At 38.5% G+C, this 72,089-nt stretch overlaps 2 protein-coding genes across 3 annotated transcripts in view; both read left to right on the forward strand.

Annotated features, from left to right (window-relative positions):
- MYO3B (myosin IIIB) overlaps window positions 1-8,058 on the forward strand; it is a 361,097-nt gene extending 353,039 nt beyond the window's left edge. The window contains exons 34-36 of the mRNA XM_039855816.1: window positions 5,663-5,769; window positions 6,144-6,190; window positions 7,006-8,058. Of these exons, the coding sequence (XP_039711750.1) occupies window positions 5,663-5,769; window positions 6,144-6,190; window positions 7,006-7,144 (293 nt within the window). The 3' untranslated portion in view covers window positions 7,145-8,058. The remainder of the gene's footprint in view (window positions 1-5,662; window positions 5,770-6,143; window positions 6,191-7,005) is intronic.
- Window positions 8,059-47,589: 39,531 nt separating this feature from the next.
- On the forward strand, window positions 47,590-50,950 carry SP5 (Sp5 transcription factor). Of its 2 annotated transcripts, XM_039855587.1 has the most exons (3): window positions 47,742-47,778; window positions 48,109-48,507; window positions 49,223-50,950. In XM_039855587.1, exons 2-3 carry the CDS (start codon window positions 48,457-48,459, stop codon window positions 50,363-50,365), a joined length of 1,194 nt encoding a protein of 397 aa, XP_039711521.1. In that variant the 5' UTR covers window positions 47,742-47,778; window positions 48,109-48,456; the 3' UTR covers window positions 50,366-50,950. The 2 variants fall into 2 exon arrangements, with proteins under 2 accessions (XP_039711520.1, XP_039711521.1); XM_039855586.1 differs by having other exon boundaries at window positions 47,590-48,507.
- The last annotated feature ends 21,139 nt before the right edge of the window (window positions 50,951-72,089 follow it).

Raw genomic sequence — 72,089 nt, forward strand, 5'->3', positions numbered from 1 at the left:
AAAAACGAAATGGAAAGGAGAAGAAGCACAGAGCCAGAAAAGACAAGTCATCTCATTGGAAGCTATTTCGAATAAGTGTCCACTGGAGTACCACGCAGCATGGTCAGCCATCATTGAGGAGAAAGATCGTTCAGCTGACAGCTGGGCTATTGTCACCTCTAAATGCTCTGAGAACTTTGGTCAGAGAAATGATATACCTCCCTTTATGCACAGAGTTGACAGAGCTCTATAAATTTATCATATAACTCTAATTCTATTTAAATGTCCCCCCACCCCCACCCTAGGGTATCTCTCTTAACTCTATTTGGGATTTGCCATCTGTAAATCTAGAACACTGAATACTTTGTTTGCTTCAAGGGGCTATTTTACTTGGCAAGTGACTCTGGGAATGCTTAATCCACAAATGGCAATCAGATCAACAGTCTTACCGCTCAGAAAGTATGCCTGCTGAGGCCCACGGGGAGGGTGGTGCAAAGAACTAGGGCTCTCTTAGTGTGCTCTCTCCCAGGAACCCTGCTCACTGCCTGTCCATTCCCCAGGGGCCTAGAATCCATATTACCCACCAGGCCAGGAATAATTGAGCTATACGCCCCATCCTGCCCTCTATCGTGGTTGTTCTTCCCTCATGGCAGTCCTGCTAGGAAATTTACCAAAAATGGCACATTTGTGGTGGGTGATGAAAAGTGAAACACTAGAGGACAGTGTTAGGAAAGAGCATTTGTAGCCAAATTAGCTGTAAATCAACTGGTCAAATAGAGTAGAGGAAGTCATTTCCTTCTTCATCTCTGAGACCTTAGGGGAGAATAAAAAGCCTCAGCTATGATTTAAAGTTGTCCTTGGATTAAGGTTGCCAGAGTTGGGTGGGGTGGGGAATTGGGAAGGACACTCAGCTAGATTTGAATTTCAGATAAACAACCAACCGCTTTTAATATAAGTATGTCCCAAATATTACACAGGATATACTTGTACTAAAAAAAGTATTGGTGGTTTATCTGAAATTCAAATTTAACTGGGTGCCCTGTATTTGATCTGGCAACTCTAGCTTGGATATACCTGCATGTTCAATAAAGAGAATTGAAATATTAAATTTCCAAACCAATTGTTGGAAGTTGTGTAACAAAGCCATCAATTAATTCAACTATTTGTTTCTTACCAAAGGCTTGGCCAATTGTGTAGCCACAAAGTGTGATGATTTGGAATTAGAAGAAAGGAGTATGCATTTCCCCATGCTCCTGAAACTCTATGCAGATTTCTCCCATTTTTTCAGACAACTCAGAAGAGAAGGATACATTCAAGGTCTCAAATATGAGATCAAAAGTGCAGAGGGAAAAAGGTTCAGAGATTCTTGAAAGAGAAAGAAACCTATGTTAAATGCTAACTGGTATTCATTACATAATATACTTTTAACCAGTTTCCCATTTAGAAAAGAAAATTGTCTCTCTCTGCCAGTGTTAATTTAATTTTATATAAACACACTCTTTGAGGCTGAAGCAAATCTGACTGGTTTTCAATGTGAAAATAAAATATAAAAACTGTTTCTAAATAGAACTTGTCTCTAATCCTAATGTAACAGAAATATATACATAAATCGGATTCATCAAATGAGTCATTGGCTTACAACTGTTAAAGAATGATGTTCACATCATTTGACATTTTCAGCAATTGAGAATTATTACATTTGGTAAATAGAAATACCACTACTGAAAACAGAATACTATAAATAGAATGATGTCATTCGTTTCCAATGACTATCGATGTACTAGGGTGATGCAAAAATAATAATAAAAGTGATATATTTCATGGCAAACTTTGGGCATAAAGTTAGGACTGTAATCTGCAAGTTATCTCGGGATAAATGCTACAGCCACAAGCACTGCCAGCGAGTGTTCCCGGGGCAAATGGGAAATGGTTTAAAAAGCATATAGGGAGGTAGCCCCCACGTATTAGCCCCCATGTATTACAAACTGGAGAGTTTGGCTTGGCTTATAGACATTTATGTGAGCTGGAATTTGGCCATTTCAAAGCATGTCTTCAAAGTAAAATAACTCATACTCTAATGTGTATCTTCAAACGTGGATTGCTCAGTTTATCTATATATACTTGTCAAGTGAACTAGGTAATTGTCAGATAACCATACTGTTTTGCATTTCATAAGCAAACTGATTGAATCAAAAGCCAACAGACAGTGGTTCAGGCTTCCATTCTGACATAGGTTAGCTCTCCCAGCTATAGTTTCTTCATCTATTGAAAGAAAGAATAATTTTTGTCCTACATGCCTCACCGAATTTATATTTTTAAATTTTTATCAGAAAAATCATGATAAACTTATCAACGTGCACTCATTTTAGGTTTAATCAATGTGCTGTATGCTATTTTGCTGCTTTTTCTGAATTTCGAATTTGCATCTATCACCACTATACCCATATTTATTCTTGTTGATCGATGCTTTCATGGTACGACATTATAGTTATCTCAAAGTTAACTCCTCCTCAATTATTAAATACTTAGGTTTCTAGATTTTTTCTACTACAAAAAATGTTATCATATCCATTTTTATACAGATTGTTTTTTCCCTTTCGTTTTACTTTGTTGGGACATATTCAGCTTTCGTTATGTATTGTCAAATTGTACTTCAGGAGAAGTGCAGCCTGTGGACTCACCGGTGTACCTGGAGCATCTCCCACAATGTCTTTTGACATTTCGATTTATCCTAATCATTAGAAAGGCAGTAGTAATTGTTTTAATTGAAGCTCTTTGTCAGGGTGGCTAAATATTTTTCAATATCTCATTTCATAATTGCATTTCAACATATATAAATATTTCTCTGTCTTCTCTTGGCTCAGGCTTTCCACATTATAGGTAGTAGACTTTCATATGCATGTATTTTTCCATTTGTTTTTATCTTTCTGTTGCCCTTCTTTTCATCTTAGTTTTGTCAATGTCCATCATATAAAATATTTTACTCTAATATAATTGAACTCATTCTCATCACTAATAGATAGTCTATTTCATTTCATTAAGATAGTCTATTTGATTTCCTTCTAAGGTTTTATGAGAATGTTTAAGTATATAACTCATCTGGAATTTATTGTAGCCTGTGAGAATCAAGAGGTATACTGAGAAAAGTAAAACATTTAGAAATTTCTTAAAAAACTAATTTGAGTCCAGCAGCACTAGCTTGTGGCCTTAAAAATGTCACTTAACCTCTTAAAAATCAGTGTCCTTTACTAGACTGAAGGCAGAGAATTTGTCTTACTTCTCTTTATCTTCCCCACAATATCTAGCAAAATACCTTACATTTAGGATAAATGTTATAAGGTCTGTATTTAAGTTATGTTTTTTTGCATATTGCTATAAAATTGTTCTGACAGCATTTATTGAATCATGATTCATTTCCAATTATTTATTTGGTTAATTATGATTGGCCATATATCAATGACACTCAAATTTGTTCCAATGGCAAAGCTCATGGAAGTTGTAGCACTCTTTATAAAACATCATGAAATATGGAGATATTAAAGTTAAAATAATGAAAATTAAAATTTGGTGCTAAATCAGACACCAGCTTACATCAGATTCTAGTATAGTACATACACTTATAGTCAGACACCAAGAGTTTTTCTTTACTTTATAAGAGAAATTTTAAAATTGAGAAAACTCTATCTAATAGTTTTAAAATTGAGAAAACTCTATCTAATAGTTTAACTCCTTCAAAGAATCAGGAAAAGAACAATCACCCAAGGAACAGCAAGTTGTTCAAGAGCAGCAAGTTGTTCAGAAGTTGAAAACCACATCTTATATTAAGCATTCCCAGTTAATAATATAAATAAAAGCCTCTGATCAAGTGTAAACACTATATGAGTATGAAGTCCAGCTAAACTAGGCTGAACTCCAGCTGAACCCCAACACTGTTTAAGATCAGTCTTTTGAGTTGCCAAGGCTGGAATTCCTATAATATTAGAAAATCTAAAGGAGAGTAGGGGTCAGCTCTCCAGTGCATGTTCACACCAGCAGCCTTAACTCTAGACGCTTCTGTTTATTAATCTGTAAATCAGAGCAGATAATACAAAAAGACCTCACAATCTCATGTTCTACCATATTACAGATATGGATTTTGCAAAGCAAACAGGAGGTAGGTATGTTGGAACTGTCAGGAAAAAAACATTTCAATTCTGGATTCCTTGTATTCTGAGGATGATGCCACCGCAAGAGGATGGAGTCCTGTCCTCTGCACAGAGTTCCTGAAGATGTGAACAGGGATGTCTGTTAAGGCCATTGGAACCCTCTGCAAGCAACATCATTTTGCTATGCTAATTCATATTTTTTCATGGAGCTTACTTTTACTTAGACCTTTGACTTTTAAAAAGAGTATTTCTTGTTAAGAAAAACAATGTGTTATAGTTTTTAAAAAACTGCTAGAACAGGAGATAAAAGATCTAGGATTGGGTCCCCACTCTGCCACTTGATCTGGGATGAGTCATTCAACATTTGTAGACCTTAGTTCCCTTTTTTGAAAAAAAATGGGTATTTAGAAGAGACGTTTCCTAAAATCCTGTGTGGTTCTAATAGTCTTGTTCAAACATAGATATGTTCCAATTCAAAAAAAAATAAAAATGCAAAACTTTATACTTAGGAAACTGATAACTCATTATTCATAATGGTCCTTGCTGAGTCATTCTTCACTTAAAAACTCCCCCCAGACTTTCCTTAAATAGTAGGAATCTCTAGTGAAGTTAAACTGTGATTCCAAGTACAAATCAACTCTTTATTATGAAGACTTAGTTTATGACATATAAATTTGGTTCAGGAAAATGGTATCGCTTCTCTAGACTATGAGCAATATTTATGAGCAATATTCTACAGCAGCTGTGTGTGTGTGTGTGTGTGTGTGTGTGTGTGTGTGTGTGTGTGTGTGTGTGTTGTGAGAAGTTAGAACTGCTGAATTCTGATTCAGATATAGTGCCAAAGAATAGCCAATTCCACAAAAATCACCTGCTTGGAATGGAAATAAATCATAACTTCATTGGACACATGGTTTCTTAATCTCTGGTGTACTCTTGGTCCAGGGTTCTGAAATCAGGACTAACACGGACGAGCTGCTCCATGAAATCGTGCAATCATCCTTTCCTCTTCTCCTTTGCACTGCCTCCAGAGACTGCATGGATCAATGGCATTGTTCAAAGCATTTCAGTAAATACTAGCTCAAGCCATTTTCCCTCCAAAATGTATCCCACCAAAAGGCTTGCTTCCCATCTACTCAAGAGTGTGTGTTCCTGCCGTCTTTGAACTCTCACTGTAGGATGTGGTACAAACCATCCCAGATCCCCTTCATTGTCCTGAGTTATCTCACTAAGAGGGCACTTTCTACTCTACAAAGGCTGACCACCAACCTCTACTTCACCAGCATGGACACTTTTGACTACTGATTCAGATAAGAGAGATGAAGGCAAAATTACTGACGGTGGCCCTTGTTTATTTACACTTAGCAATCTTTGCGTTTGTTTTTTTAGGATGATATTTCTCCTAATGATAGCAAAGCTCTAACATGCCCATTTAAATGAGACACAGTTTTACTAAGTGCATTTATGTAAAGATCAGTTTTTCACTTAATTTTCCCCAAAACTTGGATGGTTTACAGTAAAGTTTTGCTATCTTGTTGCAGGTTCAGAAAATGATCTTGCACAGAAGCAGCGAACACCTCGCCGAAGATGTCAGCAGCCCAAAACGTTGAGTAGCCCTGAGGACACCATGTACTATAACCAGTTAAATGTGAGTTCAAAGTGGCCATAAAGCTGTTTCACTGGCTTTGTTTCCAGTTAATAATTCTGTTATTAATACCTGTTCCAGCCCCTACGGCCCCACCCCCACTCTCTTATGCTCTCCTCTTGAACATGTGCTTAGGCTCTTTATCTGTTGCTTTCATGTCAGGATGTCTGCCTTCACGGTGAATAATTGATGTGGTTTATCAAAGACGAGCAAGATGCATGCTTCATCAGGCTCACTTGAGCCCTTTGATCAAAAAAATTATGCTGTGACTTCTGATATTATCAGCATCTGCTTGCATTCAACACAAAATCACTTTGAATTAAAAATTAACGACTTGCTGCTTTGCTTTGACTGTGTGTTCTTGGCCCTCTCCACAGGGAACTCTAGAATATCAAGGGAGCAAGAGGAAGCCAAGAAAACTTGGGTAAATATCTGTCTTCTTAGTTCTAAGCAACTGTAAACAGAAGGGGTCCTTTGTGATATTACAGAAAATGCAAAACTTTCCAGAGAGGCTTCTAAAAACTATGCGGCGGGGATAAGTGCCACTATTATTGACATTGGGAACCACTTTTCACAGTAGCAAGTATACGAAACTTGAATCTATGCTGTCTGAAAAGGCTGGAATTGCCATCTAAGGCAAATGTTATTCCTCATCATTTTCTCAGGGAATTGTACTGCCTCATAATTGGAGACATGTAGAGGGTTGTATAAAACTCTCCCGCAAAGAAGAGCGCTCCACACAGCGCAAACAGTCTGCTTCCCCCACATTACCCTACCCCTGGGCCTTAAAGGTACACAAAGAAAATTTTCCCTCAACAGTTAGACAGGCGACTCTAAGGAGCTTGGGCTCATTTGATTGTTAGCCTCTCAACTGAGAACAGCAATGAAGTAGGTAATTGGTACTAGTTTGAGAACTGGAGGCAGTCAGAAGGGGAACTTTCTCATCTTGAGGGGACCAGACGGAGACAGACAAGGTAATTCACAGAAATCAAGTTGCAATATGATCACAACTTCCAGACACCACTAAATCAGGCCCGTTATCAGTGGGTGACCCACAGTTGAAAGGCTTTGTGCATCGGACTCCAGATGCCCTGTGCTTGGGGACCCTGAGCTACACTAAGCTGTCCTTCGCCCCAGTGTTGAGACCTCACTCTGTTCCAAGTACTGACACAAACTAGCCCCCGTGGTGACTGTGGCATTTATTTTCTTTTTCTGCTGAAACTCTTTTCCTTGTTGCAGCCAAGTCAAAATGCTTGATGGGGAAGATGAATATTACAAATCTCTGTCACCTGTGGACTCCATCCCCGAGGAAGATAACTCAGGCCACACTTTCTTTTTTCCCTCATCCTCAAAAGGAGCATCTTTTGCTCAGCACTGAGCTGTACTTCTTGTCCCCCAAGTCTGTCGAGGGTAAGAACAATCATGGTAATTGACTGATTGTCATGTACTAAGAAAGCACTGTAATGGAATCAACTTCTTTGGACACGTACTGGAGCCTTACTGAACAATTTTTAGATTCTTAACCATTTTCTCCGACCTCTGTCACCCTCCCCACATCTGCTGTGCAGCATGAGCTGGATAATCCCTTCTTTTCTCTTGCCGTGAGTCTCTTGGGGACACTGAGCACATGTAATGAGAGTAATAAGTATCATTCATGCCCCCACCTAAGAAGGTGACAATCTCACCGTAGCCGGTTGTGAACACTGATATTTCTCTATTTTTCCCACCACGTCAATCCATGCAGAATCTGCCCCTGTGAAAATCCGGGAGATCTTTTTCTCCTTGCCTCTCCGCGAGGTCTCCTTCCCCTCTGCTCGATTTTCTACCCTGCCTTCCTCTCCCCAGGGTCAGGACTCCATGGCCGAATGCTCCCACCCTAGAAGAGTACACTCGAGGTCTCCTAGGCCAGGATAAATTTCTGTTTTTAGAGGGAGAGGCCTAGATTTTTTCAGATTTTTTCTATAAGGCAAATGAACCCCCCTCTTACTAATTATTATGCCTCTTTAATTTGCCTCTTTATTCCGCCTTGCCAAGACACCCCTATCACCTTAGCAGTGAAAGAAAGGAGTGAAATGGGAAGAAAATTTGGCCCTGTTAAAGTCCATGTCACATTGTTTTATTGTTTTGCGACTTTCCACTTTCTGGTTAGCTGTTTCCACTAGGCTGTGAGGGGCTGCAGGGGAAGCATCTCGTCTGATCCCTCTCTGTGTGCACAGAGCTTGGCACTCAGCCTGGCACAGAGCGGACATCCGGTAAATGCCCACCCTTGAATGAGTGGAAAGACTTAGCTACACACACAAATCTGATAGGAAAGTTACTTTGAATTAGACTTAGCTACACACACAAATCTGATAGGAAAGTTACTTTGAATTATATGTTTATACATGACTAATCACTTACACCATAAGCTCTGATTTTTCATTCAAGGTTAGGCTAGTTCTATTGTAATGATGCTATACTATATATTATAATTCTCAGTACGATTCAATACAACAAAGATTTTTGGAGCAACTATTCCATGCAAAACAACATATGAGATTGCTGTGTGATATAAAAAACCAACAAGACCCTTTCTCTAGAACAGATGTTCTCAACATTTTTCTTACTTTAAAATATTTGGCAGCTAGAACACATGGGAGTACCCAGATTTGGAGTAAAATAAACTTGAAGAAATAGAAAAAAAAGCTGTTATCAGAATTTTAAAGGAGAGCGTTCTAATAAACATTTTACAAACATAAATAATGAAATGAGGCATTTAAAGATCTCAGAAATTGTAATTTTATAAGAAAAAGAAATAGAGCCAATTATTTAATTCTTATACTTTACTTTTTTAAAAACAAGTCTTGGTTTTTTTCAATATCTTTGCCCCAAAGGTATGTTTATAAGGTATGCAAGTAGAGCAGAAGAAACACAAATTAACTTTATTGTTTAAAAATAATATCTAGAACATATTGATTTAAAACATTATTACTATAAGTGTTTTTGGAAATTTCACTTTTATCATCGATTTGTCTACTTTTGATTTGATAATATTAAGCTGCTTTAAAATCTGTTAAATGGAAATGTTCATGACTTTCTACTCATCTGTGTACAACATAATTGTATACTTGTCTTGTTTTTAATTAAAATATATCTATAAATAAAGTTTAAAAGAAAATACAAGTAATTATAAAATCATAATTCAGAAGCTCTGTAATAATTAGTCATTACCACAGCTATAACTCTTAACAGTACTTTAGAAATGGTGTTGATATCTGCTACAGCATAGATAAGAAACTGTAGATACTATTCTTGGGCTAGGCATAGTGCCACAAACTCAAAAAAGCAATTCTTAAATCAAGTAGGTGAGAATAACGTAACCTAGAATCTCATAAATGTCTTATTAGACATATCAAAGTAATATGTGTGTGGCAGAAACAAAACAAAAATCAAATAGTCCAGAGAGTTTATAGCAATCTTCTTCTTTATGCCCCTACCCCCAGAAGCAACCATTTTTTTATTGTTTCTAATCTAATTCTTTTAATCATTTCCATCATGCCTCTGAATAATTTGCTTCTCTGTTTTTGATTTATCATTTCAAACAATATCTATTCTCTCTCTCTGTGAAAGATATGTGTTTATCTCAATTCTTCCTCCCCTCTCTCTTGCTTCTTCCAGTGGTCATAATTTTATGTTTAAATTTTTGTTGGTTACCTTTTAAACTTTAAATTATATAATTAAACACCTATTTTTTGTGCTAGTGACTTTAGATAGTATCTCTATGAGGATGGCTGACATGAAGAAAATTATCAGGCTGAAAAATAATGTCAAGACAAATAGAGTAACAGACCCTAAACAAAACAGAAATAATTCTGACAATAGTACACTTCTTTTACAAACCTCACTGTAAACCCTTGGTTCATGTTCTGAGCTGCTGGGTTTTCGTTTTTTATTTTGTTTTTGTTTTTTGTTTTTCCCATTTGATTCATCTGTAGATGTGCCTTCATCCACTTTTTTTTAAACTTTCTTTATTTTTAAATATAATACATACATAGAAAAAGGCACAGATTAGAAGACTCAGCTCATGAAGTTATCAGAAAGTGAGTGTCTAGGTAACCACTCCTACAGTCAAGAATAGGACATTGTCAGCACCCTAGAAGCCTCTCTCATGTCCCTCCTTGATCACCACCACCCCCACCTCCCTCCCCAAAGATACGCACTCTCATGACTTCTGTGATTTTCTTTATAGTTTTACCATTTACATACATCCCTATAGTTAAATTTTGGGCACTTATAGGTAAGTTTCGGGAACTTTATATAAATGCAACCACATAGTATGTAGTTTTTTGGATCTTATTTCTTCTATTCAATGTTATATTTGTGAGTTTATTTCTATGTTGTGAAATGTAAATATAGTATATTCATTTTTGTGATTCCAGTATATGAATATGCCATAATTGGTTAACCCATTCTATTTTTGATAGACAAATATGAATTGTTTCCAATTTGGGGCTATTTTGGAAATTGCTACTAATATTGTCTCTTAGTGTATATTTTCATGCATTTCTGTTGGCTGTATACCTAGGATTAGAGTTGCAGGGTCCTAAGGTACACTTCACTTCAGTAGGTAACGCCAAACTATTTTCCTGAGTAATTGTACCAATTTACAGTCACACCAGCGGTATAAGAAAGCTCTCACTTTTGTACATTCTCACCAGCTGCTGCTGTTATGAGTCTTATTCCGTGGTCAATTGGATAGGATATGTGATTATAGCATACATATCACCGATTAACAATGATATTGAGCACATTTTTATGTGTTTAGTGGCCATTTTAGATATTTTTGTTACATGCTCATTTTTAATTAGTTAACTTTTTTCCTTTTAATTTGAAGAAATATATTATATATTTATTGTTAGCTATACACTGTTGCAAATATTTTTTCCACTAAGTGGTTTACCCTTTCATTCTCTTAAACTGAACTTTTCAAAAAAAAAAATATTTGTAATTTTAACATAGTACTATTTATCAGTCTTTTCCTTTTTGATTAGTGCTTTTTTATGGCCTGTTAAAAAGTCTTGTACTCTAAGGTCATAAAGATATTTGCCTTTAGTATTTTCTGGAAGCATTATCGCTTTGCTATTCACATTTAGATCTTTAACCAACCCAGAACTGATTTTGAAAATGGGTACAATAAGGGTCAATTTATATGTTTTCTTTTTCTACTGCTCTAAAATACTACCATTTCCATAAATAAAGTGTTCATGGGCCTGTTTCCAGATTCTCTATTCTGTTTCATTGATCTTTTTGTTATCCTTGTTTAATACTGAACCTTTATAATAGGCCTTGGTGTTTAGCAGAGCTAGTCTTCTAACATTGTTTTTCTTCTCTAAGAGACTCTGATTAGTCTGGACCCTTTGCATAATTTAGAATCAAATAGTCAACTTCTGGGGAAAAAAAACTGTTGGGATTTCTTTGGAAGTATCTTGAGTCTATAAGTCAATTTGGAAGGAATTGTCATGTTTATAATATTTAATTTTTTAGTCTATGAACATAGTAAGTCCTATTTATTTAGTTATTCCTTCTCTTCTTTCAATAATGATTTATAATTTTATGTAAGAAATCTTACACATATTTTTGTAATCAGTCTGCTAAGCTGACCTGGCTAAGTATTCCACTACAAGTTTAATTAGGAGGATTAGAAGTAAGACTCTTGCCTTTTTCCCAATCTCAAAAGGAAAACTTTTAATATTTTAGCATTGATTATATTTGCTGTTTCCTTTCTATTCCTGAGAGTTTTTCCCCTTATAAATGAATGTTTGATTTAATCAAATACTTGGTTTTTAATTTAAGTAACCTATGATTTTTATCTTTTATTTTATTAATGTAGTAAGTTACACTGGTTTTCTAATGTGAAACCAACCTTGCATTCTTGCAATACATACAACTCTATCATATTGTATTATTATTTTACATATTGCTGCATTTGATTTAATTTAAATATATATATATATATATATATATATACATATACACACATACTCATGATGAAATTATGAGAAATAAAAATTATGTGAATTTTTATTTCTCATAATACCCAATTTGTCTTTCTCTGGAAGAGTTTGTGTAACAGTGACATTAATTCTCTTTAAATTTTTTTAATTCACTAGGGGAACTATTTATGCCTACATTTTTTATAAGAGAAAATTTTAATTATGGGTTAAATTTCTTTAATAGCTTCTAGATTATCTATATCTTCCCGAGTCAGTTTTGGTAGGTTTTATTTTTCTAGAAATTTTTCCATTTCTTCTACATTTTTAAATTTGCTGAGAATTAATCAGAATACCTCTTAAGATATTTTTAACATTGTAGAATCAATCTACATTGTAGAATCAGTCTTCTTTTTTTATTTATTGTGGTAATTTGTGTTTTCTCTCTTTTTTCTTGACTGGTCTTTCTAGGTTTGTCAATTTTATTAGCCTTTAAGAGAAACAACTTTTGATTTTATTCTTTTTGTTACCTATTTCACTAACTTTTGCTCTTATATTTATTATGGCCTTTCTTTGATATAATTTGCTGGGTTTTGTTTTTTCAAACTTCTTGGGATTTTAAGCCCTTCTTTCTAATATATTCATTTAAGCAGTAATTTACCCTCTAAGTATAAAATTAGCTCAAAATACAGTCTTTTTATTATCATTCAGTTTAAAATGTTTCCAAATATTCATTATAATTCCTTTTTTGACCTCTAAGATTTTTAGAAGTTTATTAATTTCTAAATGTACAGGGATTTTCTCTTATCTTTTTGCTGTTGAGTTCTAGCTTAATTGTATATGGCCAGAGAACAAATTCAGTATAATTTCAAGCCTTTAATATATGTTGAGACTTTATGGTCCAGTGTATGATTTTTTGATAAAACTTATGTAAATATTCCATATATACTTAAAAATTAGGTGTATTCTGCAGTCTTCTATATATGCGCAATAGGTCAAGTGTAGTAATTGTCACTTCCTCATACTGATTTTTATGACTGCTTTTTCTATAAGTCATTAAGAGAAATATGTTAAAATTTTCCACTATGATTATGAATTTTCCTATTTCTCTCTTTAGTTTTGTCAGTTTTTTCTTTATATATTTTAAGATTATATTATTAGGCACATATCCACACTTTTATTATTGTCTTGTGGTTATCCAAGAAATTATAATATTCACCCTTGACTTATCAAAATATTAATATTATCTAATTTTACTTGGTACTTATACCCTCCTCAAGATACTTCCAAAGACAATATAAGAATTCAGGAACCTTACATTGTATGTATATGTCTGTCTGTCTGTCTGTCTGTCTATCTATCTATCTATCTATCTATCTATCTATCTATCTTATATATTCCTCCTTGATTATATTGCACTTTTATAGTGTATTTTAATTTCATATATATTTTATATCCCACAAGACATTTATTATTATTTTTATTGCTCTTCATGTCTTCCCACATCTCTGACCTTCTATTCTGAGATCTGTTTTCTTCTGCCTAAAGAGCACTTATTAGTGTTTCCTTTAGTGTGCGTTTGCTGCTATAACTTTTTGTTTAACTGAAAGTCTTTATTTTGCATTAATTCTTGAAGGATATTTTTGATGAGTGGAGAATTCTATATTGCCAGTTATTTTCTCTTAGAATTTTAAATATAGCACTTTATTATCCTCTGGTTCTCACTATATCTATTGAAAGGTCAGCTAAGTCAAATTACTGGACTTTTGAAGGTAACCTCTGTTTTTTCCTATGTTTTTAAAGTTTACTCTTTCTTTGGTTTCTAGTAGTTTTACTATGATATGGTCCTCATTCATATTTTCTTATTCTCTTAGTTATTATTAATTGCATGTTGAAAATTATATTTGTAAAATTGTTTGTAAAGATAATTTGAGGCCCGGGCAATATTCCCTTCCTCCATAAAACGGTAATATGTCCTCAGGCATGAATAAATCAGGACCACTTTAATCCAACTTCAGAGCCTGGGATGGTTTGAAACTGACCTGCAATTCCTGTGAGAGCACTACATCTAGTTCACTATCTCCTAGAGTGGAGTGTTTTGCAATCCCAAGTCAGAGTGTGTGTGTGTGTGTGTGTGTGCATCTATGTATGTGTGCACATGCACGTGTGTATGTGTCTCGAAGGGTTAGGAGTTTAACACTCCAAATTTTGTCCCATTGGCTCCATACTACTCAGCCTCTTCTTAGTTGTCTCTTCTTAGCATCTTATCTTCTTTTTAGTTATCTCTTTTGGAATTGGCAAATATCTCCCAGAAGAAAAATTGCCCCAAATGCTGAGCTATCCTCTCAGAATTTCTGTCTTCTCTTAGACCTTGGTTCAGTATTGCTTCACTCTCTTGCCATCTTTCCAATGCCTTCTATCAAGTGCATTTTAAATTTTGTCCTAATTTACTATATGACCTAATGAAAGGAAGTTTGAAATTACGTAGTCCTTTGTTACTGAAAGTAGATGCCTTCTTCCATCCATTTTTCATCTTCCAGAAATATGTTGAAATCTCTTCCCTTGATGATCCCCTCTTTGATTCTCATTATTATTTTGAGTTTATTCTTTTTATTTTTTCTTTACTGCCATTTAAGTAAGATCTCAGGAAATAAAAGATACAAATGTATGCATGCTATAACTGCCATATCGTAACTGGTCCTGCTTAAAATTATTTTTTCATAAATAATTTACAAATACTACCATTTGAACTACAATTTTTATAATAGCTTTACTGAGATACAATTCACACACCATATAATTCACCATTCTGAAGTATGTAATTCAATATATTTGAACCGTTATTGAAAATAAATTATTCGTTCCACATCTAATGACTAATCTCCAGGTATTACTGTTTTAAGACACTGTTGTTGAGCTGATCTAGGAGCTTACAATACAGAAGGGGAGATATGATACATGCTAGGATATTTACTAGGACATGGTAGAGTAAATAAGATCAGAGGAGAGAGGATGAAGGAATGTTTCATGAAGAAATTAGTATTTAATCTAAATCTTGAATAGTGGGTAAAGCAAAAGCAGGACAAACTGGCATCCTATAAAGTGAGACACAAAGGCTACTATGAGCCTTTTATTTGTATTAGAAAAAAATGCTCTTCCCCTCCCCATTCCAAGCACCCTTGCACAATTGGGACAACAAAAAGTGTCCTGGAAGAGTCCAATCAGACAGAAGCAGCAGGAAAATTCAGGTCCCATTTTGGTTTGACTGGTGCAAAAAACATAAACAAAAGGTAAAACTGGAGAAGTTGATTGTGGAAGACTTGGAATGCTGTGCTAGGAGTTTGTTCTCTACTGGGCAACAAGGAACCACTGGGGATTTTGTTCAAAGGAACACCATGAATGGAGGTGGGATTTTTGGAAAGAGCTTATTGTTGGTAGTGTGAAGGGTAAAAGTGAGAGGCAAGGAGATCAGTTAGAAGACTTATATGGTAGTTCAGCAAAAGAAATGAAGAACTAAGCTAGAATAATGGAAGGAAAATAGAAAGGGACATGAAACCAATATAGCCTGCAAAATATCATTTACATATTGGATGGTAGGGACTGCAAAAGGAAGGGGTGGGGAAGGGTAAATTAAAGATGAGCCCATGCAGAAGAAATGGGTTAAGACCTGGAACTTATTTGTGCTTTATTAACTCAATCAGCAGACATTGAAAGGTAGTTTGGTCAGAGCTGTGTTTGTTGATTTTTCACACTACTAATGTTGATTTGTGGGATTTCATAAGGTATTTATTCCAGTTTCCTGGTGACAGTTAACAACATAACCTTCAAGAGAAAGAGACTATCATATCATATATACCATTTTATATGTATTTCACTGTTCAGAGATTATTCTTAAAATAAATGTTTAAAGATTCCTTTTTTTTAACTTAGATATGATACCTCTTTTCTATGTAGCTATTATTGAATTATCTTAGTCTTCATCCTAAGTCAAATTTGTGTGAAGTACAAATTTTAAAGGGATATTGGAAATTTTCTCCTAAATATGTTCTTACTTGCATCCATGACTCACTCACAATACTGTATCCAATCACACTCAGTGATCTGAATCATTTGATCGATTGAGGACCTCTCAATGAAGCCACAGACTGGTTATTGATCAGGTTAATTTGTTGAATGACTGACATGATCATCAGTTCAGACTGTGTCTATGTGTAAGCACCAGTTTGTCTGTTTTTACTAAATTTCCCAGCCAAATTAGGTTTTCAATATACTCTATTTATGTTAAAGGTAGAGAAGGACTTTGCATTTACACATAACATACATAAACCAGTGAAAATCTATAAGTAAAATGAAGGATTGGGGAGAGCCTATGCTTATTTTTTTTAGTTGAGTAATTCTTCCCATTTATGTAAACCTCTGGTATTTACCATTCTCCAAACCAGCCCCTTGATCAATGACAGCAAAGAATGCTAGTCTTTTGAGTCACTCAGAATGTTTTCTTCATTCACACACTCTTGTGGTTTTACTGGGCCATGAATCCTTCACAACAAAAGGAGGGGAGCAAAAACAAGAGAAGTCTTACTGCAACTCATCCTACAACATTAAAACCACAGAAAATATCTCTATCAATTAGCATTCCTTTGACAAAATTGGATGATTAGATGTCACTGGCTAGTCTTAGGGACATAAAAATGACATATCAGTGCCTTCTACACATAAAGGTTCTATTTTGGAACAGTAAGAAGACTTAGAAAATACTCAGGCCAATCTACTCTTTTTATAGATAATAGAGCAGAGGTCCAGTGACTTGTTCAGGGGTCACCCAGTGAGTCAGTAACAAAGACAAAAATCTAGGTCAGTTTATTCTACATTCTGGGCTCTCTGTACCAAACTATCAGGTTTCTCAGTGATGTCATACTGTCTAAAACCAGCCTCATTTGTACATAGAACAGGCAACTTACTTAGAAAAGAGATGTTTTCCTTCTTGAAAATATTTCTCTAAATAATTCTCCCAGTATTTAAGATGTTGATACTAGGCCTAGTGCAGATACTTACAAATACAATCTGAGGATATCTGAAGCCATTATTTAGATTAAAATATTTAATGCATTTATTTAATGCAATTTACTAGCATTCTCCTACATAATCATCACACCAGCTATGTTAAGTAGGTAAAAGAATAAATGAGAAGCTCAGAAAGGTTACATTACCTGACCATGGTCAGAGAGCAATATGCAAAGCCAGATATGTCAGAGTCCTAAACCATACTCTTTCCAGGAGCCAAGCAGCCTGTCATTACACTGATAGTGAAATGACAGTCTGCCTGGGGCCAGAGTAACCGAAATGCAGTTTAATATAAAATATGCTGATGCTTTTATACAATTTTTATCTGAGAATAATGTAACTAACATATATTGAATATTTATTAAATACCCAGTCCTGGGCTTTATCCCTAATGTTCTATTTAATCTTCACAATAACCATTAGATAAATGTTATCATCATTAGAAGCATTTTTACAAGAAACTGAGGTGTGTGAATGGTCAATGACATGCCCCAGGCCAAGCTATTCGATGGAGCAGGAATGTGAGCCTTGATGGTTTCAAACCAGATGGTTCTTTGATAAACTACTCTACACTGCCATATCACAGCTGCAACCTCAATAAGAGGCCTGCAGAGGGGGCCTGGTGGTGACCAGATTACCAAAGGCTCAAAGGATGAAGAGATGGGAAGAAACTTGAAGCTTTCTGACAGCTATTGGTTTATGAAATATAAAATTATTGGAGGTCTTTTTTTGACATTCAATGTTATTTTATATTAGTTTCAGGTGTACAGTATAATTGTTAAACATTTATATAATTTATGGAATGATATCCTTGATAACTCTAGTACCCACCTGACACCGCCTGTAGTTATTACAATATTATTGACTATATTCCCTATGCTGTAGTTTACAACCTCTTGACTATTTTGTAACTACCAATTGTACTTATATCTTCACATTTTTCACCCAGTCCCCCACCTCGCCCCTCATCTGGCCACCATCAATTTGTTCTTTATATCTATGAATCTGTTTCTGTTTTCTTTGTTCGTCTGTATTGTTCTTTAGATTCCATATACAAGTGAAATCATATGGTACTTGTCTTTCTCTGTCTAACTTATTTCATTTAACATAATACCCTCCAGGTCTATCCATGTTATCACAAATGGTAAGATTTCATTTTTTATGGCCAAGTAATATTCCACTGTATATATGTACCACATCTTTATCCAATAGTCTATGGGCACTTAGATTGCTTCTATACCTTGGCTATTGTAAATAAGGCTACAATGAACATAGGGATGCATTTATTTTTTCAAATTAGTGTTTTGATTTCTTCAGATAAATACCTAGAAGTGGAATTGCTGGGTCATATGGTAGTTCTATTTTTAATTTTTTGAGGAAGCTCCATACTATTTTGCACAGTGACTACACCAATTTGCAATCCCACCAACAGTGCACAAGGGTTCCCTTTTTGTTCACATCCTCACCAACACTTGTTTGTTGGCTTATTGGTGATGACTTATTGATGATACCCATTCTGACGGGTGTGAGATGATATCTCATTGTGGTTTTAATTTGCATTTTTCTGATGATTAGTGATGTTGAGCATTTTTTCATACATCTGTTGGCCACCTGTATATCTTCTTTGAGAAATTTCTATTCAGGTCCTCTGACCATTTTTAATTGGATTGTTTTTTAGATGTTAAGTTGTATGAGTTCTTTATATATTTTGGATATTAATCCCAATCAGATGTATCAGTCTTCTCCCAATCTGTGGTTTGTCTCTTTATTTTGTTGATGGTTTTCTTTGCTGTGCAAAGACTTTTTACTTTGATGTAGTCTCATTTGTTTATTTTTTTCTTTTCTTTCCTTTGCAACAAAAGTGTTACTAAAGGTAATGTTAGAGAGTTTGCTGTCTATGTTTTCTTCTAGGAGTTTTATGGTTTGGATTTTTTACATTTAAGTCTTTAATCCATTTCGAGTTCATTCTTGTGTATAGTATAGAAAGGCAGTCTAGTTTCATTTTCTTTTTTTGCATGTGTCCATCCAGTTTTCCCAACACCATTTATTGAAGAGACTGTCTTTACCCTATTGTGTATTCTTGCCTTTTTTTTGTCATAGATTAATTGACCATATAGTCGTGGGTTTATTTCTGGGTTCTCTCTTCTGTTCTATTGATCTATGTGTCTGTTTTTATGCCAGTACCAAGCTGTTTTGATTGCTATATAGTTTAATCAGGTAGTGCGATACTTCCAACTTTGTTCTTCTTTCTCAGGATTGCTGTGGCTATTTGGGGTCTTTTGTGATTCTATATAAATTTTAGGATTATTTGTTCTAGTTCTATGAAAACTGCCACTAGTGTTTTAATAGAGATTGTTAAAATTATTGGAGGTCTTGAGGCAGAGTACGATAGTCTTGACAGGCATTTGCAGAGAAATTTCTGATTTCTTGGTGAAAATTAACAAAGCAATGGGAAAAATGGTAGTGAACCTTCTGTTTGGAGATCATCTTGAGCCATCTTTTATCTCAAAGAAGAATGCATAAAATTATTGTCACAATCTATACTTTTGTTATGATTAGTTTCTCAAATGAGTTAACTTCTTAGAATTGGTCCTGAAACAACAAACCAGGAAAAACAACTTTGTTGGGGATTGATGGACAGTAAAAATTTGAGGCATATTGTGCAAAGGCAATCATAGGCACAAAGCACAGAAAGCCTACGGACATAGGAAAGCTGAAAGCATAAAGGGAAACAGGAAAACTGAAAAAAAAAAACAAAACTTCTCTGACTATCGTTCTAGCTGTAGCTCTGACTGTTAGAACCTTAATTTAAAAAATCCAGTCAAATATCTAATTGTTGTAGGAATATAACTCTAAATCCATAGTGTCTTTATTTTCGAGTCTTTTATTAGAAATAGCATGTTATTACTACGTCACAATGCTTTTGGTTAACCGTCATTTCTACTTTCATTCACAGAACTCTCAGTCTGAAAAACATCAGCAATAAAACTCATCAGCCTTTTGCCTCAGCTACCTAGTATTTAATATTCAGGTGATAAAATAAATAATATCGACTTTCTTAACTACTGATGGGAAATTTTCCTAATCGTGGCCATGTAGGGAAATGGCATTTCTCAAGACTAACAGTTGACAAACTACAGCCTATGGGCCACATCTGGCCCACAGCCTGTTTTTATAGATAAAGTTTTATAGATATACAGCCACACCCATTCACACTACAACAGCAGTTTTGGTAGTTATGACAAAAACCTGACAGCCCACAAAGTTGAAAATATTTACTGTCTAGCCCTTTACCAGAAAAGTTTGCCAACCCCTGCTCTAGACTGTTACTCAGAGAAATGGAGGAAAAAACTTATAACCACTTTTCAGTCGTTTGGGAGATACCAGATTGGTTTGGCCTTGTGAAAAATCCTTGAACAAGAAGCCTAGTAATATAGTTCTGTTGCCTTTTTTTTTTTAAGTTGCATTATTAATACTATAACATATAAATGGGACTATGTAATATGAGCCAGTGAGGTAATCCTAGCTAATGAATCATATATTGATCAATAACTGTGCGAAAAAAGTGGGTAGTACGGAATGGTTAACAGCTTGCCAAGCACCCTTTGAAAAGAAGGGCAGAAAATATGATTGGAGCAGTAAGAGAGGAAAGGAACTTTCAAAACTGTAGTTTCCTCATCTGTCAAGTGAGAGTATTGGGCTTCTCTATGCCTGGGTTTCCAAGGGCCTTCAATTATTAGCTTCCTTGGCTTTTCCTGAACCACCAAGAAATCTCAAGACTTAATGTCCTGAGATCCAGCATCCTGCATTTACTCCCAGATTGAGATGTGTTCTTGAATGGTATCATCAACTATCATCAATCCACTGAAGCATCTCTTCAGTGTTCTAGGTCTCTCTGGTTACCTATTACTAGTTTAACATCCTTAATTTCTATATGTATAATATATCTGGATGACTTAACAACTTTTAATTATTAGCATATTCACATCTTTCCCCAATACTTATAGATACAAGCTAAATATAACAAGAAACTATTCTCATTTGAACACTGCAAGATTCCAAAGTTCTATAAGGCCTCAGCAGTATATTTCTGGCAATGTTCTTAACAACTGACTGCAGATTAACCAATGCATTTTGGGTCAAGTTAGTTTTTCTTATATGTAGTGGTAATCATCTCAGTAGAAGCAAAATCAGTTAGTGGAGAAGTATTTGAGAGATTTGATTGGAATTCTGTGAAAACACTTGGTTCAGTTTCCATCTTTACTGGGGTTCACTTCTTTCCCCCTGAAGATAGGAAGGAAGGAAGTAGGTGTCACTGACATTAAGGATTAGTTTTAATTTTGTTCTTCTTCCTTCCTGACCCTTGCCCCACCCCCATCTGAAACTGGAGCCATCGTGATGCTACACCAAGCTAGAGGTATAAAAGGTGGGGTCAGGTCATGATTTGTCATAGAAACACTTCTTTCTGAACAGCATATTGTAAGCTCCAGTTACTCAAGTTATGTCATGGCAAGTTATATGTATAATTCATTTCTTTGGGGAAAACTAGTCCTACGATAACAGTACATTTTATGTACAATCTGTCAGCAGACACTAGTTTGGTAAAGAGTAAATATAGAACCAGATTTATAGAAACAGATTTAGCATATCTTAATAATTGATTATTCTCATAGTGATTTATTATTGTGAAGGCATACAGACTGATACTGGGTGCTGAGGACTTCAAAAACATCAGACCGAAAAGTGAAAAAATTCAATTCATCATCTGGACATTGTAGTCTCTAGTACACCAGTCATCATCTGGTTTTTTCCAAATAGCATCAGCATGTTCCCAAGTCTTAGGAGGACAAAGCACCCAGACTTAAAGCTCCACTTGTCAGTCTTGTTTTTGGAGTATGTAGACATAGCCCGACTCATAGAAAGAAAAGAGGAGAACCTTTAACCAATGAGGTAAGTCCTTGTTAAATTAAATTTCTCTAACTTAGACAGAATATACAGGACTTTTAGTGGCTCAAATAAAATTCTCTCTGAATTGTCAGGATCTTATTAATGAATAAGTCCGATTACTTTAGTAGCTTTTCAAAATTAAGGGTTCCAGAGAATAAGACCTGTCCTCAAAGCCTGAATGTAGCAATTCACTCTGATAAAGTAGTGTGTTTAGTAGTTTGTAATGTAATCCTGCTATGAATTACATTGTTTGTATTAGTGACTTAATTATCCTTATTAGAGTCCCTTTTATATCAGATGATAATATTTTATGTTGAATAAAGTATGCTTTTCTTTTGAAAAACTATACTATTTAAGCTTTACACAAAATCAGACTAACTGTCCACAGCACGCACACACCCATTCTAAAGAGCTGAAGTTCACTTGCACCCACACCATTACACAAAGCAATGTAAAATAGCATGAATGTTTTAGCATGTAGTTCACAAGCTAACACTACATGGGAAAATTTTAAGAAAAGAACAAATAAAAAAATTGGTGGTGAGGGCAGGGTGGTGTATGGGTATATGTCCGTAATTCCTAATAATGAATGTCTTTCCCTTTGGATCTTTCTCTGTTATTGAAGAAGAGAAGAGAGATCAAGGTGAAAATATCAAGGAATAAGAACAGACAAGGCTAAGATGAAAGAAAGTTTGCCAACCACCTGTCAGATAGGAAAATCCTTACAGTTCATGAGCATCTAAATTGCTTAAGATTTTTTACAGAGGGACATAAGTTACATAAAGAAGATAAATTGCCTGAGTCTTGGATTCACAAAATCTCTAAGACCACCAAAAGCTATTTAAAATAAATGTATGAATACATACATCTCCATTTTTGCTTTATAATCTAAGCTGGAGAAAATTTACTGCAGCATTATTATCTAGGCCTCATTACCTCGTGGTTAATTAGCTAACATTTGTAAAGTACTTTGAAGATGAAAAGCATCATATAAATGCTAAGAATTATTAAATAATATGAGAGGAAAATCATAAAATAGATACATTGTTAACATTAATTTGTATTTTATCTTTTCTTATTATCTGCTCCCTAGCATTTGACATTTGGGGCTGAACTATATATAAAGGCTGAGGAAGTTGCCACGTTTATTATAGCTGTGAAATACAATATTAAACTAACTCCAAATACTGGCCAAAAAAAATGAGTCCAGAGAGATCCCCACTTATACTGGTTAAACAGTTTACTAGTTAAATAGTTCTTCCCCTCCAACAGTTAGAAGGAAATGTGTGTTAATTTGGAAGCAGTTAATAAGCATTTCTGCTTTATTCAAAACAATGCAAAATATACTAATGAATAGTAAGATCAACTGAACCATGTTGGTGTGAAGCATATGATTCTACTTTGTACTCACTGTCTAGTTGCAGATTCTGCTGCTGAATAGCTCAGGACAGTATATTATGTAGTGTTGACTGTTCCCTACATTTTGCTGTCATCAAAGCAAGTTATACTTTTCTCGAAGCTTCAGTTCTACTCCCTGTCATCTCACCTCCTCTTTCCTCAATCCTAAATGGACAGAAGGATGGACAGAGGCAAACCAGCCTTAGAAAGTCTTTGGCAGTCTGCCAGAAACTGATCTACAAAGAAAAAGCTATAGTCAAATATTCTTAAAATATGTTCCACAAGGAAAGCTTTCAATAAAACAGGAAACAATAGATCAAGTACATTCAAAGTATTTGCAAAGTGTTTAATTGGGTAAGGGCAAGTCAAACTCTTCTCATTACAGCAACGTCCTTGTTGTAAAGCCGACTTCAGTGATACTAAAGTTAATCCCAAGTCCTGTTACAGGAAACTCATCCTTATTAAAGTAACATTAAGTGCTCCTTTTTTTATTGATCTTCCCCTTCAGCTTAATGATAGAAACTTACTGATGTTTTAATAATAACCTCACAAGCTTTATCTCATTTTACTTTGCCTTGGTACTGAAAGATGCAGTGGAAACTAACTTAGCATAAACATTTTGCAGATGTTTTTAAAGGCGGGGTGGGGTGGGGGAAGAGGGAGGAAAGATTCAATTGAGCTGCATGTTAACAAAGATGGCTGAAAAACTAAAAGATGAAAGGAAGGCTCCAGTGTGAACATCAAAGAATTGTTAATGACAAGAAATACCATTAGGGTTAGCATCTCTTTTGTTTCAACCCTTTCACACCTGCAATGTGTGGTGAGCTAAACCTTTGTTCCAAAATCTGAATTACCTCCATTAGCATTTATAGAAAAAATGGTTGCAAAACAACAGAAACATACTTTTGGCTCTCCGCTTTTGCTTGAAAAGTCAGAAATTAATTAGGTATCTGTGGATTTCCTTCTTCTGGATACTGCATGTAACTTTAGAGACTGTAGAGGTGTAAGGTAATGGGTTGCAAATAAGCTTAGATGAAATGTGAGAATAGCTTTGTAACTAAAAAAAGAGAGGTAATATAAGCAACATGGAGGAGCTCACATAAGCAGCTCAGGCATTAGCAATAGCAAAATCAGAGCGTGAAATTCAGATTAGCCCTCCCCAGGCTGTGAGAGGAAGGGGGTATTGCAAGACTTGGCATGGCTAAAGGTGTAACCTGTTTTATTTGGCCCCTGAAAAATTTTAACAGATGGTGGGACCAGCTGTCTTTTTCAGCCATTTAATAAACTCTTCGGTGGTAACAGTTTGGAAAGTGGGGGTTTTTCGTTTTAGGCCAGAGGAGAAAATAAAGAAATCTGTCCCACATTGTCTTTGCCAAGTAGTAAAGCCTGGAAACGTTATGAAAAGTTAAAGGGGAAAAATCGAATCAGCTATATTATCATCATTTTATTTTTTAAGGGAGCGGCAACGAAAATAAATTCTTCTCTGCCAAATTAGCTCACTGACTACTGGCAAAATGTATTTTGTATTGTGTCTATCTGAGATTGTGTCCTTCTCTGGGATTTTAATTTTAGTCTTTCAAAAAGTAATGCCTGGTTATTGTGTTTAATGCTTACTGGCAAATTAATAGCATTTAAGGCTACTATCCATAGCATTACAAAAAGAAGCAACTAAACATTTTTAGAAGTTAGTACTTATAGATGGTAAATACTTTTTCATGATGAATGAAAGGATGTATTTTCTCCACTTACTTAATTAGTCTAAAATGGCATAGAATCCTCTTAACTGTGTCATGTAAATTTATAGAGCCCAGCTCCAGACCTCAGGGGATAGGAAAAATGCTCATGTCAAGTTCTTTTCAAGACAAGATTTAAGAGATTTGCTTTTATGAAATACTTTATAAAATTGACAGGGGGGCTTTTCCGCCAGTTAAACAGCAACTCTCGATTATGTAAGAGAGTTTATTTACAAAGCTTCTCCCATAATTGGTCATAAATACAACTACAAATTCTCATGATTCTTGGCTGAGCAACAGCCACTTCCATTTGACAAAGCTTTCTTCTATCCACAAGCCTATTATAGATTCTAATATTTGTCTCAAATAAATTACAACAATAAAATATAAACTCTTTTTAAATTGGGAGAAATTAGTCACACCTTTTTAGATGCCTAAAGCATATGTAACTGTCATGGTATCTAGTAAATCTTTTTCTTAGCTTCCAGCTTGCCTCCTTTTGGAACTGCTAGTGATGCTTGGCTTCTAAACAGTTAGCAGGGGTAGGTGACGGGGAAAGGAATAATGAATAATTCTACCTGAAATAAGTTATCTCACTTATCTAGAATAAGTTAGTTCAGTTATCTAGCCAGTTACCAAAATTAACAGAATGTCATTTCTCATTCCCCAATTACCATAATTTGTGAAATGCCTTAGATAAGTTATAGTTCTTCTTCTGCGATTACTTTCTTTAGTCTGTCATACCAGACCACCATTCATTCAACACATTTCCAATGAGAACCTACTTTGTGCCAAGCACTGTGCCAGAAGCTGGTGATACCAAAGTGAACTAGATAGACAAGACCACTACTCTCTTAGCACTTATATAACCTCATAACTTCATCATACAAAAAATGACAGAAACGCTATAATGTTTAGACTCAAACTATCCAACTAAAAAAAAAAAAAATCTGACGTTGCAGGTAAGTTTGACAATTAAATGTAGGGGAGGAGGGACTTGACCTCCACTTTCAGTAGAAAGCCATTAAGGAAGAGAGGTGGGAGCAATTGCCATTCTTCCCAGCCACCCCTACCAAAACCTCTGGCTTTTTACTGTATCATTTTTGTTTTCTAGTCACTGGTTTCAGACACTTCTCATTAAAGTATGATCATATAGAAATTATATGTACTATCCTTATACATTATAGTATGTTTTTCTAAATTATTGGGACTAAACAATTTTAAAAGGGCAGGGGGGAATGGAGCTCTAGAGAAACAGAAGCATTAATACTATATCTGAAAACTAGGTTTAGCTCATGACTGGAAGGCAGATCTTATCTACTAGTTCCAGTCCCTACTTCCAAAATTTCATCACTTCTATATCTGTCTGATGAGCCACTTACAGCTACCAAAGTCAGTTTAAATACTGACACCAATTCTATCAGATTTTCCAGAACGTAGAAATGTAGTTCACCATGAATGTGAGAAAAGAATGACAAAATTGGTGTAAAAATCCAACTAAATACGTGCTGGAAAATTCTGCTGGTTCTCTATAGAGTATTATTTATACTTTTTTTTTGTTTTCAATAGCATCAAATCAACAGGTAACCTGGCATTAGTGAACAACGTGGAATTTGGGACTAGTTGCCGTTTTCGGTGTCTCCAGGTTAACAAAGTTAGGATCCCAGTCTGTCAGAGAGGCAAACACCCTGAGGATGCTGGCTCGGCTGTGGTTTTAGACACTGCCATAGACAATCTCACCTTCACAGCGGCAGGAAGGTCCCTAGCATGGTCCAAGCAGTAACCAGCAGAGTAGTCCATGGACAAAGAATGCTAAAGCAGCAACCCTAGGAATAATCTCAATGACACCCAAGTAGTAGTTCTGGTAATAGTACGAGTCCACATATTTATTCTGCTTCCTTAACATATTCTCATAAATAAGTGCTATATTTGACATCAATATTTTTTGCACTAAAAAGTTTCTCCTGAGAGTAAACTGTAACATTCCTAGCAAAGACAAAAGCAGAATTTTATTCTAATGAAAAGCCAGGAATGCTAAAATAATGAAGCCCATTAAAAGGTGATAAATAAATAAATATTGACTAATAAATTTCCTTAGGATTGTCAGGAAATGTCATTAATTTGAGAATTCTCCAAATATCCAGGGAACTCTGAAATTAAAAAAACTGCAAGAAAACTTTATAATTTAGCACTTTCTACAAGGATAAATTATTTTCTTAAATTGTATAATCGGTAACAGTTAAATTCTTAACATATAAAGGAATAGTTTAACAAATTAGTTAACAAATTAGAGTACATGGAAAAATTAAATTATCTCCAGTTTAATTGCTATAATTAATATAATTACAAACATTCAAAAGAAATGGAATACTTGACAAAATAGATCTCAATTTCAATAATGGCATCCAAAGGATATTTATTGAATACTTGCTGTGTGACAGGTACTGTACTATAAATAGAATGGTGAACAAAACTGATAACATTCATCTGATACAAAGAACCAAAAAAATATCGAGGGTGACAGGAAAGGGAAAAAAGAAGAAAACAAGAAGGAGGAAGAATAAAGAAAAGAGGCTATTTACTGCTAGATATTAAAATAGGCTATAAAGTTACAAAAAAAAAAAAGGAATTTTACTGGCATCAAAATAGACAAATAAGGAATACAACAGACAGAAAGATATGACATAAACACAAGTATATCTAAGTAGTTTTTATGATAAAGCTGAAATTACAAATCCATGGAGAAATGATTCAATTAATGGTGATAGGGAAAATTGATTAAATTTTTGGAAAAAAGAAAGTTTAGACTTTGCCAAGAACTGTGAAGTTCTCAGACCTTTACTCTCTTGCAAGCCATCAAGTTAGCCTGACATAGTTTTACGGATGTTGGCAGAAGACACAACTCCTGTGTGAGAGACAAAACTGCACTAGCTGTAGCCAGAGGATCAGCATTTGCACCAAATACCCTGAGCCCCAATTCCCATAGGGTGATTCAAAGAGAACCAAATTTTACTTGCACATCCAGTGGAGTGTATCATGGAGAGGAACCCCAGACGTAAGAAACTCATTTCTTTCGTAATGGACAGTAAGCCTGCCTGAGCTCTCCCCTGAACTGAGGGATTATCTTTGTTATATTGGATAACCTACCAACCTGCCCTCTGATCCTAAGGGTACACCATCCCTATTTTCCGAGTCTGTTCACTATGCAAACATCCTTGAAAAGACAGTTCAGAACAAAGGCAGTCAGTGCCTACGCTCACGAGGTGTGCAGCAACACGAGATGTGTAGAGAATTGTCTCCTAACTGTCATTAACTAGTACTTTATTTTTTTTAATTTTTTTTTTATGGTGACATTGGTTAACAAAATCCAGTAAGTTTCAGGTGCACAATTCAACAGTGAGGCATATATAATGCATTGTGTGTTCACCTCCCATAGTTAGATTTCTTTCTGTCACCACGTATTTGACTCCTTTTACCCCATCAACCTCTCCCCTCCTTCCTCCCCACTCCCTGCTCTGGTAACCACTAGTCTATTGTCCATATCCATGAGTCTCTGTTTGTCTTGTTTGTTTGTTGTTTTTACGTTTATATCCCACATATAAGTGATATCATGTGGTTTTCAACTTTTTCTGTATGACTTATTTCGCTTAGCATGATTATTTCGAGGTCCATCCATGTCGTCTCAAATGGCAATATTTCATTTAAAAGAATTCTAGATAGATTAAAGAAAGCATTGAGAGAGAGAGAGAGAGAGAGAGAGAGAAAAGAAACTAAAAAACTAGGAGAAAATACATATAAATGCTTCCATACTTTTCAGTATGGAGACATATCTCAACATAAGGTAAAATGCAATTTAAAGGGAAAAGAATAATGAATTTGACTAGTTCATAAAAATTTAAAGCTTCTCTATGTCAAAGACACTACAAAATAAATTAAATTGTGCAAGGAGAATGGGGAGTTATTGTTTAAGGGTACAGAGTTTCAATTTGGGAAGATGAAAAAGATCCAGAGATGAATGTGGTGATGGTTGCACAACAGTGTGTATGTACTTAATATCATTTAAGTATACACTTAAAATGCTTAAAAATGGAAAATTTTATGTTGCGCATAATTTGTGATAAAAATATTTTAAGTATTAAATTGCAAATGTAAGCTAGAAATAACATCTGTTGTTATATGATAAAGGCTAATATTGTTACTATATTTTCATTCAACAAATATGTATTGACAGTTATGATGCACTAAGAATACAGTGAAAATCAGGACACTATAGTCTAGCCTTCAAGAACCATGAGAGTTCCTACAAACTATTAAGAAAAAGAAAAACATCCCAGAAAAGAATAAAGAGACATACACAGGCAGTTCACAGAAGAATTGATACCTAGAAAAAAGTGATCAACTTCACTAGTAATAAAATAGAAATTACAAATAAAACACCATTTTCAATTTCACAATGGCCTTTTTTTTTTTAAAGTGCTCAGTGTTAGAGAGAATGCTGGGAAATGTGTGCTCTCAAATTCGGCTAGTAGGATTATAAATTAGCATGAGCTTCCTGTCCCGCAACCGCAACCGGAGTATATATCAAAAGCCTTGAAAAGATACTTAACCCCTCATCCAGTTTTTTCCCTCATAGGAATGTATCCTGAAAGAATAGTCTAAGATATGTGCAAAATGTTATTCATTGTGGCATCATATATAATAACAAAAAAAATGGAAATGATTTAAATAGTAAGGCATTAATTAGGTATAATGGTATAACTATACAATGGACTAATATAATTTATTCTTTAAAATGGCTCAGAAAGATGGAAAAAGAAGCTTGGCTATAAAAAAGCACAAAGTGACACTATTTTCAATTTTAAAATAGGTCTGTGGAGCCATGAAAAATATTAGAAAGACATATACTAGAGAATTGGCAATGCTTTCCTTTCTGTATTGAATATTTAGTAGTTGTTAATTGGAAAGAAATGTGTAAGAGAAGAAAGTAACAGGCTCTTTTCAATTCATTAGAAATTCATGTTATTTATATTTGAAGAAACCTAATTGTAATATAATTTATTCTTTAATGCAAAATGCTTTTTTGTGTTATCTTTTTACTATTGTCCACTCCTGTTTTAGATCATTCTGTTTTCTATTAAAAGGTTTCAAGGACTGGACTTCTCATCAGTTACCCAGAGGAAACTTAATAAACCACTTTATTAAGATAATAAAAATTATGACACACTATGATAATGGACTATTTTGTAACTAATAGAAATTTAAATTACATTAATTTTAAAGAAATACGGAAAAACATTTACGGTAAAATATTAAGATCGACAGGATAAGGATATACGATGTCCATTATAGTTTTCACATTGTAATACTAGATATGGGAGCATAGGAGGTAATAGAAAGGTGACTAGAGATGCACTAGGAGGGTGAGATGAATAATCAGGTTCAACTTCTATGTTTTTATTTGAATTTTCAACAAGTACAAAAAAGAGGGGCTATGTGAGTCTAGGAAACAGATTAATATTGTGGGAGAAAATTTAGATGATTTAGACCAAGCCTCACTGGGGCCTGCACCTTTTTGGTGTCACCACTTATCAAGGGGTACAGCCTCAGCTTTGCAAGCTCAATTCAGTTTAATCAATCTATCTAGGAATGATCTGACTCTAGAGGGCTAATAAATATAACCCAATAATTTTCAGAATGTCTTAAGTGAAGAGTCAGTCTTTTTTGTGAAGTCACAAAAGTCTATGAAACACAGAGTGAGTTGTTATAGTGAAGCCAGGGGCTGGGAAAGCCCAAGCTCCTTCTTTTTCCGATGCCCTAATAAAGGACTTCGACTGAACTCCTAAACTTTTAGGCAAGTTGAACCTCCGTCTACCTAATCTTGCAGAAGACAGAAATATAAAATAGAATAGGAGTTTATTGTCAGTAGGAAAATCTATTAAGCAAATTCTAAGATCAAGTTAAGATGACCAAGGAAGTCAGTGAGTTAGAGGAGAAGCAGACACCTCTCTCAAAGTGCTGACCGACTGAGAACCACCTGCATTACAGCCATGGCAGACAGAGTATGGTGCTTACAGAGTCCCAAGCTCTATTCCAAGCTTACTAATCAGGAATCTATGCTGAGACACACTCTCCCAGGAGGAATCTGTCTCAAGGAAGAGGGTGCGGTGTTATGTTGGTCTGGTGCACCAGCTCCATCAATTGTCTCTTGCCCCCAGGGATGTGTTTTCCTAGAAGGCAGGACCTCTGAGCACCATCTTCTCGTGACTGACAGATACTTCATTTTTCAAGATTTTTTTCCAATATTCTACCTCTATCTCCATAGTCCTCTGACTGTACAACATTGTCTGAGGTCAGACAAAACGTCAATATCAGAATACCGTTATGTTACATGTTCTGATGAGCGTTGGGAAAAACATCAGTCTCATTGGCCACATTTCCAAATAATTTCTTGGTACTTTGGGAGATTTCCAAAGATGCAATAATCTCATACATACTTGTTTCAATTCAGAGGGAGATATGTTCTTATGTTGCTAATTTGGGCAACATATTCTACTGGGTTCTGAAATCTCTCTATATTGATAAAAATCAATACTCTAAAACTGAACTACTAATAGAAAACAAGAACAAGATACATCAAAACTCCTCTCTTTCCTGGCATTCCCTTTTCTTTGACCAAAATAAAAACTTCTAAAGAAAGGGTAATATCGAAGGCACTGCTTTTTTATTTCATTTCTGACAGCAGGATTCAGAGCCCAAAACTTTGCATTAATTATATTATTCTTTTGGTAATAAAAGACATGCATCTAATTCTTTGAAACAATTGTGGCCAGATGGAAGTATAATGCAAAAATGCTAGTATCTATGAAAGTTGTTGGATTCATTGATCTGGGGACCATAATTTGAGATTTCTCTGCAAAACAGAGCGTAGGCAACAACAGTGAAGGTTTTAACTCTGGTTTCCCAATCTCTGTCACTGAGCCTCAGCCTTGCCCTGCTGGGGCTACCGGCTCCAGGTGGAAGAGCAATTTGGTATCCCCTCAACTTAATCCTCGCCTGTCCACAGAGACCTCACCGAGGTGCCAATTTTAAGGATGGCTGTGAGTTTCAAACACCTGTCCACTAGGATCTGGACTTATACCCCCAACTCCTTGCATGCGGCCACAAGACAGACATCAGATGGTAGCAACTTCTGGTTCCTCCTGAGCAGATCAATTACATGGCATCCAACAGCCCCCTGCTATAGCTTCCATATTTTCCGGATATTTATCAGAGTGCGGAGTTTTAAATGTAGACTAAAATAGCAAACAAATCTTCAGGAAACCTTGCTAGAATTACAGGCAACATGGTTTTAGTTTCCTTTCATTTCATTCTCACGACAATCCTTTATTCTCGTCTTTATTTATGTATATTATAATTTTAACTAAAATTAATTTTGTGCGTTGTTCTAAGCCCTTTATATTTATGCATTGTTTTAATCATCGTAACCCCATGAGGTAGGTACTGTCATTATCCCCATGTTACAGGTAAGAAAATGAGAAGCAGAGAAGTTAGTGTCCAAGGTCACAAAGTCGTAAATGGCAAAGCTGGGATTCACCCAGGCAGTCTGACTCCAGAATTGGTGCCTAAGGTATAATACCAATTATTTTCCCCATTTTACAGATAAATAAATCTGTATCTGAGGTTACTTGATTTACTCAAGTTGCTCAACTTGAACTTGCCTTTTCTACCTTTAAATCCTGTTTTTTTCTGCTCTAACAGTCTCATGTCACTTGAGTCATACCTTTATCTGTGTCCTCTCAATTTGTCATATTTACTTTGAGGGCTCACTGTGTGACCAACATAGCTTTAAACCTCCCAGCAGAATGAGTCAGAAACTAACTCAAGGCTCTGCATTCTGCCCAGGCTTCCCTGGTCTCAACCACCCTGAAATAGGAGAAGATTAGGACTTTCTCAGGAACTAACTGCCCATGGAAGCTAACAGAACCCTTGGTTCATTTATTTCTTCTTTCATTCAACATAAGTTAATGAGGGCCTACTGACAAGGACCATGCTAGACACTCATAGATACAATGGTGATCAAGACAAGGTCTCTCCACTGAGGAGTCTACAGTATACATACTAAGAGGCAATTCCAGTATCCAGCAGAAAGTGTCATAAGAGGGACAGTTAAGCTAGGGTGTTATGGAGTACAACTGGAGAGACACAAATCAGTGGGAGATTCCCAAGAGAAAGTAGAACTCGCTCAGCACCCAGCACATACAAAGGGTCCACCCAGTAGGATGTCACTGCACAAGTTCAGTACAACTTGTGAGCAGGATCTTAGGGGAGGCGTCGTAACAGCTATTGAGGAGTTTTAAGCCAGGAACTTGTGTGACCTAAATTCAGTTCCCAGCATAGTAATAATAAGTGCTAATATTTATTGAGCTATTCATATGTTCTAAACTTTTACATATTATATTTGTCTTAGTCAGCTTGAGTTGCTACAACAGAATACCGCAGACTAAGTGGCTTAAACAACAGAAATTTATCTCTCAAAGTTCTAGAGCCTGGGAAGTCCGAGAATTGCTGGCTAATTCTGTTCCTGCTGAGAGCTCTCTGCCTAGTTTGCAGAGAGATGCCATCTTGCTGTATATTCGCAAGGCAGAGAGAGAGAAGGGGAGAGCTCTCTGGTCTGCTCTTATAGGGACAATAATTCCACCATGGAGGCTCCGTACACACAACCTCATCTAAAACCAATTCCCTCTAAAGGCCCACCTCTAAATATTATCAGACTGTGGATTAGGGCTTCAAAATATGAATTTTTGGAGATCACATTTGGTTCATAGCAATATTCATTGCATTCTCACAATAGTACTATGAGGTTGGTCGCATTTTATAGATGAGCTGACGAGGCATAGAGAGGTCAAGCCGTAAAGTGATGGAGCCAGAATTTGAGTCCAGGCGGTCTGACTCCAGCACCCACGCTCTTATTTACTCTTCTAGACTCCCTACCACACAGCACAGTGTTTAATAAATGTTTGAGATATTTGGTAGCTACTTTTTCACTTTCCCTGGTCCAAGGTTTCGTAGTCCTGCTCCCTTTGTAATAACTTGAGAAGATTTTTTAAATGTTTATCCCAGAGAAATGAAAAATTATGTGCTCACAAAAACCTGTACATGAATGTTTATAGCAGCCTTATTTGTAATAACCAAATACTGGAAACAATCATTATGTCATTCAAGAAGTAAATGGATAAACTGTGGTATGTCCATGCCACGGAATACTATTCTGCAATAAAAAGGAACAAACTCTTGATATATACAATTTGAACGGCTTGAGGGCATTGTGCTGCGTCAAAAATGTCAATCTCAGAAAGTCACATACTATACAATCTCATTTATATAATATTCTCAAAATGACCAAATTAGAGAAGTAAAGAACAGATTAGTGGTTGCCAAAGTTTGGGGATGGCAAGGTGTGGGGGCATGGTGTGACTATAAAGGGTAGCAGGAAGCCGACTTGTGATGATGAAATAGTTTTGTATCTTGATTGTTGTAGTGGCCACACAAATCTACGTATGTGATAAAATGACAGAACTACACATACTCTTTGTACCAATGTCAGTTTCCTGGTCTTATGTACCACTGTTATGTAATCATCGGGGGAATTGGATGAAGGGTACATAGGGCATCTCCATACTGGTTTTTCAACTTCCAGTGAATCTGTAATTATTTCAAAATTAAAAGTTGTTTTTTAATGCCAATGCTTGGGCCTCACAGATTCTGATTTAATTAGTCTGGTTACCAGTATGTTTGAAAAGCAGCCAGAGTTGAGTGCTTCTGAGCCAGTGCCTAGAATCCCACAGTTGGAAGCACTCTTTTGAGTTGAGATATTGTCTTCAAGAGCCCCTAATAGAATGTAAGAGGCAGCTTATGAGATTCGCTAGCTGTTACCTGGCAGAGGACATGTCCCTGAAAGCCCAGGACACCAGACAAATCCTCATTAATTATGAGAGGGGGGAGGGATGTCCAAAAGCAGAGGAAATGATCAGCAAACTGCAGCGTTAAATTCCCAATTTTCTCCTTTGGCTGGCTCTTTGCTGATGTTACCTCTGCAGGTCTGAACCCAGATGCCCACAGATGGATCCCAGGTCATGCGTTAAGGCTTTCTTCCCCCACTAAAGGCCCCAGTTACCAGGTCCAGTTTCAAGGCCTTGTCTATTTAATCTTTACCATGGTCTCACAGGAAGGGTCACCGAGTCCCAGATGGCCAGCACTGATTTACCATGTGATAAACTGTCTCTGGGACAGACCTCATACGGAAAGGTGCCAAGCATGTTTTCACCACCTTGCAACCCAGTGTACGTTAACATTTTCAAAGGGGTTGTTAAATTGGTATTGATTAACTGCAGGTCAAGAAATCAAGCAGTTATGAGTGGCAGCTGGCAGCTCAGGTTTCCACTGAGACTCCAAAACCTCCAAAAGGGTTTCAAGGCAAAAGAGGGTGTAGATATTGGTTGTCTGAAGCTCCCTATTTTCCCTGAGACCAAGAGCGAGATGGGAGCCACGTGTGCCCCCACATTAACACAGCGGCCACCCACAGAGCCTCCTGGGCAGCTGCAAGAGTGGAGAGTCCTGGAATGCATTTTCTGGTAGCTGCATCTGGGTAAGTGGCAGACTTCCTGGCTGCCTCTCTTTTTTATAGCCTCTTGGCTGTCTGTGTGCAGAGATGTTCTGGCAGCTGGGGACCTGCCTTGGGGCGGATTTGGGGTCGGAGTCCTGATGAGTGGCTTTGTTCTCTTAAACATTATTGTCATTCGACTCACCTATTACTGTGAATAATTTGCTAATTTTGGCCATAAATACAAATTCTTAGACAATCTCCAGTAATGTGCCTTTTTATGTCGATGGAGGTGGGGGGGAAGTTTTTCCCTGCCTTCTCTTTGTTTGATATGGAAATGAGCCTGATAGCTTTAGAGCCAGCCAGGAGGTAGAATGCGGGAGAGAAAGAAAATTGTGTCCTCCATAAAGGTGGCTTCTGCTCTCCTCTACAAGTCTTTGAAGAATTAGTTCGTGGAAAACAAAGACTCAAGATAAATAAACACCAAATTAGAATTTCTGGGGGTGTGCATAAATAGATTCTGGGTGTCTGTAAAACATATTATGTAATACGTGTTGCTTAATATTGCTATTTATGAATCATCTGGGACAAGGCTTCCTTGTGAAGGGAATTAACTGGGTTGAAAAGTAAAATCTTCATAAATTACGTGAACTTCTGGGTCCATACTTATATTATTCTGGTCAAGGCATATCTGTCCCCAAATATCCAGAGCCGCAGCAACTATAGGCAAATGAGTCCACGTCCAGCAGAAGTGCACAGGTGTCCCTACTCTGGGCTTCCCTGTTCTCTCCTGCTTTAATTATTCCCCTTTTAGCAATCCCAGCACCCCACCTGTTCTGCTTACTTCGCGTCTCAAGAAAGCTTCTGATAAAATCACTTGCACTTGCTGAAGGGTTGGTTGATTATACTTTGTTAGGCAGAGTGTCAGTCAACAGTTGGTGTAACTAGACATTTGCAATTTAAGACTTTCGGCCTTTGTCCTATTTTCAGGTATTTCGAGCATGAGTGGACAAGTGGGAGTGGGGGACAATAGAGGACTCCCAGACTTTTCACTAAACTTAGTTGACTGGAGGAGGTGGGTCTGAAGGCAACTTGATTTAGCTGCTGTAGGGCAGAGGTATTTGCACTTATTAATCCCTAGCATTTTTTAAAACCTGTGTCTCTCATCATCGTGGAGTTCCCATCTAGCTCCTCACTTTCCCTCCCCTCTTCATCTTTTTTCTCTCCCCTCCCTCCTCTCTTTCTTCCATTTTACCACCCACTCCTCCTCCTCTCCTGTCCTCTCCTCATACCCTAACTCCTTCCAGTGTCTCCGGCCCACATTGCAGGCGCGCATTTTGTTTTCCAGCACAAATGATGCTACTTTTCCTTCTACTTAATGCTATTTTATTTTATTTTAAATTTATTTATTTTAATTAGTTTCAAGTATACAGTACATTGGTTAGACATTTATATAGTTTCTAATGCTATTTTAAGTCCTGTCACCCTTCTTTGGGAATGTCATGAAATGCAGTCCCTCATCTTCTGTGGCAGAAAGACTACTTGTGCTGACGGTCCTGAAAGCCTGAGTTCGGGCCCAAACTCAGACACTAACCTGCTGGGTGGCCTTGCATGAGTCACTTCACTTCTCTAGGCTTCAATTTCTGCATCTGAAAGATAATAGACTGGATTTCAAGGCCAGTCTATACCCTAAAATTTTATGATCCTATGAACAGAAGCCAAACAAGTTCTCTTAATTAAAAAGTCAAGAAAATGGACCCAGAGTAGTCAAGAGTTTTGCCCAGTGTCACACAGCTGTGCCTGTGTGCAGGCACAGGGGGCCGGACTTCCTACTCTTTTGTAATCAAATGTTTCCCGTACTGCTTTTATAAGAAAATGGTGTTAACTCTTCAAGTTATACCAAGAGCAGAGCAATACATATTTTTGTCAGTTGTTAATTAGGTTAGCAGAGAACAAAATAGACATATATTTTTTATAGTTCTTCCTTTTAGATTTAAGACATCATATTCTTAAGTCGTTGAGGACTAAAGACTTCCATAAAGGCAAGTGATGTCAAAAGTTATTAAAACCCTCTCCTGGTGCTCGGATGGGAGTCCAGGGCCTCACCCAATTTAACAGATGCTCCCTGGTAAAGAAAGACAAAGATGCCCTTCCTTCAGCAGGAACACAGGAGTGGCTAACGGTGACCTTCCTGCCCTGAGCCACACTGAGATACCCCAGGCTGGGGTTTTGCTTAGCCTCTGTCCTAAAGGCAGTTTATCTAAAGTGCTTCATAATAATGGTGAGACCTGAAGACACCTTTCTAAAATATCAAGAAAACTTAATGCCTGCTGCATCTTAAAAACCTGTCCTAACAAGCATGAAATATTGCCATTATAGGTAAATAGTTATTCTAAAGGGACAGCTAGGTTAAAGTGGCCCATAGGTATTCAAAAGTCATTGAATATTAAACCAGGCAACAATGCCCTAATTTTTAGCATCTATTACAAAAACAGGTAAATAAATTCCCACTTACTACTGCCAGATAAAGTAATTGAGTAACTGAAAAAGTGCCGCTGGTACAGAGTCCAGGTTTTATATTTAAAATAGAATGTTTATATCAAGTAAATATTAACCTCAAAAATGTCCTATGTTTAATAGGAGTTTCACTGTGTGGTTATGAGTAAAGGGAAATGATACCAATAAACACTGTTAACATGAATGTGTAGTGTCATATATAAACATTGTCAAATCTTATGGAGCTTGTAGAAGGCAATGTTCATGAACACAGTGAATCTACCACATGCCTAATAACTACTTTATTGTACAAGAGAAATTTTAGATGGTTGACTTTAAAGTTTGCCTCCACCTTTCTACACACACACACACACGATGTAGCCTTATCACATAGTATATGACTTTAGGATTTAGTTATATGTATTTTATTTGTATGAACTTATTAATTTGAAGACTGGTGATAATCTGTTCTTAAACTGAATGAAATTTCATCATCCTGATAATCGGCTGTTCCCATGCCCTCCTTGGTCAAAGAAGAGAAAGTGAGAAGGAAATTCCTCCTTGGTTCAATGGTATGTAGAGCTGGCCTGCAGATTAAGACCTCTCGAGGACTGGGCAAAAATCGGCAAACTTTGAGACAACACACACATACTCTAAAATAATTAAATCCCTCGAATAGTTAGTTGTTGGAGAGAAACAAAAAAGAATACACCGGGATGCTCCTCTCAAGAGACCCTCCTCCTAAATCATTTGAGATTTGAGAAATAGCTCTCTCAGGAGATTATATATTGATAAAGACCTATGATTTGTCATTTTTGTTGAATATTTTACTAGAAAAGATCCTCCTTGCTTCTTTGCAATGCACTGGAATAGTGGAAAGACAATATGCATCTGTAATTTTGTGGTATTAGGTTACATGACCTTCAAAATATTCAGAACAAAATTGCTAAAATTGCAGTTTAAGGTACTGTGGGAAAGGAATAATTAATTGGAAAAAGGAAAGCTAAGAAGGCTTCTTAGAGTAGCACTGTTCAGTAGGATGTAGCTATTGAGCACTGAAATGTGGCTAGTGAGACTGAAGAATGGAATTTTCAATTTAATCCATATTAACCTTAAATGTAAATAGCCACATGCAGCTATTGGCTAACATATTGGACAGCACAGTCTTAGAGGGTGTAAGATTGAAACTGGGCTTTAAGGAAAGAAACATAGGCGTTTGATAAATATAGAAAATTAAAATTCCAAGCAAAAGCCAGTGCCTGTGTAAGTTCATGGAGGTAGGAAAGCTTCAGGCATGGCCAAATGAAGATCTATCTGGTAAGATAGGAATGAAAAATGGGTAGTAGGTTAAAGTGGAAGATAAGGTAGGAAAATTCAAAACTATGTGGTATCTTGAATGCAAGCCTGGAGATCATACAATTATTAATTCCATATTCAATGGGGAAACATTTAATGCTTTTGGTCATGGTAAACATATAAGCTACTCGGTGTTTTAAATAATCATCGGATAATGTGCAATATGGATGTGAGGGCTGTTTTGATCACCTAATGCTATATAATGAACCACCCTACACATAGTGGAGTAAAACAGCAGCCATTTCATTGTACTCGTGGGTTTTCTGAGTCAAGAATTTGGACAGAGCACAGAGCGAATGTCTCATATCTGCTTCATGATATCTGGCACTTCAGCTGGGTAACTCAAAACAGCTCGGGCTGGAATCATCCTGCCTCAGGCTTCTTCACTCGCATGTTAGTTCCTGGGCTGAGATGACTCAAAGACTGACTTCAGCTGGAACTGGTGACCAGAGCATCTATAGGTAGCCTCTTATGTGGCCTGGGCTTCTCACAGTTGGGTTCCAAGAGGAAGTGTTACAGGGAGAACATCTGGAGAGTAAACATCCCAAGAGAATCAGGTAGAATCCACGTGGCTTTTACTGACCTAGCCTCAAAAGTCACTTATGGTGCATTCTATTCATTATTAGTGAGCCATCAAGGCCAGCCAGATCACGAGATGAACGATATTATTGGAATCATCTCTTGAAAATACAGTCTTCCATAAAGGCCATGAAATGGGAGTTGAGAGATAATGAAGGCTTCAACCAAGAAAATTTAAGTGGGAAAAGAAAGGAGTAAAAATTGGATGTCAGCATGGAAACAGAACCAGCAATGATGGAACAGGGAGTAAAGAAGGAGGAAGCCCAGGCGAGTGTGAACCTGAACCAACTTTAAAATCGCCAATCAAATCTTATGAAGATGAATTGGTTGGAAAGTGGGAAGAGGGGCTGTCTCCTGGGGATATATTTATTTTGGAGATCTAATGGGACATTCTTGAGGAGATATCAAGGAGTAATTCAGGGCTGGAGTTCTCAATAAAGGCCAGAGTCAAAGCTAGAGACAGATTTGGGAGTCATGAAAAACAGATGACCAAGGGATTGCACGTAGTAGGAATTCAATAAATATTTATGGATATAACCCACTGTAGCTGAGACTAGAGTGGCTGGACCAAAATTAGTGTTTACAATGAGACGAAAGAGCATTTCAGTCCTTGGGGAATTCCCTAAAGGAGAAGTGAGGGTCTAGAAATGGAGACCAGGAAATAAAGAAGCAACTTCATAATCAGCAATTGTAGCAATATTTGGATTGGCTCATTTAGTAACTATTCCAATATCTTTCTAGGCTAGAAAATTGAAAATTGTATTTCTCAGACTCTCTTGCAGCTAGAGTTCCAGATATATGATTTAGATTATGCCAATCAGATGCAGCATACCAAATTTGGAAGGCAGAAGTAAACAATCACGAGATAGAAATTGTGTTTCTGCCGTCCCTACTAGTAAGTACAGCTGCAGTACATTTGTTTTTTCTATGACAGCAGTAATGGAGGCCCTAATGTCACTGCTCCCTTTTGCATGGTTTCCCTTTCCATGGTTATAGTTACCTGTGGTTAACTACAGTCCAAAAAAACTTAGAGAATTCCAGAAACAAATAATTTATAACTTTTAATTTTCATGCCATTATGAGTAGCATAATGAAATTTCAAGATGCCCTCAGGGAACATGAATCATTCCTTTGTCTAGTGTATCCATGCTGTATACACTACCCACCTACTAGTCAATTAGTAACTGTCTTGGTTATCAGATCAACTATTGAAGTATCACACTGCTGGCGTTCAAGTAACCCTTATTTTACTTACTGATGGTCCCAAAGCACAACAATAGTGATGGCTGGCAATCTGGATATGCCAAAGAAAAGTGATAAAGTGCTTCCCTTAAGTGAAGCTTGGGTACAGTACAATAAAATGTTTTGAGAGAGAGAGAGACCACATTCACATAACTGCTATTACAGTATATCATTATAATTGCTCTATTTTATTGTTAGTTATTATTGTTAACCTCTTACTACCTAATTTATAAATTAACCTTTATCATAGGTATGTATGTATAGGAAAAAACATAGTATATACGGAGTTTGGTACTATTGTAGTTTGGGGCATCCACCAGGGGTCTTAGAACATATTCCCTGCCAATAAGGGGTGACTACTGTCTACATAGTTGTCAAGAGGCAAGGTACACAGTAGAATTGACATAATTCAGAAGCTGAGCAGCTGCCATAGTGGCTTCCCAGTAAGCAGGTAGCTTTCTGATAACACAGCCTCCTGATCCCAGTGGGGGCAGTGGTTCCATTGTCAACCTAGGTCTGTGGCGTGGCTTTGGGAGTCATTCCTGAAAACTCAGCCAAAACCTTGCTTCTTCAGCTCTCCAGTCAATCTGTAAGACATTAAATACCTTGTAATAAGTCCCTTGCTACTTAAACTAGGTAAATGGATTTTGTTCACTGTAATTGAACCCTGACCAATGCAGTAAGCAACAGATCTGGTGTAGGTCTTGGAGCTTCTTATAGCAGCCACCTAGGAGAACCTTAGAAAAGTAACTAATGAGAAAGACTTCAGGGAGCAGCTATGCAAAAGTTAGAGAGGAAAATAGAGCAAATGGAGAGGGGGATCAGTGCTTGTCCCCTGAAAGGAAACACCTAAGTCTGAGTGATTCTACAGGGGGAGGTACAGAGTAAAAAAAAACAGTTCCAACTGGAAACTAAACCTATCCTATAACCCAAATAAAAAGAGCATCATTTCTCAAGACCAAAAGACCCATGGGTGAGACTCTTGCCAGAACTAGGGGAAGTAGAGGTGACCTTTTAAATAGTACTGGAGACATGCAGAGATCTGATATTTGTGTTAGTCTGTCCTCAGCTGAACCTCTAAAGATATAAGACTATATTTACCTATATCCTTAAAATTGGAGCCTTAAAACTTCCAAGGTAAATAGCTGATTCTGTGTGCCCCCTGGTGGTTTGGGGTGAAGGTAAGGAGGGGGGGGAAGTACTCTAGAAGTAAACGAAAACTTCTTGGATCTGGACTATAATCCCTAAGGCAAAAACCCATCTTTCTCTTTGGTTAAAACAGATAGCAAACCCCTCATATGGGACTGACATTTTCACCACAAGGCTAATAACAAACTGTAATGTGGCCAGTAAATCATTCTAGATTTCTTATTTAATAATATCAGTGCAGACCCACATATACATTTAATTGTTTTTCCAGAAACAGAAAAAGATTTGCATTCACTCAGAGAGACACTCTACTGTCATGGTTAAAAGGTTGTACTCTGGAGTAACATTATCTTGATTCAATTCTAATAACAAGAAGTAGAATCTTAGGCAAATTACTTAATCCTTCTGTGCTACAATTCCTCCATCTATAAAATAGGGTTAATGGGAGATTTGGCAAGATCCCAAAGTGTTGTGATTGGCAGCAGCATCATGGTTCTCCAGCCATACAGTCAGGTAAACACATTCTGGATGTAAGCACCTACGTGCACGCAGACAGGGCAAAAACTTTGGCTACCCAACAGGCTACTACCAACAAACCGGAGCACATTACAATCCAAACCCATGACCTCACTAGCACTCCTTTCTCCAGCCCAAGTTAGCCAATCCCACCCGCTTCCATCCAAGGGTGCTGGACTTAGAGCGTTGGAAACAAAGAGTCCAGAGTTTATCTGCATCTCTTAATACTCACACAGAATCTTTATTAGGCTTGCATCCAAAGTAATTTTTCCATATATTAATGCACATTTTAATTTTATTGCTATGTCTAGATCAAGTTTCCAGAAATCTAAATGTGAAAGAAAGGTTTATCATTTTCATCTCTTTTAAGCAATGCAAACACAAATCGACAATAGGACATGAAGAACATTTCCTTTTGATACTCATGTTCCCTACAGCACTATAAAAATAATGTATACAAGACTCAGTTCTTTCACTCTGTTGTGTCATCTCAGGATGCCATTTCACCTCTTTGGGCCTCACCACCTTCATCAGCCCTCAGTATCCTCCCCATGATTCTGCGACCCAACTGTGTCTTCCTTATATGATCTCTCTCTTCTTCAGTACTATAATCCAAATTCTCCAAGGGCAGGGCCCGTCTTTAACTCTGGAGTCCTCTACTGTGCCTGCGTTCACCTGGACATATGTCTCTGCACTCAGTAAAAATTTGATTCCTTGTGCCTAGAAAGAAAGATGGAACAAAGACGAAGAATGGTACCTTGAGCTTCTGCAGGCTCCTACCATCACCTTCCGTCCTTGGACTTCTCTGTGCCTTTATTCTTCTGACATCAAGTGGTTCTTGTCACAAATCAAAACACAGGATCATTTTGAAACATGAATACTAATGGATAAATAAGAAAAGAAATGTTGAATAAAGGAAGTTTGGCACTATTTTCTCCTACAATATGTCTTTTGTAAGGGGGCCTTGTCTATGCCTAAAGATTACTCATATCCATAACAGTGCTGTTGAAAACAATTGTAAATGCCCCAATGTGGGAATCGAATCGGATGAGATAAAAGATCCCTCCTAAATCTAGATGTCCACTTCTTTATTCATTCTATACTGATTCAGTTTTGAAGTTTAAGCTTAAAGTTAATTCAAGGTTTCCAGTTGAGGAAATTTTCAAAATCAATCCAGTGTTTTCCCAAAATCCCAGCATTATCATGTCTTGGCGCTGAACACTCTGGGCCAGTTAATGATCTAGCCCATTTCAGACTCCAAGAGTTAAAGCATCTGTGATTGGGTCTGCAGCTTAAACTTCAAAACTACTCCAAGTCCTCAAAGTTAACTTAGTCTCAGATTGTAACCCTTCCCCCACTCGTGCCATTAAAAAAAGATCTTTCAAATTGAAGGGGCAAAGTTTGATCCCTTCCATGTCGAGAGCCAAAAACAATAGAAGCTTTCTGTTCTAGTACTTCAAAAGGCTGCCTAGTGACCGCTCTAAGAATACTTGTTTGTAGTGACTGAAGAAATGCACAGGCATCCTCCTGCCACTCAGCGTCCTGTTAGCACGAGGGAAATTCTGCCCCCTCCCCTACCAGCACCTTAATAAAGCAACGACTGATATTGTATTAACTAGGCTGATGCAGGCAACTGGAAGATTGAGCCTTTGGCAGAGAAGGGGCCAGACCTGGGCGGTTAAGCAACACCCTGCTGTAAAGAGCCAATGAATTAAGAATTTGTTGAAATGACCTGAATAATGTGTAGATTTTTTTTAAAAAATCAGATAGAGACTGGTTAGATTGATTCCAGAGGCGCGAGTCCTCGATTGCTGCAAGAAAATGCCTGAGGCGAGGTACCATGCTCAGGCGAGAAGAAGCAACCCCAGAGTTCTCTGCAAACACTTTTTTTTTTTCTGAAGTGGATCCCGGAGCGTGCAGAGCCGGTCCGCCCCATCATGCGAGTGCCCCTACGGGTTCACCTACTCGCCTCTTTTCACGGGTGGCACCCGATGCTCCATCACCCTCGCCCGTGAAGGAACTGCAAGGCAAACTTCTCGTCTTGAAATCCTAGGGCTTAAAGAGCTGCCTGTAGAGTAGATCCGAGGTAACAGCAGCCGCTGAGGGGCTGCTATTCAACCTCCCCGCCCTGCGGCAGTTAAAAGTTTGCTCCCCATTTGCCTCCTCCTAACCTCCCACTCTGCCGCACCTCCTCCCTCGGGCTGGAGGACCACAGAGGAGTTTCTGGGTCCTCGGTGCACAAACACACCCACCAACAAAAGAAAGCGCATTAAATCTTCCCTCCTGTGAACTCAAGCCCCAGCGGATACCTCTTTGAACTGACCCCCGCCCTTCAGCCCAAGCGCCGTCTGGGGCGCACCCGGTCCTCCCAGGCTCCCTCCCTCTCTCTCGGCTGCGCACTTTTGCAGCGCGCTTGGTCTTTGATGTCTCTTTACATTATGGCAGAGCAGCCACACGCTCTTCCCTGGTGCGGGGCTTTGTGTAACGGAACTGACATTTGGCCTTGATACCTGGATCTCTTGGTGATTGCAACAAATTTCTAAAATAAATATTATACTTTGATCTCCCGGCATTGCATTTTTAATGGACGCTGCGAACATTACTTCATTAAGAATAAGATTTTCAGGAGCACCGAATGCAAAGGGAGGGAGGCTAAACATCCGTTTGTAAAAGTCTCTCCGAACTTCATCTCAGGCCTGGGAGGGCTGGAATCCTGGCAGGTTTTCACAAATGATGGTGAGGCCAAGAGCAAGGACTTCTAACACTCAAGAGGGAGCCTACTGTGGCTGTCCTGGCACTGCCCTGAAGACTGCATGTCTTACGTTGTCTTTTAAGCCTACAAGCACTCTACAGGTGAGCACTAATATACCCCCATTTTACACATTGGGGAAACTGAGGCACAAAGAGGTTGAGTAACTTGCTTATCAAAGTCACCAACTATAAAGTGGAAATCTGAATTTAGATTTTCAGAGTCGAGCTCTTAACCACTTAAGCCACCACTCTCTTTGGCCCTGCTGGCCACTGGTGATGGTTTAATTAGCCAGCGGGGACATCTTGGAGGAAGTTTTCTATAACAACTACGGGGATGTGAATTAGCCTTTCTTACTTTTTTGTTAAAATAGCGAAAAGATTAGGCAAATGAGAATGTCTTCCAGCCTGCTTGGCTCAGCCTCCCTGGGACGGGGGTTGGGATTGGGGGTCGAAGAACTTAAAGGAGTGAGGGAGCAAACATGCTAAGTGACCAGACCGGCTTAGAGAGCGGGGGCAGGTGCTGGTGTGGTGGTGCACCAAAGGACTCCTTGGCCTCTGATTTGCATCCAGGAAAGGGCTCCTTCCGGTCCCAGGCTCGACCCCTGGACAAGGTATGGAAAAAGGTAGGTCTGCCTGGCCTTGGAGCAAAACAATAAGTCTCGTCCACTTCACCCAATACCAAAGCACCCAGACCTCATCTTCAGGAGCCAGAACACTTTCCCGACCTATGCGGTCACTCCTCAGCGTTCTTGGAGTGACACCTTGTTGGGGAGAAGGGAGGCGTGCGATGACGGGGCGTTTGAAGTGCTCGTAGTATTTGAGCCACGTGCGGCCCATTCCTCTCAAGATGTTTCTACTTCGCTGACCAGCCCTGGGCATGGGGGAATGTGGGCATTGTGGCATTATGTTCCGACCCTTTGGGGGATGCAGGGGGCACCAATATACAGCGCAGACTCTGAATCAGAAGCCGGTTGGAGTTAGATTACCCAGTCTGTCTTCTCACGTCAGTCCCGGCCACTGTGAAGTCCCCGGGAGAACCACGTATGGGAAGGCCGGGCACAAGACCGCTCGGAGGATCCCTTGCACCGCCGACAGCCTCAGAGAGAGGAGACTGTGTCCGCCAGGAGCCCAGTCGTGGATTCAGGTAAACTTAACCGAGGCAGCGGGTGAGCCACAGCTGCCCACCAGGAACCTCAGTGGCTATTCCTGGCCCCTAATCCCCTCCTGTGCAGTGGGGACCCTGCAGTGCTCCCCCCCACCTCTTCATCCTTCTGCACACTGCGCCTCCAGGTGAGGGGATCCGGGTGTTGTCTCAGCTCCAGCAGGACCCGCCTTGCGCCTGGGCTAGAGAGAGGCAGGTGGCCGACTGTCCCTCCTCGACCAGGCTTGGTGGGCCAGCGAAAGTTTAGGAACACACCCCGGTGAGCATTTTCCTGACCCAAAGCACGCCTCGTGCCTGAAGAACTATCTTTTCTTTTTAAAAGTGATGGGAACAGTTTTTATTGACTTTTCTTTTCTTTCCGATTGGAGGACTATTTGTCCTGGTACATACTATTGTAGTTTGTTAACAACAAAAGGTTTCCTCCGCCGCCTTAGTTTTTTCCTATGAGTTCCCTGGTTGGTCTGTGCCGCTTGCAAGAGTGCGCACTCCCCTGGGTGAGCTTAGAGGGAGAAATTGTTGGCATTGCTGGGGGCTTTCATTGGGGCCTAACAGCGGTCAACTCCCCTCCGCCCGCCCACACACACACCCCCCGCACACGACCCTCCATGGGGCCAAGCACTGCTGGCCTGGAGAGAGAAGAGCGAGATAGCAATATTTCTTCCCTCGGGTATATATTCTGGGTTAGGTTTCTCTGGGTGTCCTGCCAAGCTTAGCTTTGGGGGTAAAGGCGGTACCAGCGTTCTTCCCAGGCTTGCTATTTGCAAAAGTTGTGGCCCAAGAAAACTTTCAGGTCGCCAGCAGGAACGTCACTAGAGAGCCCCGGTCTTTTGTCAAGCGGGTGGCCCTGAAGCGTGTGCGCCACCCACTGCCGCCCTGGGCGGCCGCCCGGCCCCGCCCCGCCCCGGGTCACAGCCAAGCCTGTGGCTCCACCACCATGAGCAGGGGGCACGCGGCAGGCGGGGCGAGGTGCGTCCCACGCCCCGCCCCGGGAATTCCCTCGGGTCCAAGATGTGCTCACGGCAGTGCGTGTGCTGTGCCGGTGTGGGGTGTGTAAGTACGGGAGAGGAGAGAATTACCCTCATCTCCGTCTCAAAGTCCCGCGCTTAAAGCCGAAGGCAGATTTCTCTGGAGATAACAAAGACACTTTGTCACTCTGGGCGCTGCTTCGGTGCAAATCTTTAATTGCAAGGGAGTGGGGGTGAGGGGGATAGAGTGTCTCAAGCAACCCAAGCGCGGGTCTCCAGGCGGCAAGGCCCCCTTTGATCAGGAAAATCCAATTATTTGTGTATATACATTTCCCACATAGTGATTACTTCATTAATTGTCCCGCCTTTATCTCCTCCCTTCCCATCCCCCCTAATAATCAGTTCTTTTATCCAGACCAACAAACACACCATAGGAGCTTTGTGGATTCAAAGGATTTGCTTTCGCTTCTGAAAGAGCCGCTATTCTTTGATGATTGGGTAGCGGCAAACTTCAAAGCCATAAATCTTCCCTCTGACTGGCTGGCGGCCCAGCAAAGTCCTTATCAAATTCTTGGAGGTGATCCTGAAGCGCTCAGACCGCTCGCAGGGCGAGCAAACGGGGTGCGGTGAGGGGCGCAAGCGGGGAAGGCCCCAGCACGCAGAGCACCAGCGAGGGACTCTGGGCGGCCATTCGTCCTCACCTTCGGGTCTCCATGCCTCTGCTGCGCCCTGCTCCGCAGCCAACGGCCCGCAAGCTGTAACCATGGCTGCCGTGGCGGTCCTCCGGAATGACTCGCTGCAGGCCTTCCTCCAGGTCAGGCAGGGCTCGGAAGGGACGAGGGAAAGGTGGGAAGGATCATGTCTCGATCTCTCCTGGTATTCTGTGCACCCTGAATCTCCAGGGGAATCCCGCTTGGTAGATACCGCAAGAGTCAGACCAACGGGTGCCCACACCAACTTCACACCTAACCTTGGTGTCAAGAGTGTGGCCTTCGGGGGAGGGACGCGCGGAACTAGGAGTGGTTCAGGGGTCGGCGTCTGGCTGAGAACAGGGCCCGAGTTCACCCTGCTGGGCCTTCCTGCTGATTTCAGTCTGCAGCGGGCGGGGGAGTAGCGCGAGAGTAGCGTGGAAACAGAGCTTAAAAGATGAGAGGGAGGGCGGATGGGCAGCCTTTCTGTGGGTGTTTCCGGGCCCCTTCTGACCGCGGAGCCGGGAGTGGCGGGTCCGATCCCTCTCCCCTCCCACTTTGTTCCTGCTTCCTCTAAGGTTCGGTGGCGTCTCTTTGAATTAAGTACAGTAGGTTAAAAGGAAGCGCTCGTGCGCTCCTTGTGCAGGTAGCGCAGGCACCAAAAGTTTCCCAGGACTGCTGGGTGCCTGCGTGGGGTGCGGGGGCGGGGAGGGGCAGCCAGAATGGGGGAGGGGCGGTGGTATAATAGCTGGCGTGGGGGTTGCGGGCAGGCCTGGAGACCGTGCTAGGAGCGCTAACCTTTTGTCTCTTCTCCGCCCTCCCCTGCCGCCGCCCATGCAGGACCGCACCCCCAGCGCCTCCCCGGACCTGGGCAAGCACTCGCCCCTGGCTCTGCTAGCCGCCACCTGTAGCCGTATCGGCCAGTCGGGCACCGCGGCGCCCCCGGACTTTCTGCAGGTGCCCTACGACACCGCGCTGGGCTCGCCCTCTAGGCTCTTTCACCCCTGGACCGCCGACATGCCCGCACACTCGCCCGGTGCGCTGCCGCCCCCACATCCCAGCCTGGGGCTGACGCCGCAGAAAACGCACCTGCAGCCGTCCTTCGGGGCGGCACACGAGCTGCCGCTCACCCCTCCTGCCGACCCCTCATACCCCTACGAGTTCTCACCGGTCAAGATGCTGCCCTCGAGCATGGCGGCGCTGCCCGCCAGCTGCGCGCCTGCATATGTTCCCTACGCGGCCCAGGCCGCGCTACCGCCAGGCTACTCCAACTTATTGCCCCCGCCGCCACCTCCGCCGCCGCCCACATGTCGCCAGCTGTCCCCCAACCCGGCCCCCGACGACCTCCCATGGTGGAGTATCCCGCAGGCGGGCACAGGTCCGGGGACCTCCGGCGTTCCGGGGGGCAGCTTGTCCGGCGCCTGTGCCGGGGGTCCCCACGCGCCCCGCTTCCCTGCTTCAGCGGCCGCTGCTGCTGCTGCCGCCGCAGCCCTGCAGCGGGGCCTGGTGTTGGGCCCGTCGGACTTTGCGCAGTACCAGAGCCAGATAGCCGCGCTGCTGCAAACCAAGGCCCCCCTGGCGGCCACGGCCAGGAGGTGCCGCCGCTGCCGCTGCCCCAACTGCCAGGCGGCGGGCGGCGCCCCCGAGGCAGAGCCGGGCAAGAAGAAGCAGCACGTGTGCCATGTGCCCGGCTGTGGCAAAGTGTACGGCAAGACGTCGCACCTGAAGGCGCACCTGCGCTGGCACACAGGCGAGAGGCCCTTCGTGTGCAACTGGCTCTTTTGCGGTAAGAGCTTCACGCGCTCGGACGAGCTGCAGCGGCACCTGCGGACTCACACAGGCGAGAAGCGCTTCTCCTGCCCTGAGTGCGGCAAGCGCTTCATGCGCAGCGACCACCTCGCCAAGCACGTGAAGACACACCAGAATAAGAAACTCAAAGTTGCCGAGGCCGGAGTCAAGCGGGAGGACACGCGGGACCTGTGAGCCCACCCCAGGGCGACTCGAGGCCTTTCCCGCCTCGGACTCGTTCCCAGCATCACTTCGGGGTGGTTCTGGGGCTTGTGGGCAGCTGGCCTCGGGGGGAGACCAAACAGAGGCACTTGCCCCTTCCTGCGCCCGCCCCTAAAATGACGCCAGGCTCTGAGCTTCCCTGGCCCGACCCGCAGACTGGGACCCTGTGCCCAGGACAAACATGGGAGGTAGGGTTGGGAGCTCTGCGCCACGCAAGGGCGATTGCAAGCTCTGAATCATTCCCACCGTCTGGGAATTTGAGGAGACAACCCTGGGCTGACCTTGTATATAGGAAACGCTGCTGAATTAAAGCAGAAGGACCTTGGGAGCGTTGAAATAATGCTGGGTTTCTTGCGAGGACAGGGCTGGGCTTTGTACAGGTTATTTAATAGCTTTGTTAAAGAATAATTATAATAATTATAACATTAATAAAAGTGTTACTTTTGTCCTCAGCTCCATGCAGAGCTATAGCATGAAATGTCTCTGTAAAGCAATCAGCAGTTGCAGCGTGAAAATAAATACGTTAACTCTGGGGTCACCTCGGGAAGACCCCGCTGAGCCAGTCTCATTTGATCTTTTCTTCTTCCGGGAGACTTTACAAAGCAGTCAGGTTTCACCGAGAATTTGGAGGTTCCTGGAGGCCGTGTCGGAGGCTTCTTTGCTTTGGAAGGTTCTGGGCAAGTATGTTGGGTACATGGATGGAGGAAGTAGGGCAGGGTCAGTTTTGTGGTAAAGAGGATAAGGCAAGGTTTTCCAGTCACACTCTGAGTTTTTATGCGGCCTTAGAATTTGACCAGAGAGACTGTTAAGTTTCTCTTAAAAGCTTGATACTTGTTGCACATACAACACACGTTCTTTTTATCTGGCGAATTCCCTGTGGCTTTCCATTTGTTGGTACTCTCGGAACAGAGCTCCTCACACTGGAGCTGTGCTCCTAGCATTCAACTATGCTGGTGTCTGGAAAGGTCTTAACAACTCAAAGATCTGTTCACAAATGTTATTTTGGAAAGTTACAGAGAAACGGGGGCCCTGGTTCAGGTTGGTCTCTGCCGAGGGGGAAAAAAAAGCATCTCTCCTATATTTTAGCCCTGTCGTGATATACAACGGTTGTCTTGCTTGTTTTCCTCTTAATCATTTTGCTGTGGAAATCCTAGTCTTTCACAGTAGCCACGTAGGGATTTCGGGCAAGGCCTGGAAATTTAGTTCCATTTTTGTTTATGTTGAGATTTTATTTTATTTTATTAACCATTGAAGTAGACTGAGCTTTTCTCATGGAGGACCCAGGAATATTATTACTTAGGGTTCTTGCCTGGCTCTAAAGTATGAAGTTTTAAGGTTAACTGTTTTTTCAAGTGTCTTAACTAGCTCCTTGATGTTTTCTGATATTTGAGTTTTTAAACCTGAAACTGAAACCTTAATCTTCTGATTTAGATTTAGCAAAGAACAGAAAATATTCTAAATTTTATTACTATGTTAAGCTAGTGTCATTAATGCCAAATTTCAGTGGAACTCTTTTCATGGTAATACAAGTGTACATAAATTGATGGGATTTCACAGTTTACAAACTGCTGTTGCCTTGCCATTTGTTTAAAGTCAAAGTGAAGGGTAAATTCTTAAAAGTGATGAAGGTTGTCAAACATCAACATAATTGAGATTAAAATTGCCTTTAAGTAGCAGTTTTACTCCATTAACTTGGAACGAAGTAGTAAATGAATTAGAATCATGTGGAAATAGATGCTAGAACCAGTTACTCTCATTAGAGATTTTGAAACCATTTAATGACAAATTAGAATGTGAGTCTTCAGCATTTTTTACCTGAGAAGGGAAGTTTGGGTTAGCTAGATTTTCGAGGGCATGGCAGTTTTGCAAGCAATAGGAATAAGAGAGCTGCTAGACAGTAACATTAATATACATCCAATTGTGTAATCTTAATCTAAATCAAGATTATTGAAAATTATTTCTCTGAGGAGTTACAGAAACTCACATCTGAACCATGCCCTGGAATTGACTTCAGAGCCAGAAGAGGTGTTTTGGCAGATGATAGAGAAAGAGGCATCCTGTTGGAGAGTAAAAAGACCAGGGCTTTCAACTCAGAAAAGTCAAAGAGATTCTTTCGTGGGAAAGAGAATGCCCTTAGTAGAGAAAGAAAAATGGCAATTTTGAAATGAATCTAGTAGATATTATTGACAGCTATTAACATTTAGTACCTAAACAAATGAAGTATTGATGATAAAGTTTTCTTATAACTTTAACTTTGCAGTTCAGAGAAAAAAACACATAAAATGTATGAAATTTAGTATCTAAATTGATGAGGTATTGAAGATAGTTTCCTTATAACTATAACTTTATGATTATTAAGAGAAAAACTAGATAAAATATATGGCATTTATCTAAAAATACAGTATATATAATTTTTAAAAACAACAGTCATTTGATGACAAAATAACTCATTTTCACTTAATTGAACCTGCAAATTTAAAAAGTGTGGTAAAAATACAGTCTCTAGACTAACTGTATAGCTAAAAGACTGTTTCAACTGGACCACTGCAAATCTGTGTTCCAATTTAGAAAAAACTGTATATGCCATTATCCAAGTGAAACGGAAGCCACAATAATATATTATTGACCAAGTGCAGGAAAGTATTTTGTTTTTATACTGAAAAATAAGCTAATAAGCACTCAGAAATACAAGTTTGATGATGCAGAAATGTATTAGATGCTATGAGCTGTTAAAATTTGGAATGCTGCTTCATGCAGTATTTGCTTCATAAAATTGCAGTAAGTACCATTTAGGACTTTAAAATTTATTTTTAAATAAGTCAATATATAAGAAATAATATGCATAAGTGATGGATTAAAGCACATTTAGCAGAAAAAGTAATGAAATTCAAATTAATAGAAGTTTAGGAACACATTACTATTACATGTAAACTAAAATTTATTTTTTATTTGGAGTTTTGCCAACATCAAAAAAAGACAGTTTAATTCACCAACTGTAGTCAAGGCTTTATTTAAAGACACTAGCACCCAATTCAACTAAGTTTTTAAAACTAATTGAAGAAGCTGTGTTAACAATGGCCTCAAATAGACATTTTACATTTTTTTAAGCAGCTGTTTTAGTAGCATTCAAATATAGCTGTCACATTTTAGAAGATTCTAAAGTTAGTGTGACATGATTATTTTAAATTTAAGAATTGATAAATGAAAAATTTTGACCAAGAACTTAGAAACATGGAGAAACTGAGTTATCAGTGATTTAGGTAATTTGGAATTTATTTCTGAACTTGTTATCAGCACTCCATAGGTTTCTGCTTTTCTGAAGGGAAATTTGTGTAAATTTACCTTTAGCTGACCACTAATTTCTAATAATTCTGATAATGAAAGTAAATTGTGTTAAAGAAAATACTACTGTATTATTCAGCATTGTGTTAGTCTTTTCTGGTTTCGGTTAAAGTTTAAATCTTATAACCATATTGTGTATATTGTTATAAATTTTTTGTCGTAAGTCAATCAAACAAGACATACCACTTTTTAAAATCTTGATGAGCGTGCTTGCAGAAAGGTATTTGAAACAATATTTGTAGAAAAAGCAGTTTTTCACTCCAATTTGTACCATGTTTCTTTCTATCCTAATACTGTGGGTTTTTAAGTAATCAGTTTAAGGCAGCATCTTCAGTTTTTCTCATTATTTTGGTTCTGCTGTGAGAGTTTCAGAATGTTATTATAGCGGTAGCTTTGATTTCAAACTTATGTAAACACCTAGTCAGTTGTTTAGGGCTCTAAAGTTGCAAACTGCTTTTACTGGCATTAGATCATCGCATTAAATATTAACAAGTTGGGGTGAATTAACAATATCTCATTGGAAAATGGTCTGTTGTGGAATCAGACTCAACACTCAAGCTGTGTTTTATAATAAATGTAATTATGGTTTTCTAATGTCCCAAACTGAAGGCCACTCTAAACAAGTCATATTAATGTTCTATTACAGATCATTACCTTCCCCTGGTTTGCATGATGAAGGGGAATTTCAAAAGTCTGTGAGACTGAGGGCAGCTTTGAAATGAGTATAAGTGCCAACATAGTTTGATAAACTAGGAAGAAAATCTAGGTGGAAAGGTAGATGTTGGTAATGATATATATATATTTAGATTAATATAACAAAAGAACTTATTTTGTTACTGGGCTACTATAATGGTAACCTGATTAACGTGGCATTCAATATATGTAAACAGTACATTCTTCTCTGGTGCTGTTCAGACTCAACACATTTTTACATAAAGATCATTGTGTCAATTGTTCCTCCAATGACTTTTTTAAAAATCTCCAGTGTTTCAAATTAATTTATGGACATTGTAAAATAACTTACATAACGTTCCTTACTATAGCAAATAAGTGATATAGTTCAACAAAAATGTAATCAAACAGCAATGGATCATCACGACTGTTTTGAGTTTCACACTATTTTTTTATGCTATTATAACTTACTACCAATTGAAGATTTGCACATAATGATTGATATACTATACATTTTCATGCTGATGTTTTGATGACTTCCCTTTCTAGTCTTTGTTGCTTTCCTTCCATGTCTTTAGTGATTATGATGAAGCATAATCCCCAATGGGGTGTTTGACACTCACTTTATAATTCAGTCCATGCATGTGAACTGCAGTAGTTTCTGCACAACACATAATAAACTATATGTTTAGTTACTAAAATATATATAGTAACATATATTTTGGTTTCTATCTATTATCAAAATTCTATTCAGGAGAAATAATCCAGTTTCTAATTTGACATGGAAAATTTGCAGCTTTCACTTTTCAAAAAGTTGTTTCAGCATTATGGAGATTCGATTCGCCTATTATAAAATGAAAGTGTGTTTTATGGCAAAAATAGTCATCTAATTTTTTTATTACCTGTCAGACTTCTGACATCAATAATATACTAAAATTTTGTAAAATACAAGGTAGTGTCTTAATGTCACTATGATTTTTAAATATAAAGTTAAATCGTTCAGTCAGTCATATGGGTGCTTTCTAACGATTTTGTTTTTAGCATAATCTAAAACACGGATGGAAAACATCTGGCCCTCAGCTTAGTTTCATCCAATTCACAAGGCAAGTATCAAAGCTAAATCCTCATTTATGCTTATGGTTGGGAAAATGTGTCCTAATTTTAAAAGTATTTGATGGCAATTTCCTAAAACTCTATGTAGGGTAGCATGAAAGCTTATTTCTCTTCCATCTTTGCAAGTTTTATTCTTATATTCTATGTACTGTTTTCTTTTTCCATTCTATAAGTCTCTTGTGGATGTCACGTGTCTTCTATATATCCATGTCCATTACTACCATAGAAATTCATTTTGTGTTATGTGCCTCTCTTCCTTTTCTTGGTGTATTTATGCCCTTTATTTTATTCTGCTCCCTATTATGCAAAATATGATAGAGGATTTTGGTTTGAGGTAACCCCAGGTTGGGTAAATTTTAATAAAAAGCATACGAAAAAAGTAGATCACCTAAATCTATAAACATAGCCCTTTATTTATTGAGCTAAAGTTTTAATGAAGGAGATGTGAACTAAGACATGTAAGCATTTAGCTATTTCTACTCCTGTGGTTATTTGATGGATGCTTCTTTTTCTCTAAATGCCTTTCTTCTCCTTTGTGTGATCCTTGATGACATCCATGTCACCTCTCCATAGGATCACAGATAACTGGCAAGAACTCATTGTGGTAACAAATTTTGTACGGAGGCTGGGTTTAGCGTAGAAAGTTGTTAAGCTGTTTTCCAAGGAGAAAACATGCCCTCTGTTAATCATGCATGATTCAGGTTTATTGATAACAAGCCCATGTGCCTTGAGCAGCTAGTATATGCAAGCTGCCCTCTTGCTTCCATAGCAGGGGGATATAGACGTAGAGAAAAGGGAAACAGTTTATGGGGAGTAACATTACCGTGGGGATTACAGACATTTGGAATATCCTGTTTAGATAGGCTATTCCTAAAAGGGTTGAAATAGAGCCATCGGGTAGAAGCCAAAGGGAAAGATTTGAGCACTTTCTGAAATTGGAATGGATCCCCTGGGAGGAAAATGCCTCCCTCACCCCAGGTTGGTTTGGTTTTTTTTAATCCAAAGTTGGGTATAAGTAGGGTGTAGAGGAGATGTGAGCCTTGACTGAGGACATTTGAACTTGGATGATCTTTATGGTCTCTTCCAAAGCTGAAATCCTTCAAATCTAAAATCTGTAAATCAAAAAATTCAAGTATATTTTATTATGGCTACAAAAAATGCAGCAGTAGTATAAATATTCCTGGCATTCTGGTATCTAATTTCAGAAATCCAGTTTTTGAAAATATAACTTAAATAGTTAAAAGTATTAAAGAGGAGCAAAGATAATTTGAAATAAATCAGCCTCTGTAAGTAATATCAGAATTTACTCACATGATTTTAATATTGGCTTTTGAAGATAACAGTTCTGTGTGTGTCAATCTTTGTAAGTGTTATACTATTATGCGCATCCTGTTTATGTATGGAAATTGTACAATAAAATGACAAGATTGAAAAGTGTAGATAACTTTTCAATAATTAAGTAAATAGAATTATTTAGATTTACACATTTTGGCCTAGTTAAGTTTAAGAAAACCATTTTTTCCCCATATTCTCAAAATCAGTCAAGTTGATATGTTCAATTAGGAATATGTGAGCTGCCTATTTAATTTAGTACTTATAATAATTATTATAATTATAACTAATTTAGAAAACTAGGTACAAAACATTCAAAACACGTATACATAACTAAATTCAATTGACCAAACAATTAATTGATGTCTACAAGATATAAAGTACAATGAGGATTCAGAGATGAACACAATCCTTCAAAGAGCTGGCAGTCATAAAGGAGATAAGACATACTCACAACGAATGTACTACAAGGCCTAACTAAAAAGTGGCCAACAAAATTCCTATTAAAGCACAAAAGAAAGAGCAACGACTTTAGGTAAAACAATAATAAACTATTTTAGGCCATAAAAAATGGGTCTTCTGTTTTCAAAAACAACCCACAGACTGCACCTGCAACATTTAGAATTCAATTAGATTTTTATCCAGAGCTGAGAGTTCAAGACAGTAGGGTCCTCAAGCAGCATTAGCATCACTGGGGAACTTGTTAGAAATGCAAATTCTTGGGTCCAATTCCAAGTTACTAAATCAGAAACCCTGGGAATGGGACTCAGCAATCTGTTTTAATATGTATTCCAGGTGATTCTGATGCACGCTAAAGTTTGAGAAACACTGGTTTACGAAATTAAATATTCAATAATGCATACGATTAACCTGTAGGAAATATGCAAATTCTAACCTAAAGCATTTCTCAAAAGTTACTCCAGGGAAATGCAGAACGGATAGGCTACTTGGCTAAAATCCCTCACCCAACTGAGAAACTCATTTGAGAATATTCTAACCCCCAATGAGAAGATAGTAAGTCTTTTTTAAAAAAAAAAAATTATTTTTTTAAATTAGTTTCAAGTATACAGTACATGGTTAGACATCTATATAGTTCATAAAATGATCCCCCCAATTGCTCCCTCCCCTGGCCCTCCACCTAGCCATCATATTAATGCTAACTGCATTCCTTCTGCTGTGCTCCTCATGCCCGTGACCAACTAACAACTACTAATTTGTACTTATTTAATCCTTCACCCTATTCTCCCAGCCCCCCAAATCCCCTCCCTTCTGTCCATCACCAAATTGTCCACTATATTTGTGAGTCTGTTTTTGATTAGTTTGTTCTTTTTGTCCTTAGATTCCACAAATAAGTGAAATCATATGGTATTTATCTTTCTCTGACTTATTTCACTCAGCATTAGAACCTCTAAGTCCATCATGTTGTTGCAAATAGTAGGATTTCATTTTTTTAATGGATGAGTAATATTCCATTGTATATATGAACCATAATTTTTTTATCCAATTGTCTGTTGATGGACATTTAGGTTGCTTTCATATCTTGGCTATTGTAAATTGTGCAGCCATGAATATTGGGGTGCATAGATCTTTATGAATTATTGTTTTGGTTTTCCTTGGATAAATACCCAGAAGTGCAATTGCTAGGTCAAGAGGTATATCCATTTTTAATTTTTTGAGAAACCTCCATATTGTTTTCCATAGCGGCTGTATCAATTTGCAATCCCACCAACAATGTATAAAGGGTTCCCTTTTCTCCGCATCCTTGCCAACACTTGTTGTTTTTGATTTATTGATGACAGCCATTCTGACAGGTATGAGGTGATATCTCATTGTGGTGAAAAAATAGTAAGTCTTAATTGAGTGATTTTTATGTGCATGTAATATATAGACAATTGTCCTTTTATAGTATTTAATACACACAGATTAACATATTTGAATCAAATCCTGTTTAATGTATTTGAATTTTCCCCATAAAGTGGAACAGTGACTTTAACGACATCTGTTTTTTTAAAAAAAGAATACTCAGCTAACTGAGCAATTTGGTTTATTAGTGTCATTGGATGATTAATAACTAATTATCTTAGGGCAAATATATCAACTCCACCACTAAGACTGAAAAATACATGTATACTCTATGCTGCAGAAATGCAATGATGGCGCTTTCGAAACACAAGCACAGTTGCTTCAAGCCTGTTTTGTTAAATAGCCTTTTAGAACTACAAACAGAGAAGTGCAGAGTCCTAGGGCTTCTCTGTAGTCTCTATAGAGGCCAAAACTTAGGAGATCATAAATATTTATCTAAACCCAGAGTCTGCATTTCCACTCTCTTCTCTACTAAATCTTGCTTGTTCAAGGTGCATCTCAGGGCTATTTCTCAAACCAGAACATAATTCTGTAAAATTCCTTTGAGAAACGGTTTCTTTCTGACTGTTGGAATTATAGAAAGCTGCTGGGAATTATCACTACCAAGGAAGCTTGTAACATAAATGAGAATAGTTCCATAATATTTTCCAGGGTATGGCCCATCTGCCTCCAATTCTAATCAATCATTAATTTAGGGTACTTTAGGAGGACCCTTAGTGAATGACAACATGAAGCTAGATTGATGCTGACTATGGCATATTCCCAAGAAGTTCCCCAGAACTCTGAAAGATTAAGGGAGCCCTCTATGACTAGATAAATCTCACAACCAGAATTTTTAGAAATAGAATTTAACATGTTGGAGCTGGAGGAGACATTAAAAATCATTCAGTCTGACCCTCTCATTTAACATAAGAGAAAACAGGGCATGCTTGTTCAATGAAGCAATCATTATTGATGATACATTAAAGAGTAAGCACACTCAATAGAAACCCAGCAGCCTAGAAAAGAAGAATGAGAGAAGACTAGGGAGTAGCATCAAGAGAAACTGTGGCTCCAAGCTGCCAAAGGACCAGCTCTTAACTTTTTATGTGCATGAAAATTACCTGAGATGCTTATTTAAATGCAAACTGCCTGGCTACTTTCCTAAACCAACTTTTCTGGGCTGCCTACCACCTTTTTTTTTAATGTAAAAGAGAAACCATCTAGTTTAAGTCATTGTTATTTTGTGTCTGTTACAGTAACTTAGCCAATATGCTAACTGATAAATCACACAGTGCTTCTAGAGGCAGTTATTAGCAATGCTCCTGCTGAGTCCTCCTGTGGCAGCTGTGAATGACATCCCTTTAAAAGATATTACATGATGTCACCTTTCTACCTTCTCCTGGGCTGTCTGCTGGAGTTCTCAAAATGAGTTCTCACCACTGAAAGGGTAGGTACCCTGCAAGGATGCAGCTATGGAAAACTCGATCCCTGCTTTCCAGCTTTGCTCATGCTCAGGTACCCAAAAGACCTCATTCGTTTAGTAATTCATTTATTTCACTATTTGTGGGGCTCTTCTCATGTGGCAGTCCCAGTTTCAGGCACCAGGCGTACAGTAGTGAATAGGACAGATAAGCTTTATGATCTCAGGAGGCTGACATTCTAGTAGGGCAGTAAAGTTACAATATAACCAAGTAAACCAATAAGATCATTTCAGAGAATTATAAAATAAAACAACAACCTGAAATTCATCTTTATTTGCCCTATAAGCTCACACCGGCAAACTGAGTATCAGCTACACTGATGGATATCTCATGGTCTCCATGGTAACCAGCCTCAGAGATGACCACCAAGAATCCTTATCTCTTAACTGCCTCAGACTGAAAGAGACATTTTATTTTTACCCACAGTCCTTTAGTGAGAATTAGTCCCATGAACACACCTAGATGCCTAGGGGCTGGGAAACATAGAGAAGCACGTGGTATTTGTTGAACGCTAACAGTGTTCTGCCAACATACTCATCATAAAAATTCAATTAAATAAAAAACATAAAGTAGAAAATAAAAGGGCTACTTTATTCTCACCCTTCGTAAGTAACTACTATTAATATTTTGGTTCATTCATTCAAACACCCATCTTATTGATCTCCTGCAGTGAGCCCAGCCCTGTCCTACGTGTCGAATGTGCTGGGTACAGTTCCTAAACTCATATGGCTTCCAGTTTGAGTGTATGTGTCCCCTCATGTGTTTGTAAACTGCCTCCACCACACATACCATGTGATTTCAGGCAAACAAAACTCCCAAAGACTCAGTTTCCTCATTTGCAAAATAGGTATAATAGGATTATTGTGGGGATTAATTCAATAATATATATTAAATAATTTAGAACAAGCCCTCAAAAAATCAGCTACTATTGCTACATGTATAATACAAATATTTGCTTTTATGGAAATAGTATTACACCACAGTACTTATATGCAACTATTCAATGGTTTACTTCTTGATCCCTTTCAGTAAGGTTTATTTTTCCATTTCAAAACATAGAAGTTCATAATTTTAACTGCTTTATGATATTCTATTGTCTGTATTTATCTTAATATATTTGGCCAAGAAATTGATGGACCCAGGGTCTATAAATAGGCAAATGCAAATTGCTTAATGTACTCATTAGAGAGTGGATCCAAAAGTTAGTCATATTCTGAAAGGATTAATAATTCAAAAGCAGAACTGTGATTCAAATGGATCAATCCTTGCCCTTGTTCACTTAATTTCACCATTTTGTACTCATCTATCTATATGTTTAGTTAAATCACTCCTCTCACTTTTCTAGAAAGGTGAAAGCTTTCTAGAAAACACAGAAATATAAACAGAACCAAAAAAGAACAGTTTTCTAGGTTTAAATGTAATGGTTCCAAAAAGTAATATTTCCAGCTCCTTAGCGGAGCAGGACCAATTGCCAGCCTCTATATTTGGGTTTAGTTAAACAACCCCAAATACCTTTCCTGCCCAGGCTGCAAATATCTGAGTTTCTTCATAAGACCTATTTTTTTTTCTCTATAGAGTATGTCCTCATTTAGCTTTTCCTTCCTCTGTACAGACATTAGGAAGCGCCACTCTTGAGCAGATAGATATGCTCCATTAAACAGTTGTAGAGCACCCTTTAAATGTGCTCTCAACCGTACAATTTAATATAGCTATCTGCATAGTATAAATTTATGACATAAAAAATGTACTTGTCAAATACCAGTGATTTTAAAATTAAATTGCCACAGCTAAGATCTTTCAGGGCAAAAATTAAACTACCATTTTGATTTGGGGAGATTTCAGTTTTGTGATCCACACAGAGGCACGAAGATCTGTATGATCACAGACAAATTACTTAACTTTTTTTAGATAAATTTTCCCATCTATAAATGGGTGAGAGATTAAAAGCTTTCCAAATGTAATTCCTTAGAACCCCTGGTGACTGATGAGATGCCTTAGAGTCTCCTTGTAGATGGGACACTCTGCTTCTCCTTCATATCCTGAGCCCTGATAACCACCAACCAGCTAGACGATCCCTTCCACTTGTGTTGAGTCTATCTCATGAATTACAATCATAATCAATGCCTCTCAAGGCCATTGGTTGATTCACAAGGTTTCAATACACAGTGTTTAAAAAGGAAAATGTAAGAAAATTGTGGAGCGGGAGAAGCCACAGGGAAGAGAGGGAGAGAGACCAGGGAAGATTGAGAAAGGAAGAAACAAGTTGGCCAGCCTAGTAAAGTGACCCATGTAGAGGCCTTGCTCTTTAGGAAGGCTCCATGGGAAAGTTTTCAGCTTAAAGGTTGAAAGCCAAAGTCAAAGAGAGCTGGAACTTCAGTTAAGTTCCTGTCCCTGGCAGAGCAGCTGATGCTGCTCCAGTTCGTAGGAGACTGCACTGCATGGCTGATGCACCTATACTATGGAAAAGGAGTTCAGACTCTTGTTCTGCTACCAACTTATGCCATGGCTTTAAGACACGTAATTCTATAAAGGTCAGGTTTTTTATCTGCAAACTGAAGGAGTAGGGCTGGATGATCTCTTAAGGTCCTTTCCTGCTTGAAAATGGCATGATTTTTATGGACACTCGTGTATATTGTCAGGTGTTCTGGACTATCTATTGCTAAGTAGAACCACCCCAGCACTTAATGCCATAAAATAACAACCATTGTAATATGCTCACAGATTCTGTGGGACAGGAATTCACACAGGACACAGTGGGGGTGGCTTGTGTCCCACAGTCTCAGGTCTCAGTTGGGAATGACTCAGGGGGTGACTCAAATGTCTCTGGAGACTGCCTCACTAACATGCCTGGTACCTGAGCTAGAATGACTTGAAGTCTGAGCTAAGTAGAGTCTGTCAGCCAGAGCACCTATTCGTGGCTTCCTCGTTGACTTGGGCTTCACAAAACATGGCAATCGTATTCCCAGATGGAATACCTTGCTACTGACCATCCTGAAAGTGAGTTTTCCAAAACAGGCAAAAGCTACATGGCCTTTTCAGACCAAGCCTTAGAAGTCACTTGGTAACAGTATTACTGGTTACAAGCGAATCACTGAGGCTAGCCAAGATTCATGGAAAAGGAAAGGAGAAAGCCAAATTCATTTTTGGCGCTTAGCAAGTTCACATTGCAAAAGAGCCATCTTTGCAGCCCTTTTCAGAAAAATAAAATCTGTCACAGTCTGTACTCTGGTAACAACAGTTCACATCCCTCCTACATACAAAACAACTTTGTCCCTCCCTCAAGATCCCCAAAGTCTAATCCTCAAGGTATTTAAAGTTTGCATCAATTCAGAGTCCAAGATCTTGTTACCTAGTCAGGTTCTGGTGCTGGTGAAGTTTCTCAGGTGCCTTTCTCAGATGTGGCCTCATTAGTACAGTTCCCTGAAATCTGAAGACCTGTGAACTAAAGAGACAAGTAGTGTCTTAAGATTCTTAAAGGGTCTATTATCTGTCTGAGAGGGTTTGTGAGGCACTATCTTACATCTTCTGAAATCTTAAAAAGTCAAGTCACATTGTTGGCTTTATCTTTACTCAGAGACTGTGTCTTCCTGACTGCACCCTAGATCTGATCTTTGCACTGAGGACCTTGCTTACTTTGAGAGCACTTTGCTTTCTGGAAAGACTGACTTGAGCCCTCTATATTTCCTCTAAATTTTTCTGGAAAATTGAACAGTTCTTTTTTCTCTATCCATATTTTAACATCAGTAACTAAAATAAATCAGTTAGCACTTCTGACTTTCTGCCAGGAAATCTCCTTAGCCAAATCCACCAGTTTATTTGGTATATTTTCTATTTTTCTTGGTGCTGCAGGTGACTGTTGCTACACATTTTGCCACATCTTAGCAAGGTCCCCTTATTTCCACCCTCCAATAATAATTTCCTCTTTGTCCTTCTAGCCTTCGCTGACAGTCTTCTCAAGGTCTATAGAGATTTCACTAACTTCTCAAGGCCATTTGACCTTGAGAGACTGAATGTACAAGTAGATAACGAATAGACAATACAGAAAAATGGAACTCTGACCCATAGTCTCCCACAAGCAGACTAGCAAACCAACCCATTATCTACAGTAACCAGCCCAAGAAGCCAGCCTACTATAAACCAGACTTGGAGGAAGTCAGACTGCTATCTCTAGCAACAATCCAGGAAACCAAACAAGAGCCCCTGTAATAATCAACCCAAAAATGACCAGGTTAATAATTAATAACTAAGAGGTTCTCTAATTTTTGTCCCTGCTTCCAATTAAGGACAAATCAGAGACAGCCAAATATGCCTCCTTACCAATCAGATAGGACGGCCTGCAGTTCTAGTTAGTGAACCTGCAGTTTCCCCAAGCCAGCACCCTCCAATCAGGGCACACCTGAAGTTTTCCCTTCTTTCTACTATAAAACTGTCCCATTCCCTTCCCCGACTTTGACTTTCTGCCCAAATACAAGTGATAGTGGCTGATCCCTTGCTATAGCAAGTTCTAAATAGCCTTTGGTTGTTCTCATTTGGTTGTTCTTCCTTTATTTCTACAAGCTTCTTCCTGATACCCAGGCAAAAGCCAATGGCTTATGTTTTTGGTTTTTGTTATGGAAGAATCCCACTTCCAGGTACCAAATTCTGTTCTGGTTATCTGTTGCTGCATAAAAACTACCCCAAAACTTAGTGGCATAAAACAGTAGTCATCTTATTATGCTCACAGATTCTGTGGGTCAGGAATTCAGACAGGGCAAACAAGGATGCCTTGTCTCTGATCCATAATATCTGGGACCTCAGCTGGGAAAACTGAAATGGCTGTGGGAGGGACTCACCTGAAGGCTGCCTCACTCATGTGTATTGATGCTTGGATTGGGGTGACTTAAATACTGGGCTCAACTGGGGTTGACACCAATTGGCTTGGGCTCTTCACAACATGGTGGCAGGGCTCTGTGAGAGAGTGTCCTGAGAGGTGCAGCCAGACAATCAGTGTTCTATGAGAGAAAGGTGAGCTGCACAGCTTTTTCTAACTTAGCCTGAGAAGTCACATTTACTGCTTCAAGACAGTCACTAAGGCTAACCTAGATTCAAGGGGAAGGAATTAGACTCACCTCTTAATGGAAGTGGCAAAGTCCCTTTGCACAAGTATACACAATATAGGAGATACCATTGCAGCCATTTTTGATAACTGATTTGCCACTCCAGGCCACGCCCTTCCTGACATCCATCTACTCATTTATTCTTATATTACTTATTTTTCCTCTGCTTCCTTTCAAAAAGAATTTGAGGATACTCAGTTGTAGTTAGAAAATGGATTGGTGGGCATGGAAACAAAACAAAGTAAGTTGGTTAATCTCAGGTAATAATCTCATACAGGTATTCATTTATTCATTCCATAAGTGTTTTTTAAGCATTGACAATGGGTCATGTACTATGATCCGCTCAGGAGATATTAAGGGAGCAAAATTAACACAAGTCCTGTTCTCATAAAGCTTACACCCAGTTTGGGAGCCAGACATTTTAAAACAAGTTCATAATTATATAACTACAAGTGAGCTAATCTCATAAGTGACATACAGCAATGGTCTAGAAGCAACACAGGAGCTTGGTCCTATCAAGGGAATTAGAGATTTCCTTGGGGAAAAAAAAATTGACTTTTAAGCTATTAGTGCAAAGATGAGAAAAAGTCAGGTAACTAAAGCAGAGTATTGTAAAGCATGTTACATGAACCACTGGTGGTACAGATGTGTTATTATTGTCCTTATTATGTATTTATTTTGTCCAATTTATGGCAAAATATGGTGATAGTGGTTTTCCATTTTTGTTAGCCAAGTTTCCTTGTTAAATAAATGTTCTTAAGTTTAGCAAAGGTATCAAAATAAAATAATAAATAGACATTACACACAAAAAAGTAAACATGTAGGTGATATGTGGATACCTAAAGATTAGTAAACACTGGACTTGGTGTGTTGGGGATGGGGAGGAGCATTGTGGGCAGTAAAAGGAGCATCCTGATGCAATAGCTCTGAGGTGGAAGATTAGGGGTCCAAGAAACAGAAAGATGGCCAGTATGGCTTGAGAAAAAAGTGAGAGGGATTAGTTTGAAATGAGCCAGGAGAGGCCAGCAGGATCTTGATATTCAGGAACCCTAGTTCAGAACTGAAACCTCCAAAAAGCAAAATGGACAATTGTACTTTTCCCCTTAAATACTGTACCTGTGGCAGGTTAGTATAAAAATCACTGGTATTTGAATAGTACATTTATAATAGAACAAATTTAGACTACATAGATCGCAACAATATTAACTTGCTGTGTCTGAGAGCCAACATTTCCATTGGAGACAGTGTTGTTTGACATATTTTAATTGAGATATCATTGAAGAATTTGGGAAAACAAAATAATAAAACCTACTTTGTGAGGTTTTAAAAATTATTTTTATCAGTATAATTCATGCACTACAATATTGTAAAGAAGGGCTAATAAAAATAATAATAATAATAATAATAATAAGCAACATTCTGCACTTCAACTTCTCTCCCAGTCCCAGAGGCAACCACTTTAATGTTTTTCTGTTTTTCTGATAGCTTCCTTCTAATCTCCAAAACATATGCTTAAATCTCCATTTCTTGATTTATCAAGTTTGGACATTATACTGGATATATCATATGTGCTTACTTAGATTTCCTCATACTCACCTTTCTCCCAGTCCCTCAGCTTGCCCTGCCCAGGCCATCACAATAGTGACTTAAGTCTGAGCTTCTGGTTCCATTGCAGGAGGCCATCAAGCCACATACCCAGATCTGCCTTCCTTAGGCTACCAAAGGGGTTAGGTGACACAACCTGGATGCGTGGGAGAGTTCATTCTCCAGGCAGCAAATTTTAACCAATGAAAGACAGAAATTAAAGAGAGATTGAGGATACATTTTCTCTTCCTTTCTCCACCTGATGGATTGTTCCAGGCACAATATTTCCATACAGCCTGTTCAAAGATGTCCTTTGTGACATGGTGGCCACCTGCTGAGAAACAAGTTCTGTTTATTCATGGCACTTTTATGAAGCAATGCCAGTGCAGTAATTTATCACCTTGTATTTGCTACTAGTTCTTCCCTGCCTGTCTTCCCTTTTTCCTAACTCACAGAGCTGAGATTATACCTTCTAATAAAGCATTAGCCCTTAAGCTTTGCCTCAGGCTTTGTTTTCAGGCTAAGACAAATATTGTCAACACTATCTATTGACATACAGCTGTGACATAACATCATCACTCACATCTTTCTCCTGTATTCCTACGATTAACTCATTGTCCTTAGTTCTATTATGCTTAAACTTTCAATTTTGTGCTTATAATTTTACAAAATTTCCCAACCACCAGACAGAGCGTCTCTTGGCTCTGATTTTTTGCAAGATGGAAATACTGATATTCCTTCCTCTTTTTTCACTTCTCCTCCCTTTTCACTTCCAAATTTCTGCATCGTACTTGCACATCCTTAGGGTTAATAGCATTGCATTCTGCTCTTTAATTGTGATTACTTTCCGTTATTCTCCCAAGTGCTGATTCTAACCTTGAAAATCAATATGCAGTACATGTACTCTGATGATTATCCATTGAACAATAAATGTAATTAAGAGTTTGCTGTGTTTCAGGCACTGTTCTCTAGGCTCTCGAGATAAAACAAAGAACAAAACAGAAAGAATCCTTCCTGTCACAGAGCTTTCATTTCAGTGGGGAGACAAATGATAAACAAGATAAATATGTGAAATGTATAGTAGAATGGATAATAAAAAGTACTAAGAAGAAAATAAAACAAGAAAGGAAAATAGAGTCAGGCTGAGGGGTTGAAATTTTAGGTAGGCTGGGCGGAGAAGGCGTCACCAAGAATGTAACCATAAGGAAGTGAGGGAGCAAGACAGTCATCTGGGCAAAGGGAACAGCAAGTAAAAGCCCTAAGACAAGACTGTGTTTATTGTGTTTGAATAAGAGCAAGGAAGCTCATGTGGCTGGAGTGGATTGACTAAGAGGGAGATTTAGATGGGACTACAGAAAGAGAAGTAATGGGGAGGTAAGTCACATAGGGCTATATAAGTCCTAGTAAGGATTTTGGCTTTTACTGTAGGAAAGATGGGAAAATTCGGAGGGTTTTGAGCCATGGAAGACCGGATTTAATATACATTTTAACAGGATCACTTGGATATTGTGTTGAGAAGAAACCGAAATGGGGGCAAGGGAAGATGCAAGAAAACTAATGTGGAGATTATTGAAGTAATCTAAGCAACAGATGACAATAAAGTAGGGTGATAGCAGTTAAGGGTATGAGAAGTGGTCAGAATCTGGATGTATTTTGAAGGTAGAACCAATGTGATTGGTAAATTGTTGGATATGGGAGAAAAAATATAGGATCAAGAATGCCTATAAGGTTTTGACCTGTGCAACTGGAAGAATGGAGCAACATAAAGAGATGAGGAGCCTGTGGGAAGAGCAGGTTTTGAGGGAAAAGATCAGGGACTCAACTTTAGCCATGTGAATTGCTGTTTTAGTTATCTATTATCATGTAACAAAACACTACAAAAAGTAGTGGCTTAAAACAGCAATAACTAATTATCATGGTTTCTGCTGGTCAGGAATTAGATAGCGTTTGGCTAAACAGTTCTTCTTTAAGATCCCTCATTGAAACTTCCTGGTTTTAGCACTGAAAGTCCTATGTCCTAGGAAAACTATTCAAAGATTAGAAAAGTTCTGGGTTTCGGTGATGGGTGCAGAATTTGGGGGAAGGGGGAGTACACAACCCATACCATGGCAAAAACAAACAAACAAACAAACAAACAAAAAACAGGGACTGAAAGCAGTGCTGTGTTTTAGTGTCAAATGGATACAGCATAGACTCTCTGCCCCAGTAGTCACTGACACTGACTTTTCCTCTGACCACTGATGTGTTCACATTAATGGGTCACCCACTATTGTATCACTTCAGGTGTGATCACGGCCTAAAGGTCCATGTTTGACTTGGCCTATGGATTGACTGTTGTGCTTTGTATTAAGATTATTGTGGCCACCTTGAATAATTAGGAACCAAATGCTGTTTACATTTCTTTTTCTGTCTAGCTAATGATATGGCCCTAAGGATGAATACTGAGAATAGATTTTTTTAAAAAATACTAATGTTTAAATGCACTTCAAAAGCCTTTTTAGCATTCAATATTTTTCACAATCTTCTATATTATCCTGGATTCTCCCTAAGAATGCTCTATGTTCCTGACAATAGTCTGGAGATAGAGGAGGCTAGGTCTTCAAAAAAAACTGTTGTCACTTTCACTACCCCACTCTATGTTGTATCAAAGCTGAAAACATTTTAATGTGAATCAAAATGTTCTATTTCTAATGCTGGTTTTACTTTAACTGAAATATACTTAGAGCAAAGAAATATAGGAACTCCAAAATGTTTATGATGTTTTGATCCACCAGGAAAAGAAACTGCCCTTTGGGTTGGCCAATGAGGTACTTACATCATGGGGGTCACTTCTGAGATTTGAGATGGATAAGAGGTATGCTTTTCTTTTGCAAAGTTAGAGGAGAAGCAGAAAAACTTTAGGAAAGAGTCCATGCAGATGTTGAGGATCTGGTAGCTAATTCCCTTAAACTATTTTCTTCTTGCAAAGTAACCACAGTTTGAAGACCACTGGTGCAGGAGAGAGCACGCAGATGGACTAAGGACATGTGGTGCAAGGATAGGGCAGCACTGATGACCCCCTTGAGGTTAACCATAATGAATTTAAAATGAAACTAGTCATGTGTTTTCCATTAGTCACAGTCTGCTGGGCTGATACAGGCATGAAGAAGGTAGAGAACTGGATTTAACCAGGGTTGTAGATTTAACCAAGCAAGTTGAGAGAATTTAAAGATGTGAAAGAAAAGAAATATAATCATAGTGCACTACTACATTCTGTAGTAATACATTTTTTACGTAGATTTTAGTTCCTGGCTCATCATATTCTCTAAGACCATTCTGTCTGATGGTCACCTCTCTATCCCTGTTCTCTTTGTTGTGAATTTAGACCTTTTTAATTCTTATATTATCTTAATAAGGGTATTGGGAGAAAGAGGTGATAAACATATGTGCCTAGTTTGTCATCTTGAGCAAAAAAGTTCTCAAATTGCAGTTTAAAAGATCACTCTGGCTCTTAGAGAATGGCTTTGATGAGGAGACAAAAGTTGATATAGTGACATTAGGAGACAGTCGCAGTAATCTAAGCAAAGGGTGCTGGTAGAAATGGAAATAGATCAAAGCACATGGTATAGAGAGTTATTCAGAACTTAAAATTCACATGACCAGGTTATGGAATGAAAATGGGGAATAAAAAAGAGAGATTTGTCCAGGCTTTTTGCTAATGATTATATTTGCTAAGATAGGGAATACTGAAAGAAGACCACAATTCTGGTGGAAGATCATTAGTATAGTTTTAGCTATTGAGCTTAAAGTATCATTGACATATCCAAGTAAGAGGTCAAGGAGGCACATGCTATATATGTTTAGAGGTGAGGTCAGAGAAGGAGACATATATTAGGGAATTGATGGTATATCGATAGACGATGAGCCAGATGAATAGATGAAATCTCTTAGAAAATGAATACAGAGTAAGGAGTAATTATTGTAAAAAAAAATAGCCACATATTCCTCTCATCCTAGTTTGCATAACTCTTTACAATGTGATTTTGTTGCTCCTTTACTATGTGAGTTTGTTGCTCATTAAGAAGTAGACTTTATTTCTCTCACCTCTTAAGTTTGGACCAGCCTTGTGACTTGGTTTGACCAATAGAATATGGCAAAAGTAATGTTGTGGGAATCTGACTTTAGATATCAAGAAGCCTTGCAGCTTCTGCTCTTGCCCTTGATACTTTCATGTTAAGAAGCCGAAATTAGCCTTATTGAGGATAAGCGACAATGAAAGGGACAGCCATCACTAACCATCATAAATGTGGGTAAGGTCATTTGAGATTATCTAGGCCTCAGTTTGCCATCAGATAACTGTTGCATGAGTGACCATGGGCAAGAGCAGCAGAACCCCTCAGCCAGGCCAGACCCAACTTGTTGACCCACAGAATCACAAACAAATGAAATGTTTACTTTTTTTAAGCCACTAGGTTTTAAGATGGTTTGTTATACGTCAATAGACAACTGGTGGAAGGAGCCCAGGAAGGAGTGTTTAGAAACTCCAATATTTAAATATTGGGTAGAAAAATAAAAGTTAGAAAAAAAAAAAAGTGGTTGCCAGAGAGCTAGGAAGAAAAGCAGAAAGTTTTAGTGTCACCGTAACAGGAATTGACCCAAAGAAACCAGGGAGTTTCAAGAATGAGGGAATGCTGACAATGTCAAATATGATTGAAAGGTCAAACAAGGTACGATGAAAAGTTCCTGTTGTATGATAATGACATGAAAGTGTAATCAGTGACATTTGGGACAGAAGGAAAATTGATAAGCTCAGTTTTAGACAGGTAGTTTGAGATGCCAATGGGATATCTAAGTACATCTGTTCAGCATGTAGTTAGATTATATGAGCTTGAATCTCAGTGGAAAGTTTAGCACCAATGGGCATGTCAGTGATAAAACCATTAGTGTGGACGTGATCCTCAGGGAGACTGGAAAGTGGGAAGGGGAGAGGATCTTGGGGACACACCAAGGTTTTAGAGGGTGAGCACAAGCAGAAAACACCACAAAGAAGCCCATGAATTAGAATTGGGAGAAAGAGATGTACAAAAGCTAAAGGAATAGTGTTTCAAAAAAGGTGTGAGAAGTATGTCAAATGTAGCAGAGAGCTCTAGTAAGGTGAGAACCAGAATGTCCTCCCATTGAATTTGACACCATTTGCCAGGGCAAATGTTTTAGCAGCACTGTGCAGGCAGAACCAGCAAAAGTAGGCTGAGC

This window comes from Pteropus medius, unplaced genomic scaffold (genome assembly GCF_902729225.1).
Source record: "Pteropus medius unplaced genomic scaffold, Ma_sr-lr_union100, whole genome shotgun sequence".
Classification (NCBI taxonomy): domain Eukaryota; kingdom Metazoa; phylum Chordata; class Mammalia; order Chiroptera; family Pteropodidae; genus Pteropus; species Pteropus medius.

Coding starts and splice junctions, on each gene's coding strand:
- SP5 (XM_039855586.1), top strand. CDS start 48,457: ATGGCTGCCGTGGCGGTCCTCCGGAATGACTCGCTGCAGGCCTTCCTC. Junction 48,508..49,222: donor CGCTGCAGGCCTTCCTCCAG/GTCAGGCAGGGC, acceptor CCGCCCATGCAG/GACCGCACCCCCAGCGCCTC.